The 57,822-nt window shown below is 31.4% G+C and overlaps 4 protein-coding genes and 1 long non-coding RNA gene across 12 annotated transcripts; 3 read left to right on the plus strand and 2 right to left on the minus strand.

The window, feature by feature from the left end:
• Nucleotides 1-2,922: 2,922 nt before the first annotated feature.
• On the plus strand, nucleotides 2,923-6,361 carry LOC130895137 (MAM domain-containing glycosylphosphatidylinositol anchor protein 2-like). Of its 2 annotated transcripts, none has more exons than XM_057802304.1 (5): nucleotides 2,923-3,093; nucleotides 4,041-4,085; nucleotides 4,642-4,778; nucleotides 5,385-5,595; nucleotides 5,872-6,361. In XM_057802304.1, exons 2-5 carry the CDS (start codon nucleotides 4,043-4,045, stop codon nucleotides 6,309-6,311), a joined length of 831 nt encoding a protein of 276 aa, XP_057658287.1. In that variant the 5' UTR covers nucleotides 2,923-3,093; nucleotides 4,041-4,042; the 3' UTR covers nucleotides 6,312-6,361. The 2 variants fall into 2 exon arrangements, with proteins under 2 accessions (XP_057658287.1, XP_057658295.1); XM_057802312.1 differs by having other exon boundaries at nucleotides 2,937-3,093; nucleotides 5,990-6,049.
• Nucleotides 6,362-7,739: 1,378 nt separating this feature from the next.
• LOC130895125 (mitochondrial import inner membrane translocase subunit TIM50-C-like) lies at nucleotides 7,740-13,140 on the minus strand. Of its 2 annotated transcripts, none has more exons than XM_057802292.1 (5): nucleotides 13,124-13,140; nucleotides 11,822-12,144; nucleotides 11,618-11,771; nucleotides 10,833-11,159; nucleotides 7,740-8,120 (listed from the first exon to the last, which is right to left on the minus strand). In XM_057802292.1, exons 2-5 carry the CDS (start codon nucleotides 12,002-12,004, stop codon nucleotides 7,924-7,926), a joined length of 861 nt encoding a protein of 286 aa, XP_057658275.1. In that variant the 5' UTR covers nucleotides 12,005-12,144; nucleotides 13,124-13,140; the 3' UTR covers nucleotides 7,740-7,923. The 2 variants fall into 2 exon arrangements, with proteins under 2 accessions (XP_057658275.1, XP_057658266.1); XM_057802283.1 differs by lacking the exon at nucleotides 13,124-13,140 and adding an exon at nucleotides 12,217-12,881.
• LOC130895116 (BTB/POZ domain-containing protein 7) lies at nucleotides 12,866-25,403 on the plus strand. Its single transcript, XM_057802272.1, has 6 exons — nucleotides 12,866-13,169; nucleotides 14,644-14,883; nucleotides 15,309-16,124; nucleotides 16,840-17,137; nucleotides 17,250-17,433; nucleotides 21,169-25,403. Exons 2-6 carry the CDS (start codon nucleotides 14,681-14,683, stop codon nucleotides 22,272-22,274), a joined length of 2,607 nt encoding a protein of 868 aa, XP_057658255.1. The 5' UTR covers nucleotides 12,866-13,169; nucleotides 14,644-14,680; the 3' UTR covers nucleotides 22,275-25,403.
• On the minus strand, nucleotides 15,869-18,013 carry LOC130895149 (uncharacterized). The gene is made up of 3 exons (XR_009059441.1): nucleotides 17,905-18,013; nucleotides 17,082-17,511; nucleotides 15,869-16,651 (listed from the first exon to the last, which is right to left on the minus strand). It is a non-coding gene; the product is annotated as an uncharacterized LOC130895149 (long non-coding RNA).
• Nucleotides 25,404-30,836: 5,433 nt separating the features above from the next.
• Nucleotides 30,837-49,460, plus strand: LOC130900748 (semaphorin-5A). 6 transcript variants are annotated; one of them, XM_057811621.1, is made up of 8 exons: nucleotides 30,837-31,432; nucleotides 38,377-38,466; nucleotides 39,608-39,785; nucleotides 41,762-41,884; nucleotides 41,977-42,076; nucleotides 43,330-43,537; nucleotides 45,930-48,087; nucleotides 48,974-49,460. In XM_057811621.1, exons 4-8 carry the CDS (start codon nucleotides 41,773-41,775, stop codon nucleotides 49,354-49,356), a joined length of 2,961 nt encoding a protein of 986 aa, XP_057667604.1. In that variant the 5' UTR covers nucleotides 30,837-31,432; nucleotides 38,377-38,466; nucleotides 39,608-39,785; nucleotides 41,762-41,772; the 3' UTR covers nucleotides 49,357-49,460. The 6 variants fall into 6 exon arrangements, with proteins under 6 accessions (XP_057667604.1, XP_057667597.1, XP_057667567.1 ...); XM_057811572.1 differs by having other exon boundaries at nucleotides 30,905-31,432; nucleotides 39,608-39,781; XM_057811614.1 differs by lacking the exon at nucleotides 38,377-38,466 and having other exon boundaries at nucleotides 39,608-39,781.
• The last annotated feature ends 8,362 nt before the right edge of the window (nucleotides 49,461-57,822 follow it).

The raw sequence follows: 57,822 nt of genomic DNA on the forward strand, positions 1-57,822 counted from the left end.
AGCATCAATTTTTTATGAAACAATATTTTATTTATATGAAATATATCATATCAATATTTTAGGAACAATTTTTTAAGGAACATTAGTACGTGGGTTTTTAATATAACATCCAACATATTCATTCAATCCTGATGGAGATCGAATTGGGTGCATGGCATCACGGGAAGCTGATGAGGAATTCCTAGCATCATAGCGTGGCCATGGTGAGAGAAGTGAAGAGTCACGAGACGCGGAGGAGGACCCGACATCATACTGAGGAGCATTTTGCGATTTATTTATTTCAGCTAGCTCTAATTGACTGACAATTTGACAAATTTGAAATGTCAATAAATAAATAGCATTTATACTCTACCTGCAAATTTCATTAGCGCATCAATTTCTGTCCAGACGTTGTCCCTCACGGCAGCATCCTTGTACATATTGTATTTAGGGTTGAATATACAAGGGTGACCACGCACCAGTTCAATAAGTTTTACATCATCCATTATTTAATGGGAAAAACGCCAAAAACTTATTCAATTCAGAGCTCTGGTCGTCGGCCTGCTAGAGGCGCCTCCGTCGCGCGGCCCCACTCGCGTCATAGGAATGGTTTTCATCCATTTACATGGCAAGCAATATGAGTCATAGTCGCGCGGCTGGAGTCGCTACAGTCGTCGCTTAGGAATCCTACCTTAAGGTGAACTTCAGTTGCCAGGAAAATATCTATTTACATGCTCAAATTTATCTGGAGGAAATTCCAAATACAGTCGAATACAATCGAAGCGAACCAAAGATAAAATGAAATTGATTATTATTTATTAGTGGTTCTGGCTAAGCGCACGTCGATTACCAAGAGAACCAAGAAGTGAACCAGCTGAAGTGATAAGATCACATGACCAACATCTAAAAACAATAAAAACGTACTAGCCAATTCATGATACCTATCATTTGAGGTATAATATCTTGTAATCGTATTTATCTAACATATCAATGAATAAATTTAATTAGCATATATCAAGGGTCCTTAGAGATGCTCGAGGATTATTAGCAAAAATTAAAGCCTTATTTTTTTTTGTTTCGTAAGATTATCTACGTTGTTTATTGTTTTCATCTAGGAGTCATTCGAACATTGCCAATGCAGCCCTGCCCGAAAAAAAAAACGTACGATACTACAAGTTCTAATATCGAACGCATACAACCCAGACAACAAAACTTCCTTTCACCTTTGAAAACGATCTGATATAGCTAGCGCCACTCTTCGAACATTTTCATAACAACATTAAACTTAACCATCAACAGAAATCTATGAACAAGTAACACAATTGTAGGGATTCTAGCAGTTTTCAACGTTTATAGCATGGTTACATTTTTATGTTCTTTGATAATACACTTAAAATATATTTGCAGTTTTTTGTGGTGATTATATTAAGAAATTATACAAACTTATCTTCCTCGGCTCAATTATAATTATGTTTTTATTATTGTAATACAATTTTTATAAGAAGTTCTTTTCCTCTAACTTAGTATTTTTCTAAATGATATTAACATCGATAACTTGACACAAATACAGATTCATACAATATAATAACAAGTGAATATACACAATACGAGGGCTATTCAGAAAGTAAGGAATGTTTTGGAATCAAAAACCCAGGTACAAGAAAAAAACATGAAAATCATAACTATTAAGCTTCTATTTAAATATATTGAGCAATTCTTAAAGCAGTTTGCCTTGTGAGTCATGTGAGTATTGTCATGCAAAAAATGTGAACGTCGCTTGCTTTAAGGTTGTGCAAAGTTTTACAGAACTTCTGAAAAGTTATTATGGTACCACGATAGAGAAATCAATCAGAAGCACACCTTACCTATCCTAAAAGATGATCGCGTTAACCTTCCTTGTTTATTGCGAACCCCCTCCGTTACCGTAACTGTCACAATTGACGTTTGCCTCCCACGTCTTGTCTCAATTTATAATTCCAACCTATAATTAATGTCTGTTGTAGAAGTTCAGAATGTGAAAGGTGCCCTAATTCTCTTAACTTTACGGAGGAATGTAAGCAATTTTGGCACACATCTTACACATAATGTGTAACTGCACAGATTTTTTTGGCAATTTCAAATTGCACGTGAAATTGTAGGAAATCAAGTTAGAGAACCAATATCTTTAGCAAACCTCTTATGGATACGGTATTTGGAATTCTTGTAAGGATAATTATTGGTGTCAAAATCGGGCAATTTGTTTCCTAATCATATACATGCCATTAAACATAGCTAGAAGAGGCCACCGAAATCACCAGATCTTAATCCGATGGGCTTATGTTATATAAATATTAAGAGCTAAAAGCATTTATAAGAAATGGATGTAGATTGATTTATATTTGATTGATAGTTATTAGAAATGTTGAAAATGAATTTCGGTCGCATTTAAAAAATTGTCAACTAAGTTTTATATAATTTTGTTATTTTTTATTATTTTGTATTTGGTGCGTTATAGATAACACGTGCTATCAAAATAAATGTTGCCTTTTATTAAAATAAACGATGACGATTTCTCTCTAAAATCCAGGCACAATTATTGTGTGTAAAAAATCACGATTGGGAATACCAATTGAAGTATACGATAATTGTACAAAATAAAATTAGTATTTAAACTATTGAATTAGTTCCAAATCATAAACTCAGTACAATTTTATGAGACTGAATCTACTTCAAGAAAAAACTTTTGATTTAATCAACATAATCATTATTTTTGGATATACATAAAACAAAATGCAGAATCAAATAAAATAAAAATATATGGAGAATACGAAATATTTTAGAAGCTACAAAGGTATGGATTACTTGTAGTTTCACTCTGTGAAAATTACGTTAGCCACCCCCGGGAATACGAATATGGGAAGTGCAAACTCCCAACTCCGTAGAGAACCGTAGTTTTAATGCTGCAGTTGTGCCGCGTATTTTACCCCGAAACAATGTGAATTTCATTCTATTTCGATCGACGGAGAAAAGGTTTCATGATAAAAACAAATTTGGCACTTGTTAAATAACATTAACACAGTAATACAATGAAATACATATACGTAAAATGAGAGAAATATATCCAACAGACGAAAGGTATGTAAGTATAGTAAGTATATTTAAATAAGTATTACTATTGTTAATTTATGGAATGATTCCATGTAGATATATAATGATTATAATAATATTATAATAATTATAACAAAAAACTTAAGAATGTAAATTAAAGCTAGTCTCTAGTAATCAACTACTATACAACTATGCTTATCCATTTTGGGGCGAAGCTGTTTCATGCTGTTTTCAAAATGTTTATCAGAATGCACTCAAAATGCAACATTGTTTATTGTTTAATTTCAAAAACTACAGAGGGTTTTTTAAGAGATTGTAGGTTTTTACGTAGAAAAGTTAGTCCACGTCAGTTTCTTAAATCCAGTACCAGCTTCTCAAATGTTAATGATTATTAATATGATATCCCACTTTTTTCTATTCGAGCGATTACAGTACATTAAATTTTTACGAATATGCTGTTAATTGTTATATTGGAAGTGTTTTATAAAGATTGATGAGAGTAGAATGTCTATATAGTAAAGATTAATCAGTAATCAAATTCAAACACAAATCGCTGCATATTTCATTCAAGTATCGTAACCAAATTCATTCGTACTTTGTTCTTTTTGGAGAGGTTTTGGATCCAGATATGACTAAATATATTTGCTGTTCCATTTGCAACCTACTGACGTTTAAATAAATTTTATATACGGATCTCTGTCATGGGGATTTGCTGATGGGAGAGAAAGCATCATAATACTCCGAATAATATTCAAGAAGACTAAAACGTATTCTATGAGTTTCTATCTTTTTAAACGTCTCAAATAATAGGATCCCTGGCACTGTATCATAGATGTCTAGCCTAGCTCCAGCAAAGGGGGACACAATGTATCTTTCAATTGGCAATGCACTTACAAATCTCTGATCTATAATCACATAATAAAAACGCCCAGAGTTTCTAGTACACAAAATGTATAAATATTATTCTTTTTCAGCCATGAATCCTCGACTGATGCTGTTCTGGATTTTTATTCCACTAGGTAAGGTTAGTGTCCTTATTGTGAGTTTAAGGACAGTTTGAGTTCTATTTTTTCTATTTTCTTCACACAAGCACCTTCGGCTTTTTAAAAGGAATTCTATTATTTTATTTATCTTTTATATATATATATATATATATATATATATATATATATATATATATATATACTTCATTTCCATATTTAAATAGTTTTATTTTAACTACATTTTAACTTGTATGTAATCAACGAATCAACGCAATTTTTTCTATTTCTCATTTCTCTCTTATTATATGTTTATATGTTACTACTCTACTTCCCTTTTTATAAATTATCTTTGCTCTGTTTGTGTCTTCTATTAGGATCGTCATTTTTTTCTACTCTATCATCTCTCAATTTAATATTTCAATAAATTATTAATTCCCCTATTCTATTCCATCAAGTTCTATTATTTGATGCAAAATATTTATCCTGTTACCAAAAAGGATGTCTTGGAAAAGATTAATCAATTAATCATATTCTTCATAGATGACAATTTTAATATTAAGACTGTTACAATATGTATTTTATAATATTTTAGGTGGTTTCCCAATACCCGAAAATATGTATTTGAATTTATTGCCTTATTTTGATAATTCTACTAAGAGAGATTATGTAATAAATGTCGGACAAACAGCGTATCTACATTGCAGAGTTGGCAACTTAGGAGACAGAGCGGTAAATATATTTTTCATTATTAGTTATTAGACGAATATTTCCTCGAATAAATAAATTAACTCAAACGAAAGTCTACGTAAAACACCTAAATCCATCCATACATTTACTCTATTGAAGACGAATAAATTGACCATAGTACCATAGAATTAAATTTTGTATACCTATATTAAATATAACATTGTGTGTTTACTTTTCAGTTTGTAACTGCTTTCACTACAAAAACAATTTCTAGAATTCTTTCAAGATCACTTTAATTATTTGAAATTCACTAAAAGTTCCAAAAATTATTCTGTAGAAATGTTAAAATCTGTCTATAATGATAATGTAGACTATAATCACTACACAATAGTACTGCTCACAATTACATTGTTTAACGCGCGTTTCGATAACCAAGTTATCGTCTTTGGGGACTGAAGGTAAACTGTTTGCAGTTTACAAATAACTTGGTTATCGAAACACGCTTCAGACAGAGTAATTATGAGTGTTGTTGCAGTGGTAGTGTAAACAGTGTGTTCAGTATGAATATCACAAACTGTTCCAAAAATTTCAACTTAACACTAGTAATTTACTCACAAAATACTTGATCATAAAAATATCTGTTTTTAGGTTTCCTGGATACGGAAACGTGATTTACACATTCTAACAGTTGGTATTTTTACATATACAAATGATCAAAGGTTTCAGTCACTACATACCGATGGTTCAGAAGAATGGACTTTAGCCATAGCGTCTGCACAAATTAGAGATGGAGGTATTTATGAATGTCAAGTTAGTACAGAACCAAAGATCAGCCAAGCATATCACCTTAGCGTTGTAGGTAAATATGTTTTTGAGTATTTCGTGTTTGCCATGATTATACTCAGCGGCCATTATTTTATTATATGCAATCTAAAATCATCTTAAAGGATTAAATTAATCTATTTCTAGCCAATCTAAAATTATTTAAAGAATTTCAGTATTTATTAGAAACAATTTTTTGTAAATTGCTCACGCTCTTCCCAAAACACTTTTTGATTGTCAGTGCTATTGCCTTCATCATCCATCAACATAACACTTAATATTGAATTAATTTTCAATTTTATCAATTTTTTAGTTTCAAAAGCTACCATATTGGGAAATTCTGAAATATATGTACGATTTAAGAGTGATATTAATCTCACTTGTGTTGTAACTGAAACACCAAATCCACCCAGTTTTATTTATTGGTATAGGGGCGGAAAACTAATAAACTATCTAGAAAGAGGTGGAATCAATATTGTTACAGAAAAGCAAACTAGAACTAGTCGTTTACGAATTTCAAAAGTATTACCAGAAGACAGTGGAAACTATACATGTTTACCATCATCAGGACAAGCAGCTAGTGTATTCATTCATGTATTATTTGACAAACAGCCTGAGGCTATGCATCACAGTTTCAATCTACGAGGAAGTGCCAGCCAAAAAACTCACAATAAAATTATTAGATTGTGTTTGAACCTACTCATTGTTCCTTATTACTGTTTACAAAATAGCTATAGACTGTATTTATATTGATGATATTTGTAATATAATTTAAATCAATATAAATTTTTTTAATCACAAAATGTCAACTCTTTTATCAAATATACACTGAAAAAAGATAACAACGTATTAAAAGTTATAATTTACTGAAGCATTTAAACAGGTATTGTGGGCTAACTAAAGTTTTGCTGTATAAGACAATCACCTATAGAAAGAAAAGTTATATGTATAAATTGTAGTTGTTATTAAAATAACTCTGTCAAATTAAATAAGTACATAAGTACCATGATATGTCTATTGAAATCCTAAATGGAGACAAAAAGTATTTCAAAAAAAAGACATACACTTAAAATTTGTAGAATCATACTACTTATATCCATTTATAGATACTCAAACACGTGATGATTAAAAATAAAGTAACCAAATCAAAGACAGAGTCAATAAGGAACTACCACTATTATGAATTATTGTAAGAGGAAAATTAGAATCACTATAGAAGGGCATTATTTGCAATAAGCTCACATAGCACCTCGCCGATGGGAATGATGTTGACATCATGGCACGAACCATTCCAGTTCTTCCAGGAGCGGTTGAGGAGTTTGAGCCGGCAGCTGAAGCAAGAGGATTAAAAAACAATGAACAGAAAATCATGTACATGAAATCCTCAAAAACAACCACGTTCCAAGTCATAGACCATCGCTTCCCTGTCTGCCACCAATTCAAATATCTTGGGGCCTTGATAACTGAAGATAATGATGTCACAACAGAGATCAAAGCAAGAGTTGCTGCGGGGAACAGATGCTTCTGGGCAGTCCAGAGAGCGTTCAAGTTTAGAGGGTTCTCACGAAGGTCAAAGCTCACAATTTACAAGACGATAATCCGTTCCGTAGTCACATACGGATGCGACACATGGACTATAACGACAACAAGTGAACGGATTTTGGAATGTGGGGAACGTAAAATCCTACGAAAGATTTTTGTCCCTGTTTGCGAGAGGATCTGACAGACAGATATATGGCGAGCCAGATTTGGTGGCGTTTATCAGGGGGGTACGTCTAAGGTAGCTGGGACACGTGGGAGGGTGCCTTCTGATCGATACCCGCACAGAGCCATATATGGAGTTCCTGGAGTAAGGCGGTTGAAAGAAAGACCGCGCCTTCGCTGGTTGGAGGAGGTTGATCCAACTAGTGGTTTGACGTTGGAGGCATCATGCTCAAGACAGAAATGATTGGCAGTCGATTGTTGAGAAGGCCATGATTATAAAAACCATAACGCCGGTTAAAGAAGAAAAATAGAAGGGCATGATTGAAAAACCGTTATATGTGACAATAAATAAAGCAAGCAAATTTTTTATGCATTGTTATCAGTAATTCCAAGCAACCATAGGTTAATTAAAAAATAAGATAAAATATAGAAATGCTAAATATATGAGAAAATTTGGTTACATATTATATAAAACAATTTTTCATTTTAAAATGTAACTCATGTTTATTGGAACATTAAAAAGAAAGTTTATTATAAAATTTTTACAATAATCTAAGCAAGTTCTACACTAGTATGCTAAATTGAAAATCAAACCAGTATACAAAATATTTACAAGTCAACAATAAGTAACAACAATAATAAATGTCACGAACTTGGTATCCTAAAATGGTTTTCTATTGAAAAGACTAGGCGCCCATAAAGTCCTCGATTGAGCCTTATCTCTTTTAGCAGCAGCTTGCGCTTCTAGCTCTTCTAAAAGTTGTTTCTGTTTTTCTCTAAAAGCAGCTATAGGATCATCATAGCTACTATAATGTCTTAAAACTTCTCTTACATCCTCTACATCGTTATCAGCGACAGCTAAAAATATTTGGGTATTTAACATTACAAAAATTACTTAAACCAATCAAAATTGTGTGATTAAAGAGAACATTTTCCAGAATAATTTGATTTTTTTATATCTATATAATATAATTACAATATTTTGTGAAGATGAGAATTTTAATATGAAATGTTTAACTAATAATAATTTTGCTCTACCTGTGTAAACTTTATAGAATATCACGATAAATTTAATAATCTCATCTGTTTTATTAAATTCTCACTTCACTCATTCAGTACCCTACTTTTCTGTATTTTATTACCATCGAAGTATCAAGTATTTGAAACTAAAATTCATAAAGATTAATTGTGACAAAGCATATCACAAATAATTCAACATAAAAAAATGTGTTAGGATTTTTGCCATAATAAGTTAGAAATAAAGTGTATTCTAAAAAATTAGGGCTCAAGATAATAGATATTTATCTATTATTAGTTGCAACAAAGTAATGGTCCTTATTAGCAAAAAACTGATCCAGGTGAGATTAAAGTTCATCTTCATTTGTGAAAGTTTGACCTTTCAGAGAATTTTGCAAATTTCAAAATAAATGGTAATGAGATGGTGCTAGATCAGGGCTATATAGACGAATTTCTGTGATTGTTTCATACGATTTCATTAATTGTTGACAGTAAACATCAGAATTGATCGTTTGGTTCCTTGGAAGCAGCTCAAAAAACACAACACCTTTGTAATTCCACAAAACTGACAGCATGAGGTTTTTTGTTCTTTTACATGTTTCGATGTGGTTTGTGCTGGTTCATCCTATTTGCTCCATGATTCGTAAGGTATTAAAGTATTAAGCTTCTTAACTAGCCCAAGACATTTTAAGTATGTTTTAATTGTTGTTGTGTGCCTCTTCTCAACCTCTCGAACAGTTATATGACGATCCACTTCAATATGATTTTGATTTGGTCGTCAACAACTTCTGTAGTCCGACTAGAACGTTGCTCATCTTTGAGGGAAACATCTCCAGAACAGAATTTTTTATACCAGTTCTGACACGTGCGCTCTAAGCAATCGGCACCATAAACATATTTCTATGCGAGCCACAGCAGCTTTCTTTCCTTTACGGAAATAAAAAAGGAAAATATGCCGAAAATGCTCATTTCTAGTCCCCATTTAAAATTAGCCCATAACTAATATCTTTAATAAAAATCACGTACTTCTTGCTTCTAAAATTACGTCAATATGACCAGTATCACGTGACAAACGGTGAAGTACAGCACTACATAAGTGATTCAAAAAATAAAGTAAAAGTGAAAGTACTTAATTGCCAAACTTATAGGTACACAGACAGTATCGTATCTCTTTAGCTGTTAAGTAGTATTTTTACCACAAAGTTGTATTATCTTATTCTCAATTCTTTGGGATTTATAGATGTTTCAAAACATATCTATAAATATTTTGTTTTTAAATAACTCCAAAAAAATCATTTGGAGATAAATCTACTGATCTGATAGGTCATTTAACAACAGAAGAAAATAATTCCATCATTGAATATATTTTCTAAATAATTTTCAATCTTAAGTTTATTGCGACTTTGAATGATAATTTTACAAAACTCCTTTCATTTTTCATTATCTTCTGAAAATAGTTCCCGAGTTGTTTGCTATTTAAAGCAACGTGAATAATTTTTTAATCTTCTGTATACATTTTTTAGAATCATAATATTTCAGCTTATAGCGTTTCAAATTTAAAAGTTGTCAGCAAAGGCCAACACGAACACATTCCCATTACCCTCTGATAAATTGGAGTAGAAATACATTGGAGTTCATTACAATTTATCACAACGTTCTACTGAAATTTACGCTGGTAGAATGAAATGAAGCAAGTTGAAATTTGATAACGATATTCCTATGTTCTGTAAAAAAATTCAAATACTGTACATTTGTTATATAATGACCTCCTGATAATAATTCAGAAGTCTGACGATGTAAACTCTGTTCAAAGAAAAATTCTAAGGGTATCATAGCTCTTTATACTGTATGGAGCTACTGTACACATTCCAACTTGATATAAATTATTAGTTTAAGTATGAAGCCACTTTTATTATAAGATGATTAACAAAATTTGATAAATAAGTGCCAGAAGATTGGCAAAAATATCATGAGTAAATGAAGAAATCTGATTAAAAAAATTAAGTATATAATACTTGAAACCACTTTGTTAGGTTAGGTATTGTTGTTAAAAAGTGAACAATTTTAAAATGTGGAATATACCTGTATTCTCAAACTATCGTATAAAATGTAGACTGCAGATACCAGATATGATTTTATGTCCACCTGACCAAATTTACCATTATTCAAAAGTTATTATTTAGGATCTTTCAAAGACGACGCTGTTAAATCAGTTTTTTAAGAATATCTCAAAAACCTGCTACTTAAAACTGGGTTTATTGTATAAGCTTGGAGTGATAAATTGTTTACTATAAACTTACACGCCGCTACAAGCATTCATAATTGTAGGGGCAATGAGTAAATTTCATTAAAATTTTGTTTGTATATTTACTTATACAAACAAACAACAAATTATTTATACATTCCTAGACTCATAATTGGTATAAAAATTCTTTACATCTAACTTAGATATAAAAATTCAGAGCAAATTTCCACTTCATCCACTTTTTACATTGATATTGCAATCCATTCAATGACATTCATTTTTAATTCATTCTATATGTTTATACTTACTTTTCAAAAAAGCTGCTAAATCAACTAATGAAGTATCATCATCATTTCCAGACCATTTTTGAATATTTAACAAATTCTCAGGGTTAAATTTAACATTTTGGGCATTCCAGTCAACACAAATTACCTTTGATAAGTCTCTATTAAGATTGTCTAAACTTTTTACGTGATGGCCTCCAGAAAAATGAGTAGCATCTCGAACAAGTTTATAAGCTATAATGTTTTTAGGATCTATAGCATCAATTAACGGAAATACTGTCATTCCTTGCTCTGCTGTGTAAATTACTATTTCATAAGATCCATGCAGCGTCTCTAGGAAATAATCCAACACTAAAACCGAAATTAAGCAAAAATTTCAAATTGAACTAAGTTATTTATATAATTATTTGGAAGTATGATATGCTTATATATAACCAAAAACTCATATTAAGCAAAGTCACTATAGATAGATATTTTAATCATAAAATTTTTTTTGTTCACTGTTGTGTGTTTGTTTGGTTCAGCATTCAAGTGGGAGTACAAAGCATTGAAGATTTTTGTAAATTGAAAAAAAATATTTTCCTCTTTTTAATTGTCATAAAAACATGAGTTTTCACAAAAGTTTTTAGTTATTATTATCAGACAAGTTTAAAGCAGAGATGGTACTGAGCTGAAATGTATAAATTGAACATTGATATTGTATACCAATCAAAGTCACTTGCCATGGAGTAATACAATGTGCAATGGATGTATGATGTAATAAAATTTTGCTTTCACTTGTAAAATTTAGAAATTGTTGAAGAACCTACTTGGACGTTTCTTGAATCTCCATCCAGTACTGTAAGTCCAGTCAGGATGCACAAGTACATCCGTTAATTCTAACACCAATGTATATTTAGGTTGCAAATAAGGGTACTGCAATGGATCTGGTAACAATTTTTCTCTGGAAGGTTCTTTGATCAACTAAAAAATAGATATTATAAAATTGTCACATGATTATATAGATGATTTACCCTCCTATAATAATCTAATTGTCTATATGATCTAATAAAATACTGTAAAACAATAGGTTTTTCTATCAGATCATCTTTTATCAAATTTCCATTAAGATCTCTTTCTGGTGCTCCTAATGTAAAAACTATGTATGCTCCTAAACATGTGAAAGATACTCCAAAAAATGCCAAAGTCAGTTTCATCGTTCGCCATGAGTTTTCTCTTTGCTTTTTCTTTTCTTCCTCTTCTATTTTTTCTTGTACTGTATCATTACTTTCCTTTAATAAACTTCCAAGCGGTGAAGTAGTTTTATTATTGTCGTGCTGTAATGTAGATTTATTATCTAAAAAATGACATTGAGTAGAAAATTTGCAAAAACTATATTGGTAGTTATAAGATAACCTATAAAAATCACCTTGTGAATAGGAAGAAGATTGAACGAAATTGTATCTCAGTGTTATTACCGAACATCTTTTTCCGTTATGATTAATAGTAAAATCTGAATTATTTCTAATAACGGTTGTGAGAAGCTTTATTGATTTTCTACTAAATCTCATCATTTTCCGGTGTAATTTTGATATCAGCAACTTAAATTTCTAAGTTCTAACCAATACAATGCATATAATACACTCTCGGTTCAGATATCACCTGTCAAAAATGTAAGGTTATGTCCTTCATAGAGAAATTGAATTCTAAATACTTGAGCTGTGCTCATGCGTACTCATGTAAAACTATTTAAAACACTTAATTTTTTGCACTAAGTGTGTAATGTTTATATCACAGAACATACCTTAGGGTATGTACAAAGTTATTTTATATGTTATTTTAATGCACAAAATTAGTTAGTATTAAGTATTTTTGCATGCATATCATTTTAGTATACAGATAGGAATTAGTCTAACATTTCAACTCTACGATTTTGGGAAAACAACTATTAATAATAATTTTGAACAAATAGTATAGAAAATCGCTTCCTTATATCTCGAAAAATATGTGTTCGATGTAAATCGAAATACTCGATTATTTTCATTCAATCAATTAGCACCATCATCATCATTTGAAATATTCCATTTCTCTTCACTAATGACAGTTGACATAAGAAAAATATATTGCAGGATTTGATTATTGGACGTATATTATTATTGATTAAGAAAATGTTGTAGTTCTAACATTTAAATACATATAAAAATGTAAATCGTGATTAATAGATAAAAATATCAAAAAGTGCGTTGATTGAGGTGTTAAACAAATATTTGTTGTTTTGTCACCAATGTAAACATGGCTGCTGCTACCCTTATAACTAAGAAGTAATGAAGACTCACAGTAAACAGAAATTATTCCAAACCAGTATGATTATTCGGCACCCAGGTATAAAGAACATTATTTGTTTGTAAATTATATATGAAGTAATCACTACTTACAATATGGTTTATCAAATTCTATTTCTCACAGATGACATAGTTTCTCAGATGAATAATATTTATATATTTTTCGATTTGTAGGATATTTTATAAATTACATTATTATCAGATGATGACGTTATGCTTTCAGTTCTCTTGCTATATTAACAGAAAACTTAGGTTTTATAATTACATTATTAGCACCAATATTTCACCTCATAAATGTAATTATAAGTTTAAAAATTAATATTAATAGTGAAACACAATATATTTATATTATATATATATATATATATATATATATATATATATATATATATATATATATATATATATATAATATAAATATATAATGTTAGTCAGTGTGCCTGTGATCTGCTAATTAACAAGTATTTGTGTCACCTTCATTAGGAAGTAAAGAAATTATTTTTCATTGAAAATGGCATCTTGTGTAAGTCATAAATAAAAAGGAATCAATCCTTTCTGTCAGGGCTTTAGTTATTGTCACATGATATTCTATTTGTTATCTGTAGTAAATCACATGGCTTGTAAAATTTTCTATATTATCACTAAATTGGTTCACTACGTGACCTACTTTGGTATATATTTACTAAGCATAAAACATATCTATAACTGAGATTTCATATTTAAACCTGAATGGTATAAATTGTATTTTATTCTACATCTTTATATCATATTGCTATCCATATAAAATTGTGGTTAATTTTGTAATTTAAGTCATGTCTGCTTAAATAGGCACAATATGAATAGATGTTTTGCAAATTTCTGAATTATAATATATCTCACCACTATTTAGTTATATGAAGAAATAATTTCTATACAATTGTTATAGAAAATAAAATTCTAGTACAGTTACTTTGTGTTTAGGGTTAGAAATAATCAATTCTATTTACTTCATTTACTTTTACAAAAACCTTTTTTGAACAAGAGCAAAACCACACTTTCGAATTAATTATTATTAGATAAAGAGATTCTAGTTGAATATATAAGGATAGTATACTTACTCTACTTTGTTTTTCACTTTGGAGACTGAAATATAGAGATAAAAGGTGATACATATATGGAGTGAGCAAAAATATAATCGGAATATGTCATTAAATACATATCCGCTCCAATTAGGACTAATTGTGTTCTCAAATACTTTTTATTTAATAACGGTGCTCATTTGTTTGTTTTTAAAAATAATTTAATCAGTGTTCATTCATAACACAACTGCAAATTCATAGAAACTGATGCTAGGTAGAAGCAACTTCAAAAATTTTTTTGTGGGGTATAAGTTGTTTTAAAAATAAAATTGTTATTAATCATTTCATGATGCCCAAAGAAATTATCAATTAAAGAAAAAGTTGAGTTCATAATTTAGTGCATGTAGAAGGTAAAAAAATTTATTACTTCATTTTCATTGTAAACTTAATTTATAGGCTGTGTCTGCAAGTCAGGCTGTAGTCTGGGTAAACTATGAACTTATTTGGCTGTCTTTTTCCATGTGCCCTACAGCACAGTTGGTGGAATGTTAGAAGTGACTTGTACTTGTCAGAGGAATTTACTCAGAGAATGGGAGTGAATGCGTCAACATCTCCAGGAACTGATGCTAGTTTAGTGTCAGGTATAGGAGGAGAATCATTCAATATTGTATATAGGGATACTATTGGAGTTGTAAGGTAATATATTAGAATTATCACATAATAATATGAAAATCCTCAATTAAATCAGATTCTGAGTGACTTTATAACTTTGAAAACATAAAAATAAGAGTAAGCATTTATGTGTTGATAGAATTTTAAATTTGAGTATCTACCATAATAAAGGTGGCTGAAGCACGAATGGACAGGCAACAGTATTTGCCCAAAAATTTCGTAGTTCCTTTCAAATTATATAATTTGTCTGTCTAAATTTATTCGTTGAAATAAAAAGTTATTGAAATTGGTTAACACTAAATACTGTGCAAAATAATGTGCAATTTGAGAACTCTAGAAAGAATTAAACAATTTTCTTTTTGTTGATCAAATCAATTTGTTTGATAATTACAAATGAAACACTTTGTTATCTTGGTATTAACAGTAAAAGTATTATTCATTATTTATAGGGAAAGGAAGAAAAAACCAACTGGATTTGCCACTTTGAAGAAAAAATTTATAAGAAAAAGGCGATCTTCTAAAGTATGTGATCATGCGAAGATGCTCCGTGAGTTAATATCTGTTTGGAGTCCTTTAGAAGTGGCTGCATTACTTGAAGAGTTTGAAGCTTTAGCAGCTCTTAAAGATTTATGTGTTCAAGCAGAATTGGCGAGACCTCCTGCTGCAACTTTTAAACAGGACCTTTCAGCATTATATGATTTCAAGTATTGTACTGATGCTGATTTAGTATATCGAAGTGCTTGTTTCCCTATACATCGTGCCCTACTATCAGCACGTTGTCCATATTTTCGAGATCTTTTAGCAGGATGTCCAGGATATGGAGCAAGAATTTGCTTAGAGTTAAGAACAGCTACAGTCGATGTTCAACTGTTTTCTGCCTTGTTAAGATATTTATATACTGGCGATATTTGTCCACATAATACTAACATTGACATAAATTTGCTTAGAAGACTGAGAGAAGAGTTCGGTACTCCTAATGCGCTAGAAGCGGATTTACGGTATTTACTAGAATCAGGTGACTATGCAGACGCCACTTTAGTGTTTACTTCTGATGGGTCCGATTGTCAGCGACCTGATTCTGGAAGCTCCGAGTATGGATTTAGACCTAAATGTGAATTAGCTTGTCATAAAGCTATACTTTCAGCAAGATCTCCGTTCTTTAGGAATCTATTGCAAAGGCGGTCTAAAAGCGGTGAAGAACATACTGAACGAGCTCTTCACATCCCTACAAGAATAGTTTTGGATGAAACTGTGATCCCTAAAAGGTATGTACACTCAATATCTTGAAAATGTCACACAAACAGTATAAATATTTTGAGTTGCTAATTTTTTGTCCATAAACATATGAAAGGTTTAACTTTATAAGAAGTGATTTTGGTTTATGTAATATTTTTTTAATAATGATGGGCTCTGTCACTGTCAGACATTTTAATTATTTTATAGTATATATATTGTTATGCCATCTGGCAAAAAACTAGTCAGACATTTGCAATATTTGATTTTTTTGGAATGACAACTAGCAAAAAATGTAATTTCTTCTACATATCCCAAATTTATTCTATAAAGAAACTACTTAAAATAATTTCTTTTCTATAAAAAACTCTGTACTTCCATAAAGTATACCCCTATTGTATTAGAATGTTACTAATATTAATGCTAATTTCAATCTAATTCTTACTTGTTACCAATTTACCTAATTCTGTAATTATGTCCATTTAAATTATAGTAACTTGGTATTTTCCCAAACTGTATTTGAATTTGCCGCTAGAGGCACTGATGTAGAGTGAGGTTTCTAAAACATGTTATATATAATTGCTTGTCAATCAAAATGAAACTGCATGAATTATGTTTTCAACTGCATTATTACAAATTTTGACTGCAATAAATTGTGACCTAACTGGCCAGTGTCACCAACCGATGAGCATAAAAACAGTAGCCCATATTAATGGAATCCAAATTATCTTATTTTATTTTTTACAGGTTTGCAAGAGTGCTATTGCATGCAATTTATTTAGATCAAGTAGATTTATCTCTCATATCCAGAGGAGGATGTGGGGGAGGATTAGGAGAAGCTCAAGCTTTAACCCATACAGGTAGAGCTCGACCTTCACCATTAGAGGAAGCAATGGAATTGTATCAGATAGGCCGATTTCTGGAATTAGATATATTGTCACAAGGCTGTGAAGATTTAATTTTAGAATGGTTATCATTGGAAACTTTACCTTCTGTGTTGCAGTGGTCCAGACTACCTCATGGTTCAGCATGGGTTCATCGCCAGGTAATATAATTTCTATCTTCATTTTCTATCAGTATTTTATTGATTATAATAAATAAAGAAATATGTGCTATTGATGGCTAAAACTGATTCTTGATACCATTCTATATTTCAGGCGTTACATTTTTTAAGAGAAGAATTTCAAACAATATCCCAGTCGACAGTTCTACATCAATTAGACAAAATTCACTTGATGGAAGTATTGAAGAGTCCATTTTTACAAGCTAGTGAATTGGAAGTGCTACAAGCTGTTCTCAAATGGGGAGAATATCAACTTGTAAGAAGAATGGAGGACAGAGGTTTGTTTTCTTCAGTGACAATTGTAGTGGCTTATTTAGAAATAGTTCTAGTAATAGCTTTACCGAAGAACTACTTTCCTGGAACAAAATATCAAAAATAGATTAATCCAACAAAAGATATTCCACAAAACTGTGTTACAAAATGCAAACCTTTCATTTAAATTTGAAATTCTAAGTGCATATAAAGTTTCCTAACCACCTGTTAGTGGAATAATACTCATAAATAAAATATAGTTGAATCTAGCAAAATATTAAATCATTTTAGAAATGGATAGTTTTAACTAAATTTTTGTGTTATCAGGGATTGGTAGGTAAGTAAATGTGTAGTATTAAGAGTATTCACATTGTGAACAAATTCTATCGACATGTATAAGCTAAAGATACATTGTCTATTAATACAAAACTATAACTTTGAATTGTTACTTAAGAAGAAATAACTAAGCTAGGTGTTCATGACACTGTTAAACTAACTTTTATTGAGGTTTACCGCGTTTGAATTTACTACTACAGGCGCTAGTGCAGAGAGAGTTAAGAGAGTTTTGTCGAAAACTTATGCACTCCTTTTTTTATAAACAAAACTGAACTTTGTAGCATTCGAATCGATGTTTTCTTACTATTTAAACTCTGTTTTTGACTTTTGACTTATGACCTCACTCAGTGGTGACGCTAACTGATAAGTATAAAAAAACATCGCTTTCATTTAGTAATATAATAACTATTAAATGAAAATAAGAATTTGTGTAGCAAACTTTGGCCTAACAAACAATGTAATTGAAAGTCTGTTGTCCTTTGAAGTTCATTTGTTACTAGAAAAATGAATATAAATAATATGTATTTTTTGTTAGAAATAGAAAAACAAAAGATTGTCAATGGCTGGTTACAATTTAAGTTTGAATTTAATATTTTTCTATTATTTATTTTAATATATAGGTTATTGAAGTAATTCATTAACAAATCTCTATGCATTCCATATCATTGAATTTGTTCTTGGAAAGTTGTTATTATACATGTAATTGTTGAAAGTTCATTGGAAATTCTTAAGAATAAAATTACAGTAGAACGATTATCCGGACTAATTGATGCATGTCAGTGACCGGATAATTGATAATCCGGATAACTGATTTGGACTGGATTTTTTTATCTTATTTGCACTGTAATATGAATAATATACTGTAACTTAAATCTTTTATCAATATATACATCGCAAAACAGTAAATAGAATTTACAGAACACCTTCAATTCTGCAAAGTACAGCAATCACTGTATGTTTAAAGAGGCTAACAAAAGAAATCAGATATTTTTTTTGCTCAAGACTTCTACAAACAACTTTTTTCGCAGCTAAATCTCTTAGTTTTTTTAAAGACAAAAACTGAATGGCTTGACGCTCTAACCACTTCATGGCTTTTTGCAAACAGGTAGACACCTCATCGTGGGTTGGAACATCGTTTTCTATTTCAGTGTCCTCTCCATCCTCCTCTTCCTCTCCTACTTGTTTTTTATCTACTGTACAATTTCTACATCACCAATATAAACGATCCTTGTTATCGGATTCTTTCAAAACCTGGTGCTTCTTTGAATATTTCTCTTATTTCATCTGGATCATCACTTTCTTGTGGTTCTTGATGGTCATCCTCACCATCAGTATCACCATTTTCTTGGGAAACTCGTGGCTTAGGACACAGCTATTTCATGCTTTTTCAAGTGTGGTGTCTTTAAGAGGGGTTAAGCATCCGCCGCCATGGAGACAGCGTCTTTAAAATTCAATTTTTTGTAACTGCTTAGCACAGATTCTTCACCATTCTCCATTTCTCTAAGCAGCAATTGAAGCAATAGATTTCTGTGGAAACGTTTAAATTTTTCTATCACACTCTGGTCCATTGGTTGTAGGGCTGACGTCACAACGGACGTTTGAATGACCGGTATTTGGATAATTGATGCTCTACTGTACTATATTACTCATCTTTATAAAGTCTATTTTGTTATTCTTGCTCTACTTTTTTTACTACATCTCTTCATCATTTTCTGTCCTCTGTTATTTTTTTCCAACTCTTCTTAAACCTGATGTTACTTCTCCTATATATTTCTTTTTCGGCCTGCCCCTTCTAATTCCCTCTCCCTCCATTTGTGCTCTCTTGACAATTCTATTTGCATTCCTTCAAGCACACATGTCCCAACTACCTGACTTTTTGGACTGTGATTATTTGCGTAATATTAGGCTTGTTATATATTTCTTTCACCTCAGCATTTGTTCTTCTTTTCACTGTCAGGTACATCTCTTATATCAGTAGTTCACTTTATTAAAGACGCATTGTTCATTTTCGCACCCTCCAGTATTTTTTTGGTCTACTTTCCCCTGCTACACTCCTATTTTTTCAGCTCTCTTCTGGATTAGCACCTAGGACTCACACCCATACAGTACAATCGGCCTAATCATTGTTTTGTACAATCTTATCTTTGTTGCTTTGGCTTCAAGAATATTATTCAAAGACCACCATTATTCTACTACCATTTGCTAACCGATTATCTAGCTCTTTCATCTCATCATCCGTATTTGTAATCAGCACAACTAGATCAAAGGACTCAATTTAATCAAAATGATACTCCTCGTTTTCCATCTTGAAGGGTCTGCTAAATTTGATGCTTCCGGTGATAGATCAAAGCTTCTGTTTGTATTTGGGCTTTCCTTATGATTAACACCCATGTGAGATTAAAAAGTAAAGTGGATAAGGGGTACCCCTGCTTCAGCCCTCTTTTTCCTTGAAAATTTTCTGACAGCCTTCCTTCAAATAATACTTTGATCTCTGTTCTATTCAAAGTCAGTTTCACAATTCTTATCAGTTTTATACAACTTTGTCCTCTCTATTTTATCATCAGCTTGTTTATAATCTATGAATCGTAGACGTAATTCTAGATTTTGGTATTGATTATTGCTCTATTGTTTGTACAGTAAAATTCTGGTTCTCTGTGCTGCGTCCCACCCAAAGCCTCCTTGATATTCACCGACTTATTGGTTGTGAATTGCTCCCAGTTTGCTTCTTATTATCCTGGCCAAAACTTTGTAAGTCACATTCAGTAGTGCTATACCTCTGTAGTTCTCGCATCAGGTCTTGTCACCTTTCTTATAGATAGGGCATATTATAGTGTTGTTCCAATCATTTGGTTATTGCTCTTCTTTCTAAATTTCTTATCAATCTGCAGGTCCTTTTTTGTAGCTCTCGCCCACCCTAAAAATCTCCGCTTCGATACCATTTTCTCCTCCACATTTATTATTTTTGATTTAACATATTTCACGTTTCTATGATTGCTTCCTTTTTATGCCTAGAGTGTCCTACTAACCTCTGTTTTTTACCTTATGTTCTTCTCACCTCATAGTGAAGATTTCTTATTTCTTTACACACATACAAATTCTTCTAATGCTTCCAGTTTCTCCTCCACATATTTGCTTTTTTCAGCATTCTACTTCTATTTTTTTCTTTCTTCATCATATTTTCTTTTCTGAATCCTTCCTGGTTTTTCTTTTCTAGCATCAATCTACATTGTTCGTCAAATCAATCCTTTCCTGTGCATCATCAAGCTTGCTTAAATTGTTATTATTACTGGTTAATATTTTCATATTTTTTTATTAATATTTTTATTAAGTTTTTCTGCAACAGTAGCATTACTACTTGAGACTAATTAATTATTGATGTTTTTTTCTGATGTAATTTTATTTTAATATGATTTCTTTTATTTTAGAGCCAAATATTGTAAGTCACACTGCCCATTCTGTTGCCCGAAAAGGAGTGAAAAAGAAAGACTTGAGTGATGTGGAATTGCGGGAAATACTGTCTGATCTTTTACCTCTTGTAAGAATTAACCACATATTACCATCAAATAGTGATATATTAAACCAAGCTATCCGTAGAGGATTAGTAAGTATACCACCAAATCATATGATTGGTGGCGAAAGAGAAAATTTCAGAGTAAACTCTTGGATTAGAGGAAAGAATAATGGATCATATATTCAGCCTAGACTTTTTATGCCATACTATGATGAAATAAAAGTACGTGTTGAGGATCAGCTTATTCAAGAAGTGGAAATGATGCGCCTTCGTAGAGCTCGCTATATGCAAGACATTCCAGACACACTGTATATGGTGGACGAGAAGCCACGTTTACAAGGTCCGGCAGGAGTAGATGTTCTAGCTTCTGCGCTGCCAGTACCCGATCCAACTGTGATGAATGCAATGTTAAAAAGAGAACAAAAACTACGCCAATCGCCTAGTTGCCAACGTGCCCTCAACATGCCTTTATCTTCCCGTCATGAAATTAATAGACAAATCAGATTAAGAGTAGTTCGCGAATTCAATTTACCTGATCCAGTGGCAGATATATTGGAAAATTGCTACGGTATACCCGATAAAAGTGATAATGAATCCTTACAGATATCTCCTAATAAACCAATTAGTTTATCTCACGGGTGTTATAATAAAAATATGAGTTTCCCTCGTCAGAGTTTTTCTCAAAGACAAGAATTACCAGCTATAGTACCCGACGGTGAATTTCGTTTTTCAACAGAACCAGAAAGTAGTTCCTGTAGTGATGGACATCTTTCAGATATTATGCCTGATGTCGCAATGGCTACAGCTTCAGTAGGACAAGTTCAACTTCAAGACCAACAAGAGATGGAATTGGATCTCGGTGATGGTAATACTCGAATTCATAACACTATTGGAGGACTTCAAGTTAGAACTGGATCGTTACACCATCCTCTATCTTACAGACGATATCCACCTTCCAGTTATTTGCATTTAAGATCAGATTCTCAGTCTTATAATCCTCAAATGCCAAGGTTTCTGTAGTTTTAAATATTTCAATTATGCTTATTGTAATATAGCTTTCTCTAGAAAGCATTTTTATAAATATCCAGACAAAAGACATATTGAGAGCTAAATACAAGCACAAAACCAAAATAAAATTTGAGAGATATTAAACTGATTTCGAAGAAATATCTTAGAATCAAAAATTGTATTACGGATTTTATTTCTAATCTATTAGTTATATGTCATTCCAATTTTTGTTGTATCTTTATCAAATACAATCTAACTAGTATGATAAGTTAACAAAGTATCTGTTAAAATATTTATAGAACTCGATTGAATAGAATATTTAATCAACTGAGTGACCTAAAAAAATCCAAAGTACATTTTGAAGTAAATACTCTTTGAGTTTAATTTTAGTAGTATCCACTTGGCATTTTTGGCAGCTGATCACTTCATGTGTTGTCTATTACCACAATGAGATTTGCATTCTTGTTATATATATATATATATATATATATATATATATATATATATATATATATATATTTATATATATTTATATGAAAGCTCTTCCATTTGGTTGTTTCTGTTGTAATCAATTCTTAAATATTCAGTATTTTTCACAATATAATTCTTACAGTTCATGAAAAATCTGTTTTCTAATCTGTTTGTATATCTTCCATGCACTGTTTAGTATCAATACTCACAATATTAACATTGTTTGGTCCTCTGTAGTGATAGTTAACAGTGTGCTCCTTTCCAATATTTAAAACACATTAAGTAAGGGCCGGTTTCATAATATATTTAAAGTAAGCTTTAAATTCAAAGTTTCCATTAAATTAAGTCGCGCGTTTCATAATTGACATTTAGCGTAAATGTTATTTATCTGAACTTTGAAGTAAAGTTAGAAATGTAGCACTTTAGCATATAAAGTCTCCTTTAGCGGCAAACGTCAAAAGCAAACATATGCTATGTTTGAATTCTAAGCTGACTCGGGTGTCTTTCTAATAAGTTAGGTTTATGACACTAGATATCGTGCTATGTTAAGTTCAAGCCTATGGAAACACGAAAAATATATCGACATAGATAGAAACGTACAAACTGCATCCGAGTCTCGGCTTCGGATTCATAACATTGTAGATCGTTGAGCAGGCTTCGTTCCCGACTGGACAATATTCAATAGCAGTGCTTTTAGAAAGCAGTTTGAGGAAGGACATTTTTAGAGGGTGACAGCGGATATCGCATTCAGAGATACCTCATGACAAAATAGAAAACGTGAATACAAACGCTTAAAATTTATACAATAAATCTATCATAAGAACAAGAAACGTCGTAGAAATAAAAATTGTGTATCAATCATGCAAAACCTTTAACACTTAGGTACGATTAAAAATGATAAAAAAAATTATTGAATAGAATAATTGAAATGAAAAATTGAATTAAATAATTTAATTCGCAAATACAAAACACAACAACACGCCACCAAATATGAAGTCAAAAGAAATGTTAGCAACAAAATAACATTTCTACCTTTAATTTTGGTTCTTTTTCTAATTAGATGTATTGGAAAAGAATAGATAGAATATTGTCAACCTCCTTTCAACGCCTTAAAGGAGCCTTTACTTGATAAACTCTTACAAATCGATTATGGGCCTACTTCACTTCAACAACTAAGTTAAAAGCCCTTTAATCTAAAGGAACCTTTAGTTAAAGTGCCAGTTAGGGCGGGATTATGAAGCCGTTCTTAAGTCATTATGTAGGATAGTTATTTTATCGTCCTCAAAATATGAAATTGAAAATAAGTTTTTTTGTTCCTCTGTCAATTGACCATTAATATTGCAGTCTTATTATTATTGATTTTTATTTGAACCAAAAGTACTACACTTGTTTGTTTTTTTTAAAAGAATATTTATTGTAACTGTGGGAATCTACATTGCTGTAGAATTATATTTAACTATGCATTCCATTCTAATTAGGAATCATTAATCAAAACGTGATTTTTGTTTTTTCTTCAATGTTTATAGACATAAACTTATCAGTGACTTCTATCCGATAGATTTAATATTAAATCTAATATTTATTCAAATGGTAATTTGAATCATTTTATAACAAATTGGTAATACTGAATTCAATTTGTTTATTGTAAAATACTGAGGTGTTACTCAAATACCCATAGTTTTTACTTATTTTAACATACAAAAAGGGATACAGAAATTAAGTAAAAACAACCGAGAAAATATACATTGATCACTTAAGAACAGGACAGTTGCAAGCTGGAAAGACAGATTAATCGAAGAAAATAGGACACACAAGGAATGGTGTCCAATTTTAAAATCTAGCCAGTGATCAAAGAAGAAGACAAAATTGTCAGTATAATGAGAGCAATATGAGTAACTGATAGAAAAGAGAATGAAGAAACATTACAAACATAATAAAAGTAGCCAATTGGTAATAGAATTTAAAAAAATGATTATAATTATATCAATCTCTAATATTTGTTATTATTAATATTTAACAATTATAAAATGATAGAAATATCTGGAAATTACTGTATAAAGGGCAGAAATGAATGTTTTTTAGGTTTCTTCTAAGAAAATATTTTATTTTCACGACCGAATTTTTTAAAAAGCAAGTTTACACAAAGGATTTTTATTATTAAAAAATTGTAGATTGAATTTAAATTATTTTATTTATGACAGGATGAATTTATTATTTTATCTAGTACATTTTATAATTATAGTATAAGTTTTTTTAATTTTAAGTCAAAAATAAATAACCCTTACAGTGTTAAAAATGCTTTCTAGAGAAACTTTATCAGTAATAATGTACAACTGTGATTTTCTGTGAAAATATTTTTAGGTTTAAATTAATTTATTGGATGAATTTGAAGAATGAATATTGGGTGTATTGACTATGTATCATGTATTATTGTACCTGTGGGTGTATCATATTAGATATTGTGTTGCTGTTATTTGTATATAAAGAGTGAAATTAGCAAATGTGTACTTAAGACACTTTCTACATTTTCAGTTGTTAATTCCGAAAAATATACTTTGTTTCAAATTAACTGTAGTGTAAAGTTGAAAAAAATATTATTGTAGACAGTAAACCATCTTACATAAATGGACTATTCTGTAATATACCAATCCATTAAAAAATTATATCAATTCAAATACTCTTAATTCGACCAAATGATTGAATGGATACCTTTTTAATTCTTTTGATGCTAATGTCCATGATTATAAGAATCATTATTTTCTGATTTATATAAAACATCAAAAAATCATGCAATTAATCAAATTAAGCTATGTATCCAAGTATATTGTATAAGATTCAAAGTAGGCCTCTTTTGTAATAACATTATAGCATCGCCATTTTTCAAAACGTTTAACTTCAGTAATAGTATAGGATTTTAATAATTAATTGAAAACTCATGTCTTGTAGTGGGTGATATAAGCTGTTGAAGCTAAATTAAAGCACGTCCTGTGTAACGTAATTATTCTATACATAGTGAACTAGGAGGTCTGAAAGTTAGTAAAGGCGAATAATAATGGAAAAATATCTATTTTATTATCCATAAGGTTCCACTTGGTTCATCAAAAACAGAGTGCACCGATCAGTTAATAAATCTTCAGGATACGCTCTGAAGTATCCCAAGACTGTAATTTCAGTGGCCTCATTGTCTACGACAGGTTTCAATTTGCTGCACGGTGCAACAAACTGACCATGGGTTTTACAATTATGAATGAGCCGCGTAAGTGTTTCAGGGGTGGGTCGGGGTGTATCCAAAAACTTTATAAAAACCAAAGCATTCCGTTTAAAATAGCGAAGTTTGGGTCCACTTCCGGTATAACTCGAAGTTTCAGAAAACTGAAATTATTTTAACTGAAACGACTAGCCAAAAAAGAATATAATAAACGTCACACTTCACTTTTATTATATATTTATTGGTATTTAGTCATGGGTACAACTTGTCCCCTCTCAGTGTACCTTTAGCATTTTACGCTCTGCTATAGCATAACATCTGGAGAGGGTAATTCGAATTCACAATTCAGCTACAATGTAAAAAGGGCTTATGTATAACTTCAATTTATAAAAAAAAAGAGAATAACTAGAGAAAAGTGTTTCCTCCCGGGTGAAAATTTATAAGAGAATAGGTAATATACTCTAGTAAATAATACAAAAAAAACAACTAACTGTAAATCAAGGGAAAAGTCGTCAGCTGATAAGATTCTGTAGGTGATAGATGCTGCTACGTTACACATTTCAAGTTACCAGCTGACGAACTTTCCACTGAGATACAACAAGCTGACATTAATTTTCATTTACAGTAACATATAAACTATCACCAGATTGATTTTAAGTTTAGAGGAAATCATTGAAAATATAAATTATTTTTACTTATTCGATCGGGCAGCCGACGTATAATTCGCCATATTATGGTCAGCTGACTTTATTTTTCCTGTAAGATATTAGATAAACTATTATTCGAGAAATTTTAGAATGGGAGGAAATGACTAAAAAAACTTTTTTTCTTCGTGCGTGGGAGGCTGCCGCTGCCTGCCCCACTACAAGAGCCGTAGCTGACGGTCGCGAAGCTTCATAATACAACTTCCTATTGCATTTTACGAATTTTCAGTCGGGATTCAAATTTGTCACTGGCTCCCAAACCACTAGTAGCGCTAATAATGAAACTATTATGAGAGTTTGTCGTGTGGGAACGCTGGAAATGGCAATAGATCAAATAAGGAAACAAAAACATGAAAATGAAGACAGCAGAAGACAGTGGAAAGAAATGGGTGCAAGAGGAGCTAACTCTAAAAAAGGTAAAAGGAAAAGAGTAGAAGTGTTGTGTATAATTTATAAAGAAATTTATACTGCCCATAGATCATTGTAGGAGACATATGTACAGTGGTTGAGAATCCATAATTTTCATATGATAATCTATCAATACAAAAAAGAAATTTGATGATTCGTTTAAAGATAAAAACCTACATAATTATTAATTAATTGACGTGGTTATTGGAATCGAAACATTACATTTCTCATCCTCCGCAGTTCATATATTTATTTGATAAACATACTATTAGTAGATAGTATGTAGACTACTCTAAAAATATATAATTGTGTACCATTAATATTCGTTATAAATATTGGAGTGTATGATACGAAATATAACTAGTTGGAAGTGGGGATACAACATCATTTAAAAACCAGTTGTAGCAGTAAATCACATGTGGGATGAACTTGATCCAAATTAAGTAGCAGTTAGTTAGGAGATGTTTCTTAAAATTATCTACCCGTTCTTTGAGTGCACTTTAAGTATCGTAACTTATTAATATTACGATTTCTGTTAGGTTTACAAAAAATTGCATTAAGATTTTTTAAAATAATTAAAATTCAATTTGTACGAGGATATATTGAAAAATTCTTAGCCTATTATAGATCCAAACAAAATTTCAGTGTCAAAATATTTTATTACTCAACATATTCTCTTAATTGGATACATTTATTACAGCGAACCTGCAACGTCTCTAGACCTTTCAAAAAATATATTTCTTCTTGCTCTGCAGACCAGACCTCCACAGCTTTTATTACCTCCTCGTTGGAAGAAAATTTACGACCTTTTGAAATTTTTTTCACTTGAGGAAAGAGATGATAGTCGGACGGAGCCAAATCTTGTGAATAGGGAGGGTGTTCTAGCAATTCAAACCCTAAATCACGAATTTTTTGCATGGCAACATAAGATTTGTGTGCAGGGGCGTTTTCTTACAAAAACAAAACACCTTTGGATAGCTTTCCGTGTCTTTTTTCTTTAATTTTTCACCGTAGAGTGGTCAGTAATGTCGAATAGTAATATCCAGTTATTTTTCTACCCTTATCCAAAAAATCAATCATGATTACTCCATGGCAATCACAAAAAACTGAAGCAAGAACTTTTCCAGCAGATTTTTGGACACGAAACTTCTTAGGTCTTGGAGAACCAGAGTGTCGCCATTCCATCGATTGTTGTTTTGTTTTTGGATCGTAGAAATGTACTTAAGTCTCATCCATAGTAACAATTCAGCTTGAGAAGTCTACATCGTTTTCATATCGAGCACAGATCGAACGCGATGCTTCTACACTTGCACGCTTGCATCAAAAATTTATTGTAATTAGATACTTAAAATGTAACTATGTTTACCGAAACGGAAAGAATAAGGATTCTTATTATGATAGGTTACGTTGTTCGTAAAAGAACTAATGAGGTAGCTGACTTATTTAAAGATACGTATCCATGCTATGCTACTAAAATTTCAGTTTGGAGTGATTGTGAAACTTTTTGAATTGAAATCGCCCTAATGTTTACCAACCAAAACCCGTAAATAAAAATGTGAAATCCTTGGATGCGATTGAAAGAAGAGGCACAATATATTGACCAACCGGATCTCCTGATTTACTGACTTTTCTTTTGTTGTGGATAACTAAAAAAACATTATATAGAAAACCTAATAAACAAGCTTGGCAGTTGTATTTGTAATTAAATTAATAAGAATAAATTATAAACTGAGAATATGTATTATATAAAATATGTTGGTAGGTTATTTTGGAGCAGCAATATATCCTGCATAATTCTAATCAACTTTACAGATGGTCTGAATTATCTGAAAAAATTTTATTCAACATATTGATGTAACCCTAATTGAAATTTAAATATTAGCAACTTACATCACTATGCTCACACTGTATACGGAGTGTTGTATCTCAATAGTTTTATGAATAACGTCGCCAGTACGGGGTAGAGGGTGAAGCAGACTAGAGACAGGTAGAATTTCATATATAGGTTTTTGACAATGAATATTACGAGGATGTGTCTGAAATTCCATAATATTGAAAATGTGTTCTAAGTACAGAGCTTTTAAGATAAATTTTGAATACATCATTGTATTTTCACAAAAAGAAACTGCTTTGCAAAATTTTGTCATCTTTTTCTTTCGGAAGATCATTCATTACTTCTAAACCATAATTAGAAGCGATATGAAAAATCGAATATTATCGAATTTCTGAACAAAGGCGTGTTACCTAACTATCAATTCGATCTGAACTATAGCCCGTTTCAATATGATTTGAACAATATGAGGCTAGAAAAATGACTTCAGAGGTTGAGGTTCTCCATCCTCTGGAATAATTTGTAAGTGGTTCTCGCATGGGTGCTACGATTGCTTAATGCCGATGAAAAGCTCTATTTTATTAAAAAATATAACCGAATATTCGCCTTCAAACTTAATCGTAAAGCAAGAACCGATTTTTCGACCAATGAGGACATGGTCACCGTGATTTGAGTGCAATTGATTATGCAGAAAAAAGTAAAACGATAAATGGGGAAATATTATGCTGACTTTCTGACAAGTTTTAATACCGAACTTAAGAAAAAAAACCTCCGAATATGTTGAAGAAAAGAGTGTTGTTCCGTCACAACAATGTGGCTGCTCAGTCGTTCGTCATTGTTGTAGAAAAATTAGCCTTACTTTGTTTAAATTTATTGTCCTATTAGCCATATTCACCATATTTCAGACACATGACGAGGTGATGGCAAAGACAAACGCGTATTTTGAGAACTACCCCAAGATATATTTTGAATGATTTGAAAAGATTAGGAATTTACTGGACTACGTTTGTAGTTTGGAAAAAATACTATAATGGAAACTAAAATATTTTCTGTCAAAGTTAAGTAACTTTTTCATTAAAAAACATCAATCAATTACAGTAGATTCAAAAAAGTATAAGTATTGCTTTAGTTTTAGAAATAAAAATTGATGGCCATACGGTGCTGAACGAAAACGACTGTTACATATCTGGAAAGACTAACGTAATGAATCTCTGCCCATTTGACATTCCGTCACGATAAAATTCACTTTAGCTTTTTTTAGAAAAATAGAGACGAAACCGATTTTTTTCTATATATCATCATATATATTGTTTAAACAATATAAAGAACTTCGCCACTATTCCAAAAGGTTTTTAATTTCAAATAATATAAGTAAACACAATAAGAAAATCATCAAAATCGAAACTAAGGGCATCAAAGACGTTACATTATCAAGTTTTTTTAATTTTTTCTCCTTCAACTTCAATTATAATCTCTAATTTCTGTTCACTTGTGTACATCAATAAAATACCTTTAATAGAAAAAATTTTAATAATTCAATATAATGAATAATTAATACGTAAGTAGTGATCGAGATATTTAATTTTTAATATTTCACTTTTTTTGTTCATGTCTGACGGAGCTCACATCAAATTTTAGTAATGACCTACCTAACTGCTGTTGAAAAATGTACATATCGTATTTTTATTGCGCCGTTTTATCGATGTTCATCACTTATTTTTTAAATATTTTCATCAACGACTTGTTAGATGCCCCAATCATTAATTATATGCATATTTGATCGTTCTTTGTATGGTATACTCGACTGGGTATAGATCATTATTTTTTACCGAGTGCTATTGCTTTCTCTACGTATAGTATGAGAATCTCATCTTACAGGATGTATAAGCACACACAAATATGTGAACTAATAAAAAACATTTATCTACTTAAGTAATAAAATTTACTATTTCAATTCAAGATTGTACTCTGTACCAGTCGTGATAATAATGATAAGGTGAATGATAGGATGTTTATTAGTATAATATAAATAACAGCAGCATTTAAAACGCAACATTAATGTGAAAAATAAAACGCTAAAATCTAAGGGATGGATAATATCAACATGAAATAATGTTTCAAAGTTTTCTAAATAAACAGACTAATCTGCATGAATTTGAATCCCAATATACCCAGTAAAGTGATCAGAATCTGCGCACTAAACTAAGTGTAAGAAGTTCGGCGCTCTGAGGAGAGAAAATAAGACATCCAATCCCACCAGTTGCATGTTGACTTAAGAAAGTAGTGGTGTTGGTGTAGTTCGTCTCAATAACCTTACGATTATTTTTCAAGGTCGATGTTGAATTATGTACTTAAAACATCTGTGATGAATTTAGTGTTTTATGTCCGTTTTCGATGATACAATTTAGTGTAAGTCTGACGGAAAGGATTTAATGTGATCTTAAAACGTGTAGCTTTTGGAATCAATGTTTTAATTTAAATATTAGTTACTAGGAATTTAGTTCGCCGTTATCTTATACCATGACCCGAGTATAAATATCTATAAAATGTGAGTAAATATAATAAAATCATATATACATCAACTAAGTTTCTACAAACATGAAGTATCTGTTTAAATAAATGTAAATATACCTGAGGGTTATCATCCAAGAAAACTGTTTGATTTGTTAATGAGTTTTAAAAACTTAGCTCCCAATTTAATGAATTATAAACAAGGGTAGAAAGAAAATATAATTACTAATAAAAATTAAATAATACTAACTGGTTATTAGTACTTAATCGTAAAAGCATACACAATATTAAATTCATTCATATACTAAGTTACTTATATTTGTGTGGGTTGGAATTGTGAAACGAACCTACACACATACACACACACACATCTATATATATATATATATATATATATATATATATATATATATATATATATATTCGAAGGAAGTCTTTGGCAATACATGAGGTCGTTCTGGCAACAAAATACCTATAGTCTATTTCAGAAAAGTATAGAGCAATAAAATGGGGAATTCTGTCCAGTTCGGCTCAATTTCGGTGTCGGCCATAGGTGTAGGTCTTGAAATATTGTGTACTTAGGTAGTAGATTATAGAGTTACGTTTTGCTTCTATTAGTGACTCTGCCTAATTCCAACCCTATTTCAGAATCGGCTTAACCATGCGCCGTAAGGATAATGGTGCCTTACCCAAAATTTTTAAATCTTTAAATGTGTATTTGTTTAGTTTAACGCATCAGTATTTGCTGTTTAGCCGTAAATAGTGTTCACAGTATCATAAGATTAGTAATAAAATGGCGAAAAGATGTTCCAATAATTCTCCACTTATATCAGTGAATGAAAAATTTATTATTTTAAATGTACACGATTGCATAAAATACGATTACCCAAAATTTACTGTACAAGAAACTGTCGACCGATGTCCCCGAATGACTGGAGTTGGAAAGTCCACAGTTTTTAAATTATTGCTGGGGAGAGGCAGCCCAAGTGGAACCTCCCAAGAAAATCCAGGCAGGGCAGTAAAAGTCCTTGATGAAGACATCATTCTTTTTATTTTATAAAAGAAATACCCACTCTACACAAGATTTTAATGGAGCTTGGCCAGGATGACAGTATTCCATTGATAAATGAAAAACTTTTATGGACCACTTTGAGGAATATGGATTTTTCTTGGGAGAAGCATAACTGGAAAGCGATGAAATTGTTTGTTGGCGACGAAAATACATAAGAAGTATAAAGCAGTATAGAACAGACCAGAAGAAAATCTTTTATCTTGATGAGACGTGGATTAATGAAGGTTATACAGTACCAAAAATGTGGCAAGACAAAAATATAACCAGTGCTCGCCAAACTTTCATGGAAGGCCTGTCAACGGGTATTAAGGTGCCTTCAGGTAAAGGGAAAAGACTAATAATCGTCCATATTGGAAGCGAAGTGGAATTTTTAAAAGAAGGTTTGCTAACCTTTCAGTCGTGCCATACGGGAGATTACCACGAGGACATGGATTCGGATGTTTTTGAAGACTATTTTGGTGAAACGATAAAATATCTTCCGGCTGATTCAGTAGTAGTTACGGATAACGCAAGTTGTCATTCTTGACACAGAGAAGACTCCAACTTCATCTTGGAGAAAACAAGAAATTATTGACTGTTTGGTTAACCACCAAAAGTATTGAATTTGAAGATAATTTGATGAAAGATGTTGAGCTACTGTTTGATCAAACCATTAAGGAGGTGACACCAGAGAACTGGTGAAAAGCAGTCATTAAAGAAGAGAAGAAAATGTGGGATCTTGATTACTTGATCGATCGATCCGTCGACCCCGTTAATTATAACGTCAAGAGGAGATGACAGTTCCTTAGATGACGAAGAATATTATCATTTTTTATAATTTATGTTCTGTATAAGTATTTTTTGTATAAGGTTCAATAAAAAATAAGTGTACCTAATACCACGTACATAATGCCTAATTTTTATTCTGTTAAAATAAAATTCTTTCCTTTTTACGAGTATCCTACAGGCACTTAATATTTAATTATAGTTTGGACAGGAAATGGATAATAATTATAAATGTTACATTAAATACTGCAGTTCACACTAATAACATAATATCGTCACAAATTGTATTGTGAAAAGTGCAGACAGATAATCAGTCGTAAGGTAATAATAACTGATTTTCGGGGTAGTCGTCAATCGACAAATTTCTTGTAAATAGCCCATATAAGTGGACTTTTTAAATGATAAATTTCCGGTATTTTCTTGACGGTATAATTCATCTTTACTTTTATAGAAATTACTTCATTGTACTACTTAATGATAAATGTTTTGTAAATAATTGTTGAATTACTCAGTCGAAGTATAAAAATAGAATAAAAACTTATATTTTTGAAATGATTAACTACTTATGTGATAAGCTTATTTTGTAGAAATCCACGCGTGTGATGCCGTGAAAATCGTCATGAAAGATTTAAAACTGGTTAGGTTAGGTTAAATTTGAATTTGAACGGCTTCTGACAAGCTATCATCAGAGTCATTCAAACGTTCATTGTCTTTATCTGAGTTCTTCTGGATCCGTTTCCTCTTTAAGCAAAGCGCTTGTTTCAGCTTTTAGCTCTTTTTCAGTTAAAAATTTACGGCACATTTACAAATAAAAATTACTATTGGGGTCAATAAAAAGGTCAGCGGGGTCATATAAGTCCCGGTATAACTTTTTTAAATTCTAGCGACTACATTCGATAAAAAAATATTAGATGTAATATTTGATACAATCTTATTTTTCTTCAAACAAATTACAAAATTCTGTTGAAAAACCACTAAAACCAAACTGTAAACAATTCTCGAAATGGTTAACTCTATGGTAAATAGTGGTATATACCATTTGCCATGGAAAGATGATTTGTCAAAAGAATATGATCTACATGATTTCAAGATCGATTTAAGTGAACAACAAAGTCTTGAACGGTTGCATCGCGCATTTTATGATTAAGATCCTTCACAAGTAACTGAATTTCGCTGGTAGAGCAAATCCAAAAGAGGGTGGATATCGCTTGGTCATGAGGCACGTGCTGGTAGGCCCTGTTCTCAGCTACTGTTGGAAACATTGAGAAACTGAGACTTCTGATCGCAGACGCACCTGTCAAGCGATTGAGGCAGCTCTTGATGTTGGAGCAGCACTACTAAATTTAGCCAGACTGGGATCAGTGAACTCTCCGATGGGCTCATGCAAAACCATTACAAGATAAACCCAAATAATATTAACATATTGTGCAAGACATATACTTGTAGATCAACGGTCCAGAAACATTTTTCTCTCACTTATAGTTCTATTACCTTACCAAGATTTCAAAACACTGTATCCAGATTTATGTCTGAATATAATATTTGTAAGTTTTCCTTTCTGACTCGCCGAATGTTTCGCAAAGATTGTTTTCTTGTTAATTAAGATAGATTTTTTGGTATCTTTCGCCTATATAACTTCTTTCAATGAATTTCACAATGTTCTGGCAAGCTGTGGATAAAATTTGTCTTCTAGAACAGATAGGTTTTATTTTTTTAATTAAAAACCGTGTATTTTAGGTCTATGTATTGACGGGTTCTTCGCTTTTTCCTTTAATAATTTGTACACTGTCGATTTCAAAATATATAGCAATTTAGTTAATACGACTACAACATCCATACTCGTACAAGTACTCTTGTTTTTCGACGAAGAATAATCGTAAATAAAACATTTGAAATCAGAACTACTCATTCTTTAATTGATAATAAATATGCTTATACAATTTGGTCAATTAATTGATTCATAGCATCGTTGGTTTAAGAATACACTATAGCTTTTCATTACTTTTCAATTGATAAGTCGTTGGCTCTTATTTTGTAATTCAGAATCAAACTTGAAATAGAATGTTCTATTCGTAAGATGAGACTGAATCAATTTAATTAAATAGTTGGAGGTCATAAGCGTTTTGGATGGTGGAGAAAGCGGAATTTCGGTTAAGCCAATAAATGTTACGATTAAATGGAATTAGGAACAGTGACCAAATTGTTGAAGAAACATTTATAATCTTGATTACTAATTTATAATTTGCCCAATTTGACACATTATGAATTTGTATTTATTGATTTATCTATTAAATTGTATTGAGATTGGTTCTCAACTGATAAAGTTCAATTTGACTATCATCATTGATATAATAACTTTGTAATGCAAGATTAATTTTATGATTAATTCATATCTTGTGACAGAGTTTTCTAAGCAACAATTTGATAATCAAAGAGTTATTGAATTTATTGAATGTATTGGCATTCAAATAGATATAAATTTCTTCCATGCATTAGATATCGTGCGTGACGTAGCATGATATATGGCATTAAATTGTGTCTGATAAACAGATACAAATGGATATTTTTATGCATTGTCGTGTATCTGTTGTCAATGAAAAACTTGTAGTTTTGGATTAGAAATAAAAACAAAGAAAAATACGTATGGTATATATGTATATGACGTTAAATCAACTATGTAGTAAAGACACGGGCTTTTTATTACAACTTTACTTTTGTCGTATAGATACATCTCTGTTTCCGGCGTTTCAAGACAATTTTTTTATGCGATGTTCATATGTCTTGCTAAATTGTACATCACAGCATTTTTTACTAAATTTGACAAAGTAATGTTGCGGTACGAATAAACCTCTTTGCCTACCGGAAACATTTATACAGAGTTTCTCGGAAATTTCGGAAGTAAAAAAAATTTTTTATCAGAGTTAGAAATAAATTGGTTTTCTTACAAGCTTTCGTTATAGGCTTCTAAAGCTCTTAAGTAATAAATGTGGAGAACTAGCATGGACAAGACCATTTTATTGTCAATTTGCTTATTAAATATTACCTATTGTTTGCATGATTGTAATCCAGTTTTCCATTAGTCAAAAGTAAGTCAATTTATATGTTTTTTTAGACTGTTTAAATTTTATGACGACAAATCTAAATTAATGAATAAAAAAGTACAAATTTTTCCCATTCACTGTATAATGGCTGTTTTCATTTTCAAGTTTTCTTATTTCAAATTTCTGTTATATCCATGATAAAACAAACATAATTACTGATATGATACAAAGACAAACAGATTGCACTTAACGGAAGAATATCTTCTAACCTACAAGATTTTTATCCACAGTGGATTTATGTTGCTATCTGACGTCAACCGTTTATATTCCAAATATCTAAAATAATATAGATAAAAACTGTAAATGGGCCGCGGGTTTCGGCATTCTATTCTGTATTTTCTAAATAAAAACTGTTAAATATTACTTCTAATATATAAAATAGTAGCAATATCGACGAAACTGCGCGTAGTTTCTTTTTTTTTTAATGGAACAAATTAATATTCGCTATGTTATTATATTTTAAATCATATATCCCTATGTAGAGTTCTACCTAAAAACATCGCTCGTCGGAGAAATCTTGAAAAAGTAATAAAACGTGGAGGAGCGAATGGCAACTATGCACAACTAAGGGCGTCGTTATACTTCCAGGCTACGGGCGGTAGGCACCAGGCGACGTCATCTACATCTGTTTTAAATTTTTTTTATATGTAGTTATACTTGAATAAGTGGCAGGCGAAGACGCGGTGGTGTCGCCTGGCTATCACCCGCGTCTGTGAAATTGATCAGATTCAGGACGCATCGCCCGTGGTAGCCCCAACGTTTGCAGCAACGAAAAAGTTTGTCTCAAGAGAAAAGTTGCAGAAAGAAGACATTGATACCTTTACTTAGGAAGTATGAGTAAATGCAATATAACATGCAATATATTTCAGAAGTCAACAATCAAAAACATCTTTCTGGTTCACTCGATAGGGAATTACAACAAACATGTACCGGTGTAGTGTGGATTCTGGTAGAACCGTCATCGGCACCGAAGGGAACATATCCAATGGTCTGGTAGAACCGTCATCGGCACCGAAGGGAACATATCCAATGGTCGTATACTTCCATTCCCTTCTCCCAATGATAATATTAATAATTAGTTTCAGCATTAGTATGATACTTTTCCACTGTTTACTTAATCAAAGCTTTTGTTGATTTTTTATGACAGGAAATCTTCTGTTTTCTGATAAATGTTACATATAAACTCTTCTTAGAAGAGATGCATGTTGAAGGTTCTTTGCCAACAGACATATCAATACTTAATAGTCACAAACTTTTACAAATCTCGAAACTTTTTAATGAATCGCTACTGAATTCTCTTCTTTCGTTACCTAGACAACGAAGAAAGAGGTATACAGCGCATATAAAGTAAGTTATACTCGCTACGTTTTACCGCGTAAGTTACCTGTACAGGTTTCCCTGAGTAGGCCAACCAAAATTCGCGAGGGTATGAGGACGTTCTGGTTTATAGGTGAGGTATTTAGTTCTTTTAGCGATGACATCGGTTAACGGCGATGAGGGCCTTGTGTGAATTTAGAAGATGAATGATACAAAAACAGTGAAAAGGAAGCGAAAATCGGTGTAAGGGTTGGTTATTGAAAAGGAAAACATATAGTTGTGTTAACTTACTGAATTAATTGGAATTTGAACCAAAAGATTTTGAAAACTATAAAAAAGGTACAGTTATGAGAAATAGTATTTCTGCGCACGAACTATTTTTGTCATCACTATCTAAGTTCGAGGAAGATTCCTGGGAGTGCATTAAACATGAACGAAAATGAATGAATCCTAGTACCATAATTTCGAACGCTATACATAATTAACAGATGCTCTAGAGTTTAAAAAACTCTTTTCTTTCATGACATTGCTTCTAAAATTTTCGATTTTTCTCATAATTAATGCTTCGTTCACATCTCGCTTAATTTCTCTCAACTTTTCTATGGTAAGTAATTTAACAGTAGCTTCTTTTTTGTTTCTATCATTCTTTTATTTTTGATTTGCCAAAGACATGAATGACTTCTGTAAAGTTCAATAAAATGTTGAATGTTGACTTGGTCTTTTTAGCAATACAATATAAGCAACGAGATAATCGTCCAAGGCAAACACCATAAAACAACCGACACAACCTGCGCAGGCCACCGACTAAACGCATAGGTACGGTGTCGCTCAAAACATTTTTTGTAATTTAGTTTAGTTTGACTTTATATCCATGTACTATATTATATTATATAGGTATAAATCCAGATGCGGTTTGTGTCCAGTGATTAATATCCCACAACTTTCATCCAAACCCAAATAACATACTAATGATTTCGAATTTCTTGATACTGCCTCAAATTCATTTTTCATTTTCATTACAAAGAAACTATAACATTGTGAAGTCCGAAACAAGGAACTGTTATCTAACTACCTGCTGGAGATTATTGATTCAGTTTATTTCTTATCTACCATAAATTATTGTAGACAGGATGTCCATATCAAATTCTAGGACTGGCTAGATATGATAACAAAAAAAGTATTGTAGTAATGGACCGGAAATAAACTGAACTGTTGACTACTGAAATAATATCGTCGGGAGATTGAAACTTATTTGAATACTCCAATCACTTTTTTTAGATTACTATTAGTAATAGTAGTAATCGTAGTGTATTAGAGAAACAGGGCGTAGTTTACAAATGGGTAACCAGTCGTGGTATTATATTTGTGTTTTTACCATTACTTTCATGTTGTCTAGGTCAATCTACTATATAAAACTGCTGTGGCATCTCGTATACACTCACAAGGTAGTAGTGGGTTTGTCGTATCCTTAAGGAGGACATATATCTGAAATTTAATAATAAGCCAGGACTGAACATTTCGTTAAAGAAATTCCGATTCTTAAACGTTGTATTTTTCAATTAAAACTTTATGCCTAAGGCCATCAACAGCTCCTGGTGATGATGTTGTTTGCCGTTGTACGTTTCTGATACTAGAAAGACGTTCTGAAGATTTAGTTTTTTCCTGGTACCAATTGATTAATGTTCATGAACAGATATCTCTTTAACAAAAAATTAACCGTTGTAGTCTAATTGAAAAGTTGAGTAGTTTGGAATATATGGTTTATTTGCATTTTATTACAGCTCTTAAGTCGAGTTTTGAATATAATTTCAATATTTACACTAGATTTGTAGATTAATGAGTGCAGCGATACTGGTGTTCGATAAAAAGCACCAACAGGTTTATTTATTTTACGTAACACGTATATAATAATTTTATAACAGCTTAAGTAAATAAGTACTCCTTATCTTTTTTACAGAAAACAGTATTATAGTCGACGTTCTCATCAAGGTCAAAGAACTTCTAAATGGAATAAATAATATCAAAAAATAACAAAACAATACAGAATATCTGTTCAATGATGGGATGGAAACAGAATATTTAGGATGTAAATATACCATCAAAATAAGACCAAATATGTTTTATTAAGTAGGTAGGTAAGTGATCTTAATCCAATAAAATAGAATTTATTTTGATCATTTATAAATGAAATGCAATCTGAGATCAATTGAGACAATGAATATTTCACTAGAAGTCATAAAATGAACTATTTATAACTTTACGAAGTATGGTAATTAAATTCCGAGATAAAAAACAATCAACTTAAGTTACAAACAAAATTTTATTATTGATATTCACAATAGTGTCCTTCAACTCTAGACAATAATTCCAACGTTCCTCCCACGATTCAAAACATCCTTGGTAATAGTCTGAAGTTAGAACGCTTAGAACCAAGGTTACAGCTTCTTTGACCTTCTCTACGCGACTATGATGAGTTTCTTTGAGGTGTCTCTTGGGAAATAAAATAAAAACAGGGAGCAATATCGAGCAATTAATGTTGATTCAATAAAGAATCCTGCTAATCCGAAAAGAATTATTAAACTCTGAACGTTACCTTGTAATCTGTTTAATTGCTCTAGGTTTCGCAGGTTTCTGAATCAAACAATTTTTTTTATTTAAAACGCTTGTATAAATTAGTTTCTTAAAACTGTTAACTGCTTTTTGGTTTCGGTGATACAACCACAATTCATCACCTACAAGATAGGTGCAGTAGTGGACAAGGTTGGGACATATAATATCCTAACGCAAATTTTTCGCCCATAAAGAACTTTTTTTCCTAAATTTTTATTTGGCAGGATTCTTATTTCATTTATAATATTTAGTCCCACGTTATAATAACTTGTATCAAAAGTAAAACTTTCAAATTTTACTGAATTGAAACTATAATATTCTTCGCACTAAAATTCAGTTTAGTTTGAATGCTGCTCTGTTGTAGAAATAAAATATTTGTGGACATCGATTTATATTATTCTCATTAATATCTTGAAATGTTTTGTAGGTATCCCCGTGATTTGTCCTCGGCACGCCAATAGGTTGAAAATAACTTTCTTTTCCTAGACAAAATAAATACGAAGAACTGATAAATTATTTTATTGACGAAATGTTCAGAATCTACGGTTTCTACTTAATTTAATCATTTTTTTATATAATGTTTTGTTTGAAAGTTTTGAATGTCGATTTATTAGTTGGCAGCATAAGTATAAAGATAGTTTTAGCCTAGTTCTTTCAATTGGGTAATGTCTAAACAAAAGCATAAGAATATGATGATAGTACAGTCCTTCAACGTTGCGAAAACGCTCATCGAAGTAAAAGAAGATCTTGAGGTACAACAAAATGTGTTGAAAGCAAGATCAGAGCTGTAGGGTGGATGATAAATTTCCGTTAAACCAGCTGCTGTGCATTGAGCCGTTTGTGGACGAGCGTTGTCATGGAAGAGCAGAACGCCTGCAGTAAGCATTCCACACCAATCTCGCAGATGATGAGAGAAGAAGTAATAGCTTCGATTTCTGACTTCTACTACGATACTACTGGCACGAAACGGGACCTCCCCGACTGGCATATGATTGTGTGGATCTGTTACGCATTTGCAATTAACACGGCTAATTATGTTTACTTTGAAGAGGAAAATATTGAGAAACTTACTTTGTGGACTCAATACAAATAATAATAATATTCTAGTCGGATGACTATTCACATATTTATTACAACTTTTTTTATCTCTATTAAAAAAATATTCTATTAATTGTAAAGCGTTCCAAACTTATATTCAGTTGTATGATGCTCTTGCCTGACTTATTTTTATATTAAATCGCTCATACCACTTGCAAACGGTATTCAAAGACAGGTTTTAACATTTCGTGATTTTTTTGGCTATATTTTTTAACCAGAAACAGAATTCAATGCTTCATTGAAATTTCATGGTTCACGACAGATACTGCAAACATGATCTCTCTGAAGAGCTAGAACGGGTTAGAAAATGTAACTGCTCGATTAAACATATGAGTGTATGACATACGAGTACTTACTAGATGAAACAAATTCTTCTATCACTCCAATTTTCAAATTCTTTCAGAAAATGTCACAATGGTATCAAATGGCATCAGAATACAGTTACAAGTATATTTATGTATTTTGGTATTATATATATTCCCCTCATTGACGCATCAAAATGATTTTCGATATATTTCTTATCAAGGTAAGTCAGATTTGCACGTTCTACAAAATTTACTGTTTTCCAGCATTCTGATCATATAATGCAGATAAATGATAAAAATAAATTAATTGTAGATCTACAAACATCTATTACACGATTTCAGTCGGAAGAAAATACCTCATTTACTCAAATTTTATTTGACGTGTCCAGAAATCAAATGATTGTAGGAGCAACGTAAGTATTTATCAATTTAAAAACCATATCGGTATACAATGTTTGAATTCATACGCATCATCACTAAAATTCAGTTCTAAACCTTTAGTAATATTAAAAGGTTTCCTTTTATGCTCACAATCCACCATCTCTACCTCGGTTTTGTACATAGCAAGAAAAATAAAAAAGGATTAGCAAAGAACAAAGTCAAAACATACATTGCAACATAAAATATAAAAAATATCTATACATTTTTGCACTTTATAGGTACTAAGATGAAATTTGCTGAAAATGCACTAGAAATTGAATAGTACACTTCATATTAATTATTATCTATTTATAAATATATTTATTTTTGTCGATTTTCACTTTTGTCTATCAGACTCTCCGATTCTCTTCACCACCATAGCTACTATCATGTCGATTCCACAATCCATCTCTATCATCTCATCATTTTACGTAACCTATGAGTCAACCAACTTCTAATGGACATTAAATGTTATACATATATGCAGCTAAGAAAAACCGTCACATTATCTATACCAATGAATATAAGATTAAAGGGACTATCGAAATTAATTCGAATCAGATCCCAATAATACTAGTGAAAAAAGTGAAAAACGACCGATAGATAATAGAAGAGAATAGATAATAGAAAAGAATGGAGAAAAATTTGATCTATAGAAATAAATCGAAAGGCAATGTGGATTACTATACTATGATAAACTGATTAATTAATGAGTTCACACCAACAGTTTCAGTTCCTTCAAAAATGTTGTTGTGTTCTTCTATAAGCATACGTTAACATTACAATGTGAAGAAGAATTACATATTTTAAACAAAATCCATTTTAAAATACCAATAATTATACTAGAAGAAGCATAACACATAATTTATTACCTAATGATATAAATTGGACAAATTGTTACTTATCATTTATTTGTAGAAATAACTTTTTAATATCATAATTATTATGAATTGTTGATTTTCAATTTTAACATCTGTGTGTCACTTATTTATATTACACATATTCTAGAAGTAATCATATTCAGTTCTTGTATAGACCGATAATTTTTACGTTTTTTTAAATATACCTTCAAATAACAAATTTCGATGCATCATACAGTTCCTTTTATGTTTGACATGGCCTTGGTACGTGAATATTGTCCATTAGCCACTGGAAATCAGAATATAGTACAGTGTATAGTAAAAAGAATATAACATTTGTAAATCAGGTGTATCTAATAGTGTGGGTTACCATGTATATTTTACAGAGATGGATTATATAGATTATCTTTGTCACGACTAAGACTGCTGGAATATGCAAATTGGGAACCATCAGAAGACACAAGGCGGTTTTGTATAGAAAAAGGTCAAAGTGATGGAATGTGTCATAATTTTATAAATATCATTTTGAGCAATGGTAAAGACATTTTTGCCTGCGGAACTAACGCATTTTCACCTCAATGTTCATGGAGACAGGCAAGTTTTTAACAACTAACAACTAATAAATATTTATTTATTTTGTAATTCGACGTTGGTTTGCAATTATATTAACCATGATTGAATACATTGAATAATAAAGTAATATTTACTAAGCACTTCATTGTCTTTCGGATCAAGGCAGCTTGACATGGAGCAAATCAAGTTGTAACGCAAGACGTAATGGGTGCATTCATCTTAACGATATTAAGACCTTTTGTATCGTTCCAGCTAAGGCACCTGGTCGTAGTGAGGGATCTTCTCCGATTTCGATCGCGTCGAGCTCGCCCATAAAATATTTGTTGCTTCCCAATTTTACAATTTCAGCACACAATCGAGCACATGCGTGCACAATGCTGCAAACCCAAAATTGTCGTTTTTAAGATCTGTGCGTCATACATAGTTGCGTTTTCTCCTTGTCCGTCAAGCGCCAGCAAATTTTTGGGCTCCATGAGCTTCAATATTGCGCTTTAAACACAAACTGGAAAATTGAGGTTATGAGGCATTTATTTCGAATTTATTTATGGGCTGCTTAAAACAATATTCTTTCATATTATTGTATACAGAAACAGATTCGATATATTCATTATTATTGAAGGAAGTAATCTAATGTAAAAAATATAGTTACAGAGTAGTAATCTCATTTTGTATTCAATTCGAGTATCTCGTATTTCAACAACAAGTTTGTTCCAATTGATTCTTGTGTGCGAAGATCATGAGCCATAGGGTTTCGTGCACAAAGTGCCTAATCAGTTGGAAAGCAACTATTGATTTGTCCGAGAGGACTGTAATTAAAATGTGGCAACAATTTAAACAATAGCAGCTAAGCAACACTTTTTTCCCAATCCACAAATTGACGGTGCAGTGCAAATTCGGTCTGTTTTGTGAAAAATATCTCAATAAATTCACTGGAATTCTGGAATATTTTGAACTACCATATATGTAATAATTTTATATGGACAGTTTCTATAAGTGGAAGCTGTTCCGACTAAAGAAGATATAATGGCAACGATTTCTCTATCCTCCGAGGTTCCACCTCGGTTCTGCGCATTCTCAAGCATACGCAGTATAGATAAGGTGCCTTGAATGAGAGAGAAAATGAATATTGTTGGCACCGTAACGTAGGGACGTTTTTTCCCATACCAAATGTCCATATAGGAGTATTACATATATGCAAACTGCACAAAGCAGCCATATTGTAAGCGTACAACGCTCAACGTGTGGAATTATGTGAGCTTATCGATTGAAGCACAATCTAACCCTTTCGTCTTCTATGATAAATATAATCTTCTGGTTGATTCGTGATTTTTGTTGCTGTCATATATTTAGTGTTATTTAGTGGACTTCTAGTTTTGGAAGCTTTGGTTAGTAGCAGCTATATTTTGCAATTTCTTGCACTTCGGTTTGCACCATATCAAGCAACATTAAGTAATGAAGCTCTGATTTATTTCCATTGTATATTTAATAATTGTAGGTAGTAATTGTAAATGTTATATTATGGAATTGGGAAAATACATATCTCGGTATTTTGAAGTGAATTCAATGGCGTGCTTTACTAATATATAACTTTCAAAGTGTATCCAAAGATGAAAATTCTATATAAAATATTATGAAATATATTATGCCAAAATTATACATATTTTGAACGTTAAATATACTGTTTCCAGAGTATTCATAGTAAATAAATATATAAAATAAAATATTAAGTTTTTCATTAGTCAGTTCAGTTCAGCGCTTCTCTGACGGCCAAGATTCACACCGTCTTTCGTAGAAACCATGCGTACATTAGTTCGTCTATTCAATACTAACAGAAGGACTTTTTGGAAAATATAATAGGGTTAACATCCCAGATGAACAACCACCTTTAGATAGCCAACTCGTGTTCCTGTTTCAGCGCCATATCTTGGGTCATTAGTGTTACTAAACGTACATGGAAACAACAGTTTCCTTTCTGCTTTTGGCGGCATATTCCAAATTCAAAGAAGTCATATCGACCAAAATGATCGCGTAATCGTTTACCAAGGGATCGCGCTACGTTTCCCCCTCCCGCACCAGCGAGTTACTATACCCTGGTGAACAAGATTATCATCTGAATATTCGGGAACTAACTCCGATCACGCTCATTGTTCGGAAGATGATCGAGTTAATCGGAACGTAGTTATAGGATTCTTTTTAAACTGGTTGACCAGTGGGCGATCAGCAGATTTTCCATTAAGTGTAATCGACTCAAATATTAAAGAGTAATCAAATTATAATCAGAAATGTACGGTTGTATTTTGCTTGTATCATACGATAATCAATTGAAAACCGAATGTAAAAAGCCGACTGATCGTCAGGAAAGTACTGAATACGATCTTTTATGTAAGATAACTATGTTTCGCTTTTTTTTCAGATTGATTATATTTCAAATGTAACTAGTATTATAGATGGAGTTGCTCAAAGCCCATCAAATCCTGAAGCAAATATTACGGCCATTTTATTGGAGAATGGGGAATACTACTTTGGAGGTCCAACAGATTCTTTTGGTTCGGATACCCTTATATCCAAAAGTGTGGATAATACAGTTATACTTCGAACTAAACAATACAATAATTTCTGGCTGAATGAGCCACAGTTTGTAGGTTCTTTCGAAAGTGATAAATTTGTTTATTTCTTATTTAGAGAAGTTGCCGTGGAATATATGAACTGTGGCAAAAATGTATATTCTAGAATAGCTAGAGTATGTAAAAATGACAATGGAGGTGGACACGTGTTTAAAGACAATTGGACTACTTATATTAAGGCTAGATTAAATTGTTCTTTAAGCGGCGACTACCCGTTTTATTTCAATGAAATACAAGGCATGACATATATGTCGAATGAAAATATAGTTTACGCTATTTTTAGTACATCACCCAATAGTATAGAAGGATCTGCAATCTGTGCGTTTAATCTAACAACAATAAATGAAGTTTTTGATGGTCCATTCAAATATCAACAAGATATAAACAGTGCTTGGAATAAACATACAAATGTTTACAAAGATCACTTCAATTGTATAACTTCACAAAAAAATGTGAATTTACTAGAAACATTCAAATATCAGCTCATGGATTCAGCCGTTCAAGCTACAACAATCGATCCTCTACATGTAGCTACAGGGGAGCGTTTTACTCATATTACCCTTGATGTAGTCGGAACAAAGTCACCGTTGATACATGTTATATATGTAGCGACCCAACGTGGCGTTATTAAAAAATTGAGTCTACTTCCTCACTTTAAAAAAGCTTGTATCGTAGAAATTTGGCAAGCTGTTCCAGATGCTAACATTCTAATTAGAAATATGCAATTTTTAAAAGAGACTAATTCGTTGTATATAACAACTAATACGGGAGTTTCACAAATATCCGTTGATCATTGTAAAAGACATTCTACATTTGAAAATTGTATAAATGCCATGGACCCATACTGCGGTTGGAATGAGAGAGAAGATGTATGTGCTATTATCCCAGAAGATAACCCAGATATTTTTTGGAAACAAAAAATATCTTCTTGCCCACTTATCAATACAACTGTCGATGGTAGATGGAGCTCGTGGTCCTCGTGGGCTCCATGTTTCCACAAATCGTCATCCGAATCTGATAGTTCGAATTATTGTATGTGTCAAATACGACATTGTAATAATCCAGCTCCAGCAAATAACGGTGAAGAATGTAAAGGTCCTTCAGTATCTGTAACAAATTGTACAGTGCACGGAGAATGGTCTGACTGGTCAGCGTGGTCAGCTTGCTCAGCCAGCTGTGGTGCGGCTGTTAAAACTAGAACTAGAACATGTACCAATCCATCTCCAGCATTTGGAGGTAGAGTGTGTGTAGGGGCAGACAAGATGGAAGCTTTTTGCTCAGAATATTTACCTTGTCCTTCTAAACCGATCGATGGAGGCTGGGGTCCTTGGTCTCCTTGGACATCCTGTACAGTACCTTGCAGCGGAGGATACAGACTGCGTCAACGAAAATGTGATAATCCCATTCCTACTAATGGAGGCCAGTATTGTAAAGGCAATGATATAGAATATGAAAGATGCAATGAAGGGTCCTGTGAAGAAATTAAAACAAGCTACACAACGGATTGGCTTACAATTACATCTGATAACGGATACCACAAAAAAAGATTTAAAATTAGTTGTAGGGCTACTGTGAAATCTTCAGAAAATATAAGAATTTATGTTAAGGAAGAAGAAAAATATTGTTCCAATTCACAATGTTTGAATGATAACGATGGTTGGGGTAATTGGTCCGAATGGAGTGAGTGTTCAGTTGATTGCGGAATTGGTATCCAGAAGCGAACGAGGTCTTGCAAAAAAATTAAAAATTGTATAGGTGAATCTTCACAAACAAAAGAATGCATCAATCATAACTGCGAAAATGCTTGGAGTAGTTGGTCAGAATGGTCATCATGTAACGTTTCCTGCGGATGGGGATTCCGAATACGAAATAGGACTTGTTTGGAAAGTAGGAGTTGTGTAGGAGCCTCAATTGAACAACAATCATGTGAAGAACAGGAATGTGAAGGTAACTAATATTTCTCAAGTAACAGTAAGTAATTGATTAAAGTGTCATGTCATGTCATACATGAAATTTATGAAACAACCCGATAAGCATCCTTTCAAGTTTTTATTAAACTGGAATATGTGTGAGTAGTGTAGCAATTTTTAGTAGTAGTAGTAGTAGTAGACGGTTACGAACCATCGCACACATAGGCGTCCTGATTGGCCCGTCGCGCCTCACTTAAAACACTGCCAAAGGCCAACATCTTTGACAATGATAATGAGGCACATTGACTTAAACCGTTTAACATCACTAGGCAAATTTCAAGGATTGCTCAGTGTTTGAACCTCAGACGTGTGAATACTAAGCACTCACCGCTGGAATGGTCTGCAGTTTCTCCTCCCCCATGAACCAGCGGCATTCGCTTACATCATGGAGATTCCGTCTTAGATGACCGTGTTCTGTTAAAAAACCAGTCGTATTTCGCGCCTGTTCAAGTCGAGCAAGATTGGAAAGGCACCAATCTCATCTATGTAGTGGTAGCAAGAATGGATTTGCCGATGGTAGCTTACTAATAATTGAACCGAAGTGGACTGGAAATTAATATAAAGATATGTAACCTTATTTGTTAGAAGAATTGTAATTGTTAATTGTTTAACGATAACATTAAAATTGTTACTTCCCCTCGACTCATCAACTTATGTGGACGTAAGTACAAGTTTGTAGTTGGACGTAAAGCTACTTTCAAATTTAGAATTTGACGACGTCTTTCAACTATAGACTAATAGACGACTGGAATAGTAGAATGTAGGGAGCTGATAACTGGAAACGATTAGATTCACTCATTTCTCTTAATATTACTGATAAACTGGTTTTTCAAAAGTTTTTATAACAATTATTTTTTTTTCAGTTTCTTCTTCACTAAGTAGTACAACATTAGAACACATTAATTCGTGTACATCAGTGGGTTTTTCATTTTTCTTCGTTGGTGCTATAGTTGGATTATTCCCATACTTAGCTTGCTTAATTTATAACTACCTCAGAAGAAGAAAAAATACTGTTCCAAGTTCACCCCATTATATAACAGCTACACAAAACCCTTACATAGCAGTACCACGTAGGGAAAGAGAATCTAAAAAGCATAGCTTCGTACTAGCAAATCCACCCATCAAGGCAAAAGCTAAATTTCTTAGTGATGATTTTGAACCTCCAACAACACTGAAGAGGAGCAGTCATGATGAAAAAATTGGTTTTACAAAGCAATTTGAAGATGATAACATATATTATGACTAACCAAACAATAATAACATTGTCAATTCCATTCCAATAAAAACAACAAACTGTCTTATTTTCATTTGAAAAAATTTTGATCTCTATTAAAAAAGTAATAAAACTTAGAAGGCTTATTATTAGATATATCCTCATACCATTGTCTTCGTTCTGGAAAATTTCCAATTTTTTATCCAATTGTTCAAACGTTTATTCCATTATTATTGTTGTATTCAATAACAATATTTGAAATTAATGTACATGATAGAATATTCTTGGCAACTATGGGCTTAGATGCAAAAATGTCTCCATTGGATTCAAAAATTTGCGCAAGAATTTCTTCATGGATTTGAAGTAGCGAGGTAGTAGGTGGCAAGAGTTCAATACCACCAAGTTCTTCGATCTTATTCCACGGAAGAGAACCCACTTTCGGTTGACTGAACATAGATATTCCTGCGTTAAAACCTCATAAATTTGCTTCAGCTGTCTACTATATTCCTTGGCATTGATAGCTTGACCATCGGGAATAATTTCGAAGTAGACTAAACCTTCTTAATTTCATCAGACATACAACAAGACTACGCTCGAATCGACCTCTCTTAGATAAATACGGTTTTCGTCGTAAGAAAAGATGCGTCTAATAAAACGATCATAGTTCGGTAGACAAGGAGTTTTGAGAGGGGAAATAATACTAGAGATTAAACATCGTAATTCACAACTGTCCGATCCCACTCCGATAATGCATCCGATCGTGCATCCTATTCGTTTTAATAACTGCGAGACCCGTGTCGGTTGAAATATGTAATTATAAATCAGAGTTTTGACAGTGTTTTTTTCTACTAAATTGGTAATAATGTCGGGTATAAAACCGGAAGAGCATATTCAAGTATCCAGTACTGTATGACCAGACAATCCAGCAATACCGAAAAGCTACAGGTCAAAGGTACAGTACTTATTAAATATTATCTACGTCTATATGCTGTCAAAGGAAAGATTTTTGATAACCAACAAAGAACTACAATGACCTATGTGTATCCGTCAACATCAGCCCACACATCCTCTGCCTCAACAACTGCGTCCATCACGTCATCGGAAGAAAATGAATCGTATGCAGATGTATATGAAGCTCCACATTTTCCAAACCATGTTGCACCAAATGCGCCAGTCATCACTGGAGAAAAAGACGCTGACCTTTCATTTTTTATTTATAATAACGTTTTCTCTTCAAAATACAATATACTGTTGCATTTTTTGTTTCCTCAATGATATTTTAGACTAAGCGATATATCTATTTACTGAAAAATCTTTTTTATTTATACAACAAATAATATTTTTATTAGCATAAGCAATGACATATTTACACACTTGTACCTTCGAAAGAGGGAAGTTTATTGGTAATAAATAAAAACTTTAATCTATTCTCCTCTACGAATCATCTTTTCCAAGCAGAATGTGCCCAAAATTTGCGTTTTCCTCTGTTCTCCATGGAACCTCTCCGGTTTCCTTCATCTTCCTTTTCTAATCAAATTGTTACTATAACTAAATCGCAATTACTAAAATTTTCGGACATTTTGTGCACAGATCTTTTGGCGATTTTAATTGAATCAAAACTGGTGAGAGTGGCGAATGTATAGAGCCGTAACTGGAATTCGGAAACAACACAGAAGCATGTAGGATATGTGTTCACCCCTTCCAATCATGCATCGATCCGTTCTTTGGAGCAAATTCGAACCGAAATTGGATCGGATTGATGTATGTCTTGGCCTTATCAATCGCATGTACTCTTCAATTTCATATATTTTCCTTGCTGCTCCTGAGGCTTTAATCTTTGATTTCCAATAATATTTTAACAATACACAAAGAAAAAATGATAAAAAGAAAGTGAAGAAATTGTACTCTAAATAGAATTAGAAATTAACACGTTACGAATTGTTTGAATTGAGGTGTAGGAATTTTCACATTTGAAAACCGATATTATATGACTGTAAATATATATTATTATATACGGGTCTTCGGTAAGCGAGTGCTTGTGTTGCTTTTTTTTCTTCGGGTTAAAAATAAAAACAACCGCTTATATGCTTGCAAATTTACTATTTTAATAAACAGTAAGTATAAGTACATAGAAATATATTATATACAAAATAAATTCTGCCAAAGGTTGTGAACCTTGAATTCCGCATAAAGTTAATATTGTCAACTATTTTCATTTACATCACAGAGACATGTAAGTATACATACAATATAAGAGGAAAGTAAAGAGCAGATCTTACCTATTAAACTTACATAACACGTATATATAGAGGGTCCAACAAAGTCATAAAAATATAAAACAAATGATATTATAGAAATTAACTAATAAAAAACAATAAAAATTTTCCACAATTGAACATTTCTAGCTATAATTAAAATAAATAGGGCCAATCAAGAATTTTTTGTGTTACACGATAATTAATTCTTTTTAGTGGACTTTGATTGCGTCTTTATATTTGAGTCCAATTTTTGATTTCATATAATTTGTCGCCCTATTGCAGAGTATTTAAAATAAAACAAACGGTTTACGAATTATAAGACATAAAATAAATCGACTTATATAATCAACGCTAAACAAAAAGAATTGCAATTTTTGTGTGATGTATAAATAGGTAATCAATTAATGTAAGTACATACATAGGCAATATTTTCTATGATTTTTTATAATTAGCAGCATAAAAGACGAAACGAAAAAAAACCGATTATTAATATTAAATATAAAAACATAGATACATGTTCGAACTAACATTGAACCAGTGATTTTGTTGTAGGTACGTTACTAAGATATATATATATATATATATATATATATATATATATATATATATATATATATATATATATATGTGTGTGTGTGTTTTGTTTGGTTCAGTTGGCGTTTTTCCACAGTTTTATGACTTTGTTGTGAACTTTAATACAAAGTTGAAGTTTACGTTAATAAATAATATTTCAGTTTCATTATCTCAGCCAATATTGGGCCCTTTCAACTTGGCTGCTATAAATGTACCAACAGGTGAAATTCATTATATTATTTTATTGTCATCATTTACCGGAAGCTCTGGAAATTTTTGCAAATACACGGAGAAATGATATTTCATTCTTTGAACACAATTTACGATTATGTCAACACCATAAAGTTATCACTCATATAATACTTTGATACAAAAAACTTTGACATTTATGATCTACTCATATTGACAACAACAGAGTATTATTTTCTTCCTAGGTACTTTGGAATGGGTACTGAGAACTTTTACTGATATTTTTCGATTTACATTTATTTCGAATTTATATTTATTTCGAAAATCATATGACTTTTTCTTCTTTTGCAACCAAATATACTTTATTTCAAACTACTCATATTCATATTTTTTTTAATGACAAGATATTTCTAATCATGTCATTGAACCAGATATTAATTTCTAATAGTTTTGTGATATCTAACCTAAAAACCTTAATTTAATATTGTCGCGATCGGAAATAATAGACTTTCCTGTTAATAAAATTTTATTTAATTTTTCATTTGTCTAGAAATTTATATAGATTGACGCCTGATTATTTTGTTCGATTCATTAAGTTGGATAACAACTCCGTTGTTTTCAATTTTCTACAAGCATTCTAAAGAAAAGAAGTTTAATATTTTATATAAGTTGGAAGGCTTGCATCTACCATGAATTTTGGGTTCGATGTAATTAAAACGTTTTAAAACTAGGCGCTAAATTGACTAATGAAAAAATAGCGACCCAACGGGATAAACACAATTAGATATGTAATTGTATATTTTAAAAGGAATCGTAACCGTCAATAAGCTCAGTAATCTTAATGTTTTTGATATTTTATACAATTCCTATCAGGATTTTTTAGATAAATTCTATCAACTTGTTTCCTGTTCACAAATAAATGAAGAGCTGATAAAGATTTATCACATGTTATGTCATAACATTTATTATACAAAACAAATAATAGTACCTATATATTTTTCAAATGATTATCAATAAGTTTTGATCTACCGTCACTATGATTAGAAGGATACGCAGATAGCAAAATGATTTTATAAACTAGACACAATATAGGTAGTTCAAATAAAGTAATCTTCGTTTGATACCATCATGTGGTAAATCATGTATACATATCTGATAGTTCATAAATTCAAACAATAAACTATAAACATCTCATCAACGAACCATCATGTAAATAAAAACGATTCTCTAAGTCTGTTGATAACTTACTTCGACGGTTACTATCTACACATAAAAAGACCAAGGTCAAACTTTTGACTTAGTCACTAAATGCATCATCCTTCGCTTTTATAATAAAACCGGATCTACCTGCATCAAATTAGTTTTGACTGTAACAGTACAGTGTTGCCGATGCAGTTTTATTCCTAAAACATTATCAGTAACAAATTACAAAATGGCATAATAAGCGTAAAAAATCGAAGTTGCAGATAAATATATAAAAACAAAAATCATTTAAGAGCGTGATTAAACTTTTGAAATATCTGTAGATGAAATAGTAGTTTCGTTTTTATTTATACATATATTGATATTAAATAGTTTCATATTTTAATTAATGATTAATATGTATTTGTCTTCCCAATTGCGATATATATATATATATATATATATATATATATATATATATATATATATATATATATATATATATATATATATGAATTTAAGTTATTGTCTCGTCAAATTATATCACAAGAGTAAAATGATCATTATATAGAAATATATTAGATAAATGTAGCAGAATTTGATTATTTTTTTATGTGTTTGGGAAAACTGAAACGGTGTCTGTTTTTAAAACACCCTATTAGATCAAATTCTGTTATATTATTTACCTATTATTGATAATGTTTGACTAATAATCACTATTATAATTAACATTATTAATCTACCAATATGCCAACATTTTTAAACTAGTTTTACTAACATTCAGTGATATAATTAATACATGAAGTAATTCACCAGATGATATTTTTTGGTTGTCATTAAGTGGTATATAAAGCAAAGACAAAGTAATCTCAAAAATATTCTGAGGTTCGTTGTGTCTCGTAGTGATTCTGGTACAAATGAATGAGGAACTCGACTTTGTTTTTTTTTATTTTTCTGGTAAAAATCAAAATTTTTATTCATGGTTCCATAGGTTGATTCTATCAAATTTACCAACGCTACTTTTCCTATTCATCCAGTCCTTTGACTATAGATCAATACACTGATGAAATAAACACAATAATTATTAACAAGAATTAAACAAAATATTCACTTCATTAATTACAGTAAATTTTGAACAATTTAAATTAAAAATATCTTCTAAATTTATTTCTTTTCCGATTGCCAATTTCCATTTTCAGATCAAAAATCTTGTTTTGTTTGTGTTTATTATTAATTTTTTACTCAATATTCTCTTGCCATGCTTACATTTTATACTTTCCTCTTTCAGCCTTATCTACCATTGTTAATTCAAATATATCATAGATTTGTTTCATCTCTTTTTCCGTATCTTGGAAGTTTTTATGATTCTCATCCATGAAATACAAAATGAGTAGTATAATGTCTATGACAAAGTCAAAATTTGTTTATAATACAGAAATATATTGCATTATATATATTGTATTGTTTTTCTGTAGCCATAATTCCATTCCTCTATTATTTCTGGGGTTCTTGTTGTCGACGATAAGGTATCAGTCGTTCTATTTAGAGAACTTACCAATTTTAATTCTTAAATCAACTGCATTTTAACTGTTTTGAGATATGAAAATTTGGTTGCTTTTTTATATTCGTTTTAATTTCATATGATTATTATGAAAAAAAAAACTATTGAAGGGATCTGTTTAAAAATATTTGCCAAAAAGGAATACATGTCAGTAAAACTAGTATACCATATTTCATTCTATGCGTTGTCAAAAAACTATGATCATGACCTATATTATGGCACATTTTTTTAAAAGTATATTAAATGTAAATACTTTGTTTTATATCCCTGTTTTCTTACAACTACAATTTATAATTTGACTATTATTGTCGTAGTAGACATTTTTCCGTACCTAGTTATTTTTACAGTGTGATATGAGAAGTGGTTTAAATACATATCAAAAACGTGTTTTTGCCCAGTTTCTGATTTTTTAAAATACCTACATCCGAATCTAAAATCTAAATTGACTACGAGAGCAACAGCCTGTTTCTGTGGAAATGGTTTTATGAAACATTTTGGCTTATAATTATATGTTATACGTTTTCAGTGAAATTTGTATCAAATTGTCTTTAATTGAACACTTTTCGTTAACAATAGAAAATAAACTTTTTCTGCTACAAATTTCTAACAAATTATTACGCATAATGCATTATGCATAAAACAAAATATCGATTTTTTAGTTGAAAATTGGATTTTTTCGTCTAGGAATTCAATGGAAACGGACATTGCGATGATATGTTTTTGTGCGTGCCAACTAGGTTAATGAAAATAGTTATGTTGGTTACAATTCAAATATTTTTTTATTTTATTATTGGCTGATATGCTTTCTATTATTGTACTTCGTTCAATGTTTTCATTTTATTCCTCATGGTCGATATTTCTAACAATGAAAAATGCGATGCAAGAATTTAATTCTAATTACTTTATACAACTTTTACAAATTAAACTGAAATAAATAAATTTTTAGCAACAACAAATATTTATAACCAAAGCAAAATACTTTCTGTGGTTGGAGCTAAAATGCTTTTAAAAATCTCATTGTTAACGTAGACCACATTTATTTACTTTTCATTTGTAAAGAATCTTTCAAATACATATTTCAAAAGAACATGACCAGAATACTATTTCTTTATCTCGTCTCCCAAAAAATCAGCGCCACTATTGGAAATTTTACATAGTTCTCACTCAAATTTATAATTGTATATGTATATCGTATCAAGTGATCATAATGGCGAGAAATCAATGTTTAGGGGGTAGGCACTACCGTCCTAGATATGTATTTGTAATTACGAAGTTGAGGTAAGGAAAATTAACTTTACAATACATCATTACTTATCTCTCTCTTCTAATTACAATTTATTGTATTGAATGAACTTGCTACGTAAGATAAATTAAACTATTGATTCGTGTATACGAGAAATATATCTCACATCTTATAGTCACATTAAACATCTACGTGGATGTGGTGCCTGGACACTACAACGTACCATACCATGACCAAGTAACGATCAGACATGAAAAGCAATGGCATACGTTCTACTTTCTTTTTCATTTCTTTTTCCACAAAATACGTTCCTTTATAATACTACTACACCAACAGTCACAATTGTACTGTCTGACGCAAGTTTCCAAGGTATACCAAAGTATATTCATCGTTTAGTTTCGAAAATTCCTAAAACCAAACATATTTTTCTCATTATTTATTGAAAACGATAATATTTAATGAGAAATTCATTGATTTTGATTTGAATGTATTCTATATTTTCAAGTATCTCTCTATACTTCGTATCATTTATGTATATACCTTATTATTGAAATATTTTGCCAGTTTCATATATAACTTATAAATTGATAGACACAAGAGAGTGCGAGTTTTTTTATAAGTGCTACAATTGAAATAATCTGATATGATTGCAACTTCCCAGCTTCATATATTTCAAAACGTTGCTCTTCATGGTGTTTTTAAAGAAGAGATTTAAGAAATAGAAAATCAAATCAAAAAAGTCTATTGGAATTTTTAGGAGCGATTATTTAGTGATTTTACGAAAAAAAAACAACATATTCTCACCCCTCCAATATATTTCTCTTAACATCTGTAATATTCTCATGTCCCAAGCTATCACAAAGATAATGAGTGATATTCGCTCAGACCACAAACGTAGAAGACAACATTCTTTAGATTTAACGCCAATCCAAGCTGCAGCAGAACCTAACGACTCATCCATTTGGTGTGGGCATGAAAAATTTATATCTCATAGCACAAATAGAGTAGAATCTCAAAGTTCTGTTAGTGTCCCTAATGAACTTTAACAATAACCAGAAATAAGATTCGTGGGGTTTTACGCCGTTTCACTTTAAAATCGCCTTGAAGTATTTGAGCTTCCTCAGTATCATCTGTGTTGTTTCGGCTGCTATTCTGTGTCGTGCTAGATAATAGAAGCAGGTTAACCTAAGAGTAGTGCTAGAAAAGTAATAATTTTCTGTTTATTATTTGTTCAAGTTTTTTCTCGTTCGAGTATTTTGACAATTTTTTCAGTAATCGTGATCCGGACAGTATTAATATCGAAACATCGATACTTTTAACTCTGCATTTATTGTCTTAAAATATTTTAATACATAATTATCTAGATTTTTTGCACTGCTTAACGCTACTACCCGCATACTCATCGGCTAACCGCTTGAACACAATGGTTTCATCAACATAGCATGCCATGCAGAGACCGTTTCACAGCACCAGCTAAATATTCTTATCGACAC

This window comes from Diorhabda carinulata, chromosome 1, assembly GCF_026250575.1.
Source record: "Diorhabda carinulata isolate Delta chromosome 1, icDioCari1.1, whole genome shotgun sequence".
NCBI lineage: Eukaryota > Metazoa > Arthropoda > Insecta > Coleoptera > Chrysomelidae > Diorhabda > Diorhabda carinulata.

Excerpts from the sequence above, each read along its gene's own strand:
- LOC130900748 (XM_057811621.1), top strand. The coding sequence starts at position 41,773 with ATGGTATCAAATGGCATCAGAATACAGTTACAAGTATATTTATGTATT. Across the intron at positions 42,077-43,329 it reads CAAATGATTGTAGGAGCAAC|AGATGGATTATATAGATTAT; the intron begins GTAAGTATTTAT and ends TATATTTTACAG. Across the intron at positions 48,088-48,973 it reads TGAAGAACAGGAATGTGAAG|TTTCTTCTTCACTAAGTAGT; the intron begins GTAACTAATATT and ends TTTTTTTTTCAG.
- LOC130895137 (XM_057802304.1), top strand. The coding sequence starts at position 4,043 with ATGAATCCTCGACTGATGCTGTTCTGGATTTTTATTCCACTAG. Across the intron at positions 4,779-5,384 it reads GCAACTTAGGAGACAGAGCG|GTTTCCTGGATACGGAAACG; the intron begins GTAAATATATTT and ends ATCTGTTTTTAG. Across the intron at positions 5,596-5,871 it reads ATATCACCTTAGCGTTGTAG|TTTCAAAAGCTACCATATTG; the intron begins GTAAATATGTTT and ends TCAATTTTTTAG.
- LOC130895125 (XM_057802283.1), bottom strand. The coding sequence starts at position 12,361 with ATGATGAGATTTAGTAGAAAATCAATAAAGCTTCTCACAACCGTTATT. Across the intron at positions 11,772-11,821 it reads AATTAGATTATTATAGGAGG|TTGATCAAAGAACCTTCCAG; the intron begins GTAAATCATCTA and ends TCTATTTTTTAG. Across the intron at positions 11,160-11,617 it reads GAGATTCAAGAAACGTCCAA|TGTTGGATTATTTCCTAGAG; the intron begins GTAGGTTCTTCA and ends TTTCGGTTTTAG.
- LOC130895116 (XM_057802272.1), top strand. The coding sequence starts at position 14,681 with ATGAACTTATTTGGCTGTCTTTTTCCATGTGCCCTACAGCACAGTTGG. Across the intron at positions 14,884-15,308 it reads GATACTATTGGAGTTGTAAG|GGAAAGGAAGAAAAAACCAA; the intron begins GTAATATATTAG and ends CATTATTTATAG. Across the intron at positions 17,138-17,249 it reads CAGCATGGGTTCATCGCCAG|GCGTTACATTTTTTAAGAGA; the intron begins GTAATATAATTT and ends TCTATATTTCAG.